We start from the raw sequence: 72,089 nt of genomic DNA, 5'->3' as shown, positions 1-72,089 counted from the left end.
AATGCTCTTGTTCGTGCTTTTTGAGAAAATAAATCATATTCCTTTAGGCTTATTGCACATATATATCGATGAAAGGTCGTTAAACTTTGCTGGGCCGGCTAGTAAGCGGCTAGCCCATACCGACACCAAATGGCGAATCACAACTTTTCGATAGGGTATGGACTCTGACCCTACATCAAACATAAATGTCCAAATGTCAAAAATTGATGTGGCAAGGGTCAAAGGTCCGTGCTTTGTCCTATTGATATTTATTGGATTTTACGAGTTGCCTCTCTTAGTGTGTAATGCCACCTAACCCATGGTAACAACGGTGTACTGTACAGCAGAAGAAAAAGGTGGAGGCAATTTACTTCAGAAGGATATTAAGTAAGTTTAACATCGAATATATGACTATGTACAAGAGAGAAGCCATTACTTTGTATTTGAGAGAAAGCGTGCATTTTGTTCACAAAGGTGCAGGCAGAGGAAACTTGCTTATTTGTGAAACCATTCCAGTTTTGTGGAACCTTGTCTCGATCATGTAGGAATAATGTTCAAAATTAATCAACTTGATTTTGATTGGACGTGGCAACTTGCGAAGATGATCCTTTTTGTTACATTATATAACCTGCGTGTTGTATACTTTCAGGAAGAATTTGTCAAGCTCAGTCTCAGGTGTTATGGTCTGATGACGTGGTGTCATGTCAACAGACCAACGGAACCCTATTCAAGGCTGATAAAGGATTATTTGGTATGCAGCTTTTTGAAAACCAGACTTTCGATGGGGATTCATGGGTAGCTGCAACATACACCTTTGTCAGGGTTCCTGAGATTAGTAAGAAATCCAGTATTTTGGGTTGAAAAGTTTCAAAATATATCTTGAGAAAACGCCTATTAATCTCAAGGAATATACGTGAAGAGAAAGATATATGATTATATAGTAGTTGCTTAATATAGCAAATATATCGTATTGTATTGGACTAAAGTACTCCCTGTGTTTCCTATAATGATGAGAGTTATGTTATATAGCGTTATACAACACAGTCCACGGAGATCAGTATTTTGTGTGTTTGCTTACATTGAAAGGGCAATTACCGAGAGTTAGCTTAGGGTGCATTAGGTGTTGCCAGCGTATTTTTTGGTGTTCATACTTGCTCTATGTTTAAGTGTATTTGTGTGTATTTATTTACCCTTGTCAGCATGTTTTGCGAGCTGCGCAAATACTCCCTCGTCAGGATTAGTAAACGACATCAATAATTGGTATCCCTTCTCTGGCCTGGATGCTCACCCATAGCTTTGCGAAGCTTAATCGCGATGGTTGAAGATGGTTTGCGTGGTTGATAATTGCGTCGGCCGTGCGTTTATATTGACCCCGTCACACCTAGCATTTTCTTCACCTTCAAACATATATACAAAGCTAATGGTAAAGCTCTTGTTTTCTTATGTACGTTCACAACTCATTTTACATGGACTGAAGCGTTATATACGTTCCGTGCCAGAGAATTCCGTGGAGATTAGGGCAGTAAAAACTCTGGTGAATCGGACTATCATACTGTCGTTATCCTTGCTGGATTAAAAACCACTGATATCTTGAAAGTCTTCTGATGAATCCCAGGTGATGCTAAGAGAACGCATTTAATACCATAACTCCTCTAATTTACATAATTATTTTGGCTGTTAAATGCAATATCGTGATATCTGGTACATGTTGAAGAATGCTACTCAGGTAGACATAAGGGTGGTTCCCGACTAAGCTAAATGTATCGACTACAATCATATGAAACACCTTTCGATGAATTCATTAGACAAATTCATGATCAGTCATAAGCCGATACCGAATTAACAAGCATGACGAGTAGATCGATACTGATGATAAAACGAATCGACAATTTCTCTCACATGTCTACGATTTTATGATAATATATTTTCCCCTGCGAACATTTAAAGTGGTTGGTGTGATATCTATCTTTGTCGACAAGTTGCGACTCCTCACTGATTTTAGCAGCTATGATAACATTGAGTGCAACAGAAAAACCCATTATATGCACGAAAAAAGCATAGATAAAAGGAAATGCACGTGCTAATTGTGATTTGTTTTCAGAAAAATCAAAATTAATATTAGAGAAAAGTTAGATCAGTAACCACGAGAAAAAAAGTTGTTTATGCTTTCACAGAAAAACACTGATGCCAAACCGAACTCACAGACTTTGATTTAATCACGGAGAAAAATAAAAGGAATATAATTGACTCTTTTAATAAAGAGTTTGATTTAATGCATCATGAAATATTGTTAATCAACATACGAAAAATATACACAGTTAGTCATAATTCGTTTGCTTGTTTTGATCATTACCTATCAGTTTGAAATCAACGTATTTAAGTGACCCATGTTACGTCCTCTTTACAATACATCAGAAGCGAAATGATTATATGTTTTATTATTCGCCCTTTACTCTTTCCCGAATGCATTAATGACAAACACACACTGAAACTATGCTTTTATTCACGCGGGGTGGTGGACTGAACGAAGCATGTTGAAAATAAATCACGTTTAGGGTGATGATTAACAGACATTTGTCTTGGCACAGGCAAGAAAGCACTTGTGTTATGCAGTATCCTTCAAAATATTATTATAGCAGTTTATATATATATATATATATATATATATATATATATATATATATATATATATATATATATATATATATATATATATATATATATATATTAAGAGAAAGAGAGAGAGAATTATAAATATGTAACAGAGGTAACATAAAGTGCTTTCCCTGAATTCTATACGAGAATGCTTTATAATATATGACACGATTAACATTTAATGGACGTAATACAATCATACAAGTAATAATGTTTTTTTTTTAAGTTTTACTCTACGGAGAGTCGCAACCGGATGGGAGGGTAAATACAATTAATCGCCTTGCTTATATATACTAGTCTATATTCATCACGAGGAAGTACACATCACCATAAAATGACGCAAATGAGTCAGTTTTATATACACCCATGTATAACATACACACTTGCATGGCGAGATAGTAATTATTTATCCTGTATCTACACAGTCATTCCGGACTCCTGTGAAATAAATCAAGGTAAACATGATTAATTATAGAGAAAGTATAAATACACACAGGACACAACGGAAAGTGCTAATCATCGATTGATAACATCAGGCAGAATTTATATTTCATACAGGTCAGATAATTTTCAATTCGTACTCTACTTAGATTTGAAACCAGGTATGCGGGTACACGGCACTCGTCGCCTTACCTGCACACACCAGTACATAATTTCTTGAGGCTGTCCCACTAAATTGGCCCCTTCTTCTCATGCTGGTGATATGCTTGCATGTTAATTGTTATTCATAAGTGTATATACGGATAAATTCCTCATGAACTCAACATTGTTTAAACCCAAACGGAGTACTGAGAATATTATCATGTACTTCCATCTCACTGCAAAGGAATATTTTGACTGTCAGTTTCAACAGAATGTGTGAATAGATCTTAGACCGGTGTGTTACATGCATCACTATATTTTTCTAAATATAAGAAGTTAAGTCTTTGGAAATGTTGCATATGGTAAACATAGTTTTAAGCTTAGGAATGCACAACATCCACCTCTATATATCATGCTATTCCTAACTATAACATTAACAAATTATTTTGCATGCGCCTGTAATTAATCACTCCATACAGTGCATACACGTTGTCGGTATAATTGTCAATACGACACGAGTGCAGTAAATATTTATCATGTAACCCCTTTGGTATTCTCTGTCATATACAGTTGTTATCAGTTACTTGACCTAGAACAAAAAAGCAATATCAACTCTTCGATGTATATTAGCTTCCTCTGCGATCATATTCACTGGAAAAGGATGGATGTGTGGATATTTCCAGTCTGTTTTGGAATTTTAAATCTTATTTCTGGTGTATATTGTAAGTATAATTGTATGCAGGTCGCAGTTACAAATACTTTTTCTACTATACTCGGTAAAATCGACATAGAGTTTATTCGCTTCCAAGTAAAGAAGTACTTGTTGTAAGTGTTCAGTGTATTTACGCTTCGGTCCCAGGTCTAGAAATTGTCGATCTGGAACAAATATAAAACAATATTAAACCATGAAGTGTTTATTGTTGTTTTAGGCGTAAAGCCATATTTCAGAATACGATTGTCTATATAAGGCAGTCAGTATAAAAGGTTTAGTAACAATCCGGGAATACCCGTTAAGAACCATCGACCCAGGGAAATTTACTGGCAGCTCTCTCACATACCTACAGTGGCCGAGCCCAAGCCTGGAATAATTACGGACAGAGGTGAGATGGCAGTGATCAGTAACCACTCGATCAGGAGAGGCACCTGAGCTCCTAGTTTAGATCAACACGACTATTCTTCATTAAAAGTGTGACTATGATATAAAGCCAAGTGAGTTATATACAGAGGTGCGCAGTAAGGAAAATAGGCTTATATACAGCATTTGCGTGTTAGATATGTGACCTAATTCGTTATCTTTATCATTCCTTCCTCAAACCCATTTCTGATGTATAAAAGGGAAATCACCTGGCCATCGATTGTTTTGTATTTTTCTTCCTGAAGATACGACAACATTACAAAAGTAAAATAATAGATAAATAAAGTTTTGGAAGTTGTCAGAAATAAATTCAAAATCAATAAAATATTCACATTATGAAAACAGGTAGAGAGAAATAAATGTGTAAACCAGCCAGAGGACGATGCAATTAGTACGCTCATGTAAGAAACGATTATGAGGAATTCGCGCGAAATACAAATACCTAACCTTCTTAATATAATCGTTCCAAGCTTTCACTCTGGAATTAATGTAGCATGCATATATGTTTACCAAATTATACATCCCTTAATATTATGTGAATTGTATTCATTACTGTTATTGGTATTATTCTTTTTTCAACAATTCAAGAGAGAGAGAGTGAGAGAAACAGACAGAGAGATAGAAAAATGTGTAAACAGGAAAGTACCAACTGGAGTAAAACCAAGACAAAATGATGTCATTTGGTGAAATCACATAACATAACATGTTATGTTTCATGACACAAAACTTTAAGACGTATCCAAGGAGAAACGAACAAGGAAACATAAAACGAAGACAAGCTCAGAGTTTTGTCTATTTCATTTTATTTGGAATGTTTTTAAAAGACTGAATCGACGCTCGTCGCTTCAGACCTGTTGCATCGTTAAAATTGGTTGCAGAAAAATATTTAGGAGCTAATGTTCACTTTCTAAACGTGCGATGACGTTAGATCTTTTTGGATGCAATACAATCAAGGGCGTAGTTAGGTTTAGACTACGTAATATAAACTAAACTATATTAGTATGCAATATCAAAATCATGCCATAAAATCATGTGGACTTTGAATTACGAAAGAATGGACGTGTTCTAAATTTAAAAGAGGCTATAACATTGATAGTTGACAATGATGAATGAACAAATGGTTAGTTGGCACCATAATTAAATCCTTTGCTATCGATAAAATGTGTCACTTCTGGCAGTGTATGGCGGAAGGTTGAATTCATTACTAAATTTAATATTTTTCTTATTGCATAAAAGAAGGCTTAGGTCTCAAATTACAGTGGATATGTTGAAATAAATAAAGAAAGGTAATAATTATAACAAAAATAGTGTTTAATTGCTATTGCCGCAGGAATACGATATAGTAACATTTAGGAGAAGAAATTCTTTATCTTCTCAAGCCGATAGTGTGAGACTATATGAATATCGCAGCCTTGTAATTATATTAGAAGATGTACCAACGACAGCATCATTGAAATATTGAACTTCTTGAAATATTTCCATATAATTTCTGTTATTTCTCACACACTTTGTATTAAGTTAAATGTAGGGTGTTTCTTAACATCTAGTATTGTTTAACGAATATTGCTATGCATAATTGTTTCAATTTTAGGTCTAAGGTTAAGCTTTTGTGGTGAATGAAATTTTAATATTTAGCTCTTTTGAGTGTAGATGCTTTCTTTTTCACACTTGGGTGTGTACTCAAAAATCAACTTGATTTGCAAGGGATACAATTCATTTTATTCAGAATTAGTTTTTCTTGGGATTTTTAACAAGCCTCCAAATAGCCATGCATGTGCAATTAAATCTTCGTATCAGCTTCTAAAATATAACAAGTTTGCTCTGCGTTTGCCCGTTGACATCAGGCTAATAATGCGTATAACCGTCATCATTATGTGTCGTCGTTTTTGTTAGTAAACTTGCATCATCAACTATTCCTGGTGCGATAAAATAGCGAGCACGTTAATGTTTTTACCTTTTAAACCAGATTATACACTCCTTCAAATATTTCCTTTACTTTGAATGCATAACCGATATTCGTAAGTACTAAAGGCTTAAATTCATCCATGATGGCAAGCATAAAGTGATTTGACATGTTTAAATCATTTCGACTTAGATATAACATTTATATCGGTGGTTAGATATTTCGCTATACGATATATATCTGTATTCCTAAAGGCAAATCCTGAAATATTGTACATTGCGTATTTGTGAACATTGTTCATATGAATGGTTTAATATTTAACATTTGCAATTTCATTGCATTCGTTGCACACAAACCATCTGAATGCCCCAGTTAATTTAAGACAAGTGTGTACTTTGTTCTTACATATTTCCTTCTCATTCACATGGCATATAGTTACTCAACTTAAGCATGTGTAAGTTTCGATTTTAATTTTTCATTAGCTGTTATTCAAACGCATGTATTGCATAGTAAAATTACTTAATTGTTCTATATTCCTCTGTATTATTTTCTGTTGTGGAATGATATTTAGGAAATATCAGATTTACCTGACACTTGGAGTCCGTTACACATTACATATGGCATTAGTGCTGTGTAAAGGATTTTGACGGGCATTATGTTGCACTTCCGGGGCACATGTTTCCAATATTAAATATTAAACATTCAATATTAAATTAATAAGATATTAAATATTTCATCTATAGTGGTATTTATTTCTTGATTTTACAACATAAATCACTCACTTGTTATATCTGCTGATATATATATATATATATATATATATATATATATATATATATATATATATATATATATATATATATATATATATATATATATGTATGTATATAAAGAGAGAAAGATAGATAGACAGATATCAGAAAAGTTGTCATTTTTGTATCTTGTGTTCCACTTCTCGAAATTATTTCAAACAAATTCAGTCTCCTTTGCGAAAATAACTTAATTTCATTTTTTTTACTTAACTTTACATCGCTGTGATAACACAGGAATTAGGAAGAACATTTATTCTAAAATCACTTCACCTTCAGCCTTGAGGTCACTCATACGAGAATTAAATATCAAGCTCTGAAGATTTTTCATCTTTGTAATTTACAATGACCTCTGTTATCTAAAGTATTTAAACTATTATAGACGTATGTACGGTCATATGAATTTGCATTTTTCATAATATCCTCTACTTGTATCGGACACTTATAAAAGCAGTGTTTGTCCTCGTATTAGCTGTAGTTTACTTCTCCACATTGTTGTATGGTGTATTCAACACATAAACTAAAAACATTCAATAGTCATTTACCATCTTTTCCCATTAATGAGAGTATATGGGCAGAGGATCTAAAATATTCTTGCAAACTAATGCAAGAGTTTACTATCAGTTTTCACATTTTAACATCGTTTTATTTTTTGAAGATCACAAAGCAGAAATGCTACTTAAATCTAAATCAGAATAGTTGCAATAAATAATGTTTGAAGATCTATATACAAAGACCATTGTGAATAAACGAGAAACATTCACTCTTTCGCGCTTATTACGTAACATAATAATGTTGACATAAAATGAAACTTGCCACATTGCTTTTACTGTAAGACGCTTGTGGTAGGAACCAAATTACTCGTACTCCCTCTTTTGTAATAAATGAAGCATACTACATCTCCCTGAACCGTTATTTTTGCAGTTCTTTTAATTTAAATTATATATTCCTTTCATTCGATCAGCATTCGGTACAAAAATATTTATTTAAATCTCATTTTCTTGTTGAATGTTTTCAGGTAGGATTTTTCAAGCTAATCATACTGTGGTATGGTATGATGCTGATGCTACGTGCCGAAAATCCAATGGAACACTTTTCAAGCTGGATGAAACATCATTCGATGAGCATATTTTACCACAAACAAGGTTCATTGAAGATTCATGGGTAGCTGCAACTAACATCCTTGCTATGGATACTGAGACTTGTAAGGATATCATACATTTTCCCCGAATAATTTTCAATAGCATTTATTCAAAGCTTGTTGTACCTAACGGATAGACCTTTAGGCAACGAAGTAAAAAAAAATATGACATATTCATGACGACTGAAGTATTGAGGGTGTCGATGTTTAGCATTGATTTATTTTATAGCTTAATTGGAAAGAATAAATTTGTGAAGTGCATTCACTTGTGAGGATATCCCGCAACACCGAGTCTGGCACTATATGATTATTGATATACAGTGTGGCCAAGTTATGAAAATGATCAATCTGTCAAAGATGCTTTAAAGTACGTAACATTAAAATAAAAGGTAACTATTGTAAACTACTAAAAATAAAGCCATATAATCTTTTCGTGGAAAAACAATAACATTGCAATCACTCCATATGCTTCAACCATATTCAACCAAATGTAATATATTATACACGTAGTTATTCATTGGAGGATTATAAATTTCTAATTAATATTCAATCACATTTTAGATTTTTTCACTGAATCTAATCTGTGAAATTTGACTTGAATTAAGAGGCAAACAAAACAGCTCTTTACTTTCTACTTTTCTGGGTTATTAGGTCACCCTAGTTATATATTCTGAAGTTCTTAATACATTAATGACTACTCAAGACGTCTTCAATCATTACGAATCAATCATTTCTAAATTGTTTTATTCATTTTGCATCATATTTCAGAGAAGAAAAATCCTGTTTCGCAGAACTGGTTAAATAAATACACATATTAAAAATCTGAATTTTGACATTTTAAAAGTTTTATTTACATGAATCATTTACATTTCAGGAGGATATGGATACTGTTATTTCAAAACGTCTTTTTCTTAGACTTCCGTGGTGTCTTGTACAAGAATATGATAAGACATACTCATAAGAAAGAAAGAAAACAAAGTAAAGAAATAAAGAAAAACAGGCATGCTTGTCTTTTACTGCAGCATGAATATTAAATGTCGAACAAAGTAAGCTTGTAGATTTATTGATTGCCAAATGAATAATTTAACTCGAAGATTTCACCTTTCCTAACCTCTTGGCCAAAATGTGATTTCATTATATCGTTGCTTTTTAAGGGAAGGTTTATTCTCTTGTTAAAAACCTCTTGAACTATGGAAAACAAACATAAGGAATTAGTGATATATCGTTATAATGGATTTAACTTTAATTTTAATGACAGGAAGATAAATTAGTATGCAGTCAAAAAAGTAAGTGATTAAAATAATATGTCTATTTTCGCAATTCATCGTATGATGAGTAGAATGAGGAATGGATTAATATATATATAATGACCCGCTTTTATGAATGAATATATGTATATATGTTTATGTCCCGATATGTATGGAATATTATAATTCTTTCCTCCTTCCAATTTTCTTTTTTTTTCTACCTAATGCGTATACTTCTGTCTACATTCGTCCTATAGTCATAAAACGTTTCTTTTCGCTATCACAAAAACTAGGTTTCGGAAAAAATCATTGCAATTTTGTAATTTTATTATTCAACCCATGTTCTTGCAAGCATTTCGATTTAAGACATAATAAGCATGCATTCAAAAAGCCGTATTTCTCTAAAAGTCAGATGCTGCAGACGGTTTTGAGAATTTATGATTGCCTCTTAATTTGATTAATATGCATATGTCTTTTGGAAATTAAGTCCGAAATTGTAATTGTGACTCTTACCTTTATTTCAAAGATTTCAGAACCTTTCCAACCACTAACAATTACAGATGTGTAGCTGTTGAAATTCAACAAAATTGTTCAATACAGTATTGGCACAAATCATGTAATGCTGAATACGGACCGATATGCGAATGGAACAATGGTAAGATCAATTTATCAATGTGTATGGTACATGGTACATGTTTAAGTCGATAATATCGATTACACAGTTTACCTAAAGATCATGAACTTATCTGAAATAGGCACCACCTTAATGCCAGAGAGCCATATATATGTATGTGTGTGTGTGTGTTTGTTTGTTGTGTTTCTGAGCAACAAAACCCTGTACACACACTGCAGTGTATTATTCACTGCTAGATTGTACCATATAAGGGGATGTGTGCTTAATCATGGCAAATGATTACTGTAAGAAATCAGAGTTTGTCTTTTCTTAACACATGTACAAGTACATTATGGTAAATATATCACCCTTAATCTGTGTTCATGCTCATAGATTTTCCTTTACTGAATGTTCTAGCATAGGAGGAGATGTTGTATTGCATCAAATCAAATTCAACCTCAGCATTACTTTGTGTTCTTCAGTTAGAAAGGGATGTGCACCTGCAGATGCAAACATTCAAGCCGCCGCCATATCTCTCAGAATAACGTGAAGCTCATTATGTTATGTGTGATAATGCTAGAGGGGTTCCATATGTTAGGGTATATATATATTAAATGTATATGTTTATGTTCGCTACTCATGTTGTTTAATAACTACACGTGTAGTCAGGAATGTACAGTGAATTTGTCTCTAAGAGTTTTAATCGGCTATAGAAACAAAATGAAACAATCTTTAACTGTATATCTACAAACCAAATGGTTATGTGCTCATGCATGCCTACATACATACATACATACATACATGCATACAGACATCCTTTCATACCTATAGACATGCAGTCAAACAGACAGACAGTATGATTCATATGGATATAATTCATGCGACATTGTAAACTTTCAAATTTGTATCCCTTCAAATTCCTAACAGTTATCTGTATAACCACCCACCCATAAAAACTCTATGCACAAACAATATCATGAAAAACGAATTATAGTTCGTGGACTTTGTGTACAGCATGTAATAGAACAATAATGTTTGTCATTATACTGATAAGCAAGGTTAAAACAAACGATAGAAGATGTTAATGCATTTAACACTGATATATATATATATATATATATATATATATATATATATATATATATATATATATATATATATATATATATATATATATATATATATTCTTTTACAGCAGGCCGTCAGTGGATAAATGGAGGTATGATGGACTGGAAATTAGCAAGTCAATTTTGTCAAAGGCTGGGCAAACGGCTGGCAGAATCAATAAACTCATGGCGATTATTCAATCGGGGCCAATGTCAACGTGGCTTTTACTGGACAGGAATGGTCATACAAGTCATATTTCAAAAATGAAAGCGTACGCATTGATGTTATATACGTTTTGGATAAGTAAAAACATGATCCACTCATCATTTAAAGTGGCTTGGGTATCTAAATTATTTACATCATAAAGAAATAAATGCCTAAATGTGCATTGTGGTTTTGGTAAGAAAATCTAGAGATAATAGATACTTGTATAATCGCATTAACTAATATAACAGCATAAGGAGAAATGCATGTTTAGCATACTTGTCCAAGCAAAGGTGAAATATTTTGTTCTGTGAGTGTAAAAACGATAACAATATTCTGAAATATTTTAACGGATTCATCCTCCCATGAGGCATGATTGTGAAGTTTTTCATAGTATTGGAAGTTTGTCATAAAGAAATTTACAAAATATTATATCACATTTACTGATTGCCGTGTGCAGATGATGTCTTTCCAGTGTTATAACTCTAAGGTCATAAACTAAGTAACATAAAGAAGCAGAACTAATAAATCTGTAAAAGATAACAAATAATTGAATTATCAAAGTCATAAATGAAAATGTGATAGGAACTTAAAGTATTATGAAGTGAATCCAACATAATTGTTATACAGGTTTATGAAAGTCCAACCTGAATGAAAAATTTCTTAAAAATTTCAAAATCGGAAATGACACCAAGAACCGTCACGTCGACAAGTTGGAATTGTCCGGAATTCCCTCGAAAAATATATAAAAATTCCAGAATAATAGTATAGTTCAAAATGAGCGTTTCTATTTCCAAGAACAGACCAAACAACTATTTTTTTTTCCTGTTGAATAATATCTAAGTACAAAATAAAACACTACTACATACTCAGAACAGGAATACAAGACGTAAGAATGGTTCCAAAATACGAATGATTCCTTATGTACACCGTCGAATGTGACTGTATCTTACGATTGACCCCACATGACAGAATACACTACTTATTTTACGTAGAGTTTGCCTAATCACGTGACTCAGCCCAACCAATTGAAATTGACTTATTTTTTCCGAAAAGACGAAACCCCATCAGCCAATGAGAAATTAAGCCAATGGTGCCGTCAAATCTCATTGCTAATAACTGACAACACATAAGTGCACATCTATTTATAGATCCTATTTAATTTACGTTATTCTGCGAGCCAGTTCACGTAGACAAATTTATTACAGAAGATAGTATTTACAACTAACCATCATGACTAAAATTTACAAATTTGAAACAAAATCATGTACCAAGAGTTATAAAAATATAGATATGCATAACACCATGAATTTTTCACCCTTATATTTTGGTGCAAATTTTATACATCATGACTGTTTACACCTACGATCCGAAGACAAATAATGTATACTTTTATTTTTTACAGCCAAACTACAAATTGAATGCTTGTGGTATACTTCAAAAGCATGTCTTGTCGTTTGAGAATTGCTCCAAACTTCTACGTCCACTATGTGAGAAAGGTAAGTGTGTGTGTGTGTGTGATTTGGATTTGTATCGTAGCTTTAACAATTGTTCAGTCATATTGCTACCATATCTGCAGTGTGACAGTTTAAAGTGATGTTTATCACTGGGTCATCATGCCGCGACATGTAGCATGATATCACACCCAGGCACATTATCCTGACACCATGCCGACCAGTCCTAACACTAACCTCTTAATGCTGAGCGCCAAGCGAGGTAACTGTTAGTACTATTGTTGTAAGTCTTTGGTATGACTTGGCTGGAGATCGAACCCACGACCTCCCGAATCCAAGGTGGATGCTCTAACCACTAGGCCACTGGAGCGGTCGTGACATAGGTAAAAGGATATATTAATTTTTGCAATTTAGGAGTATTAGGCTCAAATCTGGAAAATATATCGCGTCAACTGTAGTATCCTCTACAATATATCAGGATATGTTATGTTATCACTCTGTGTAACATCAAAATAAAAACACTACGGAGCAACAATATATTTCATTAATGCGAATGCTACTGTAGTTTCATCGTTTCTTGCATGTATGTTAACAATCCAATTACTATTACATTAAGTATAAATGAGTTTTCTATCTTACCATGGGGTACGCAATCTTTTGTACCTGTCCATGAGTTGAAAAATAAATGCATCGCTGTCACTGACAAAGAATTAAAAATACGGCAGTATCCTATCTACTTATATAGACAATATACTGGACTGTTCGTGCTAAGCACTACGACTGACATTTCAGAAAACGCAGATCTAGCTACCAGTCAAAATAAAAATTGATGGGTAACTGATTTAGCCACCTGTTAGTAAAAAATTGACATATTTCAGCTAGAAACGTCAGCTTATCTACATATATGATTGTCAATGTTTCAATGTTGCGAAATTACAGCAAGGGTAAAATATCCTTGGCACTCTTTCAAAAATCCAACTTTTCGTAAGTTTAGTATACAGCATATACGAAGGCAAAAAACATTATATACAAATCTCCAGGTTTTTTTTATGTTATCACTGTTTTCTGAGAACTTTTAAATTGGGGAATGCCCTAATATATACTGTATTAATTGATAAATTACGATGCTAATGTGTATTTATTCTTTGGCAATCCATCTATAAAAAAAAGCTTTGAATATTTTTGTCTTTAATCCAAAGATTGATCTCATATGAATTTGGCAAAAGTATATTGTACAGAACACATCAACGGGATCATGAAGACAACTCTTATTATGATAAGCTATCCAAAACTGTAAACATTTGCCGTGAATTAACGACAACTGTAATGGTGTCTGTAGTTGCAAGATACGTGATGCATTCCACGTAATGCTGTAATGGATACATAACTGGTTAGTTTACAAAGGAAAACTCTGGTTACCTCTGTACCGTTTGCACTTTGTTGGTGCGCTAGACCAATAATTAAAGACAAATTTCGTGTTTAAAGAGTAAATACTCAAATGTGAATCTTGCTTAGATGAATTGTTTTGATAAAAGCAACTTTGTACATCTTTCTAGTTGTTACTAGCCAGTTAGCTTGCAGATCCAAAAAAAAAAAAAAATTGGGGATAATACAAGATAATATGATCATTGTACCAGCAAAGGCGAAATACATATAAAATAAAAATGTTAAGCGCATCTCCCTTAGGTATGGTCACGCCCAACATAAACACCACAAACTAATACAATATTGTTGCGTATTCAAAATGCTAATGAATCGCTGTTCAATCTCAATTCCAGCCATATGGTGGATCAGTATGTTATGCAATCTCTCTAACCTAAACGTGTCACACTCGAACGGCATATTTCGCATATACTCTTTTAATTTGGCAAATTTCGCGGAAAGAGAAATCGTAAATAATGTGGCATAATTCAATACGTAGCGTACATAGTTATTTTGACTATGTTAACATTCAATTACTGTATATATGTATTTACTAATTTTTCAAAATTACAATGTCGATCAATGAGATAACAAACCAAAACATACACGAACAAAAATGGGAATACTATGAAATAAATCTGTATCTAAGACTGCAGAAACTTCCCCATCCACTAACATAAAAACTATTATAATTAGTAGTAGTAGTAGTACTAGTAGTAGTAGTAGTTGTAGTATTGATGTTGTTACCCCTGTTTCCAATAAATGTGTCAGGATTACCTTGTTCCATTTAATTGGTAAACAATCATAAATCCAGATAACAAGGGTTGATACATTGATATTACTTGCGCTGAAAAAGCATGGAGACCAGTCTTTTCGGACTTCCCCTTCTAATATTGTTTTCCCAAATTCTACACTCTATTTTGTATATAGTTATGGAGGAAAGCATTTAATGGGATAGATATTAAAGAAAATTTCAATGCAATTTCTCAGAACAAAACATGGCCTCTCTTAGCTTTTTCAGTACAAGCGGGATTTAAAACGGACACGTAATAAATCCATATTCATCATATTCATTACTATCGACGCACTAGAATTCTGTCCCACGTTATTGTAGATACATTCTTTGACAGTTCTGAAAAACATTTACAGGATGTGACACTTGGACTTAAATGTATTGTACACTCTTTCAAACTTTACCTAAGCACAATAACTCTCGTATTATAGTAATGACGTCTTGAGATGAGGAAATTTGTATTGATATTGCATTTCGATTAGCATTTGGTGCAAATAAAGGTGATCTTACGGGTATCTTCACTAGGTAATGAATGTCGCTAGATATACGGTACTCTTTGAATGTATACATTTATTGCAACTCCATTAAGACAAAAATCTGCAATGCAACGTTAGGAATGTGACGGACTCTACTAGTTGTAAGACATTTTAAATACCACTTTTCATGTATATGTAAGACATTACGACCTTACGACCTTACAATACGTATCAAGAAAGAGAGAAAACCAACAAGTTTTATATAATTAACAAATATATTTATGTCTCTGAAATCCAAGTGAAAAGGTAAAAATGACCCACAATATGGTGAATGAAATCATGAAGTCATAAATGCTCTCTCAGTTCCAAAAGTAATGAGTAATCCGACTGAGTTGCAAAGGTATTCTGAATGACGGTCTGTAATAATAATAATAATAATAATAATAATAATATGGACTTAGTGCAGCGTCTAATTTTTAGAAGCTCTATGCGCTTTACAATATTACATAATACTGGACATGCATTACGAAATAATACAAAAAGGAAAACATGAAATTACAAACCAAAACATGTTATGTTGGCAAAAATGAGGATTGTAGACAGTATTAAGTCGATAAATCCTGTCTTGTTGTCGAAATATGTTTCATATTAGAAACGAATTAATATGTTATAATCTAAAAATGTCCTTAAATGAATTAACAGTAATTCCGTAACAGCTATACATATCCAAAGGTCACTGACATATATTTTTCAATTATTCTAAATAGTTCGAGCACTTTAATTCCAACAAACGACTAAATTAAGTAAATAAATTCCACTTAATATAACTGAATAATGTATATGAATGGTGGTTCTACAACAATAATATTTCTACGTAACATTTGTGTAATATAAATTACTAATAAGCAATACAAATGCAGTGTACGCTTGAATCAATCATCTTGAGACTTCGAAATAACTCTATCGGTAAACTCGTTCAGCTGATTTAGCATTAGCGAATCGAGACCGGTCGGCTTGATATTTTCAAGGACTCATGTCCTTGTCGGATCACATGATGTCTACTTGAACAATAGTATACTTCTACCTTGGAACTTTATAAATGAATGTACGCCTGATAGTTGGTTCACCTTTAAAGTGCTATCTATGGTCATAGGATATTAGTATTAAAATCATCAATAACATTATGGTCCTTTCAAAACAGTATATATATATATATATATATATATATATATATATATATATATATATATATATATATATATATATATATATACATGTATATATACATAATTTGAAATGTTTATTGGTTTTTCTCAATCAATGTATATTATGTATACCTGTGCTTTCTTACTGACTTTAATACAACTCAATTAATCATCTGCCTGTGTAGAAGCACCTATTTTGTAAACATCATACTACAATGCTTATATGTCTATATGATTGTAGATCAGATATTCAAATCATTATTAATTGAGGCTAACATGTCTATTTGAATCTGGGTCTATGAAACTAGTATCGCACTTGGAGATTTCTGAACTTGTTGACAACTTTGAATGGTTTAGCAAGGACATTGACATACACCATTGCTCTGTTATTGCGTCTTACCGTTTTATATCAATGTGTTTTCGCTGAAATATTACTAGTTCCTATCGTAACAGCCGATGTGGTATCAGTATTATTGTTAAGTTTTTAATATTCGTGATTTATTATTTAAATTATTCACTGGAATTACAGTTATTTTGCAATTACAGTCAATGACATGTCAGATTATATTTTTTTATTGCATCAGGAGACTGTTAACAAATTAACACATCACTACTTTAAAGTCCATTAACACTTTAGCCCATTCATTAATACAGATACATCGGCATATTCAATATTCGAATGCAGCTGTAAAACCACTGGAATTTAAATGGATACATATAGATTAGGACTTATGTCAATACTTTAGAACCATTTGCATATTTGGATACTTGTTATTTTGTCCTTGATTGGTATAAGATAACTTATCTATAGTTTGTATAAAGGACATTTGTACTTGATGATATACGGGCGTGCTCATAAAGTAATTCACGACATTTCAAATACATAGTGTTGTAGTCTTATGCAGGTTTATAAGCTGTTTTTTTTTCTTCCGCAACAGAAGAAAAAACTACTACAAGACCTCCGCATCGTTACTATGATTCAACCATTACTACGCTGTATTCATTCTTAAAGACCCCTGCCACAGCATTTAAGACAACATCTCGGACAATGTATAAGACTCCATCTAGGACAACGTCTAAGTCATATTTATTTGAAGTGGCATCACAGAGGAGTAACACCATTAACTGGATTTCTGCTGTAGGCAAGGAAGAAAACAGATCATCTTTTCCGTCAGAGACAAACACTGAAAGAGACATCAGTGTAAGCCACTTACCTGAGTCGAAATCAAATTCACCTGGTATAGTTAAAATATTTTATTATTTTCCTCATGAAGTTCGTTTATATTTTTGATATTTTTTATTGTTTTATATCTTACCGTTTAAAAATTGTACGCAGACATGTGCAGACATTTATCAAGCATTTTTATTGATTGATTCCAGAGAACACATCTATTACCCCTTCACTTTTGTAAAAGAAATTATAGTTCAAACGCCTCCGTCTCCTCCATCGTGCATATAAAATATATCTCTGTAAACCCTAAACATATGTGGCAGTTTTATTCATTATTAACAGTTTAACGATTCATAAAACTGTAAAATGAAAAGGGTTTTTATAACATTTTTATAAAATTTCCCTAAATCATCCACTCTGTTTGACAGCTACCTTTACAAATTGGCAACATTTTCTGATCTTAATAACATTAATAATACCTCTTTATAGTCATCATCCACGAGAATATCTGATTTAATACGACTTTAATGTATGTTGAAATGTTTAGTATCCGGACTGTAAAATGTTTTGATAGATGAACATGATATAAATCTTATTTTACTGAAAAAACAGTGCCAAAGTTGTTGTTGGAGATTTTAGAAAATGTTTCATCTGTTTCGAATTTGCATGCAATTATGTGACCTAACTGGTGAATCAGCAATTACATATTAGTGTGTTACAATTTTGTTTCTTTTCAGACATTGGCGTTATTGTCGGTCCTGTCCTTGGAGGTATCGTCTTTCTTTTGCTTTGTGTTCTCCTTGTAATGATTTTACGGAAGAGACGGTCACAAGGGTTAGTCTATTGATGGCAATTCTAATATACAATATGAGTTTAGAAGTATAATAACATGGCATACTGCCACATAAATGGTACACTTTACATAATGGCTTTGCGGTTTCAACACGTTAGCATATCATTTGCTTTAAACGTGATTAAACGCTTGAAATGTTTGCTCACTATTCATGTTATAGATTAGAACATACCGTAGGAATGCTCTTTGTGCCGGATTCTGGAAACCTGTTGTTTGTGCTATTACCATCAACAATATAGCGGTCTTCTTTCCAATCGGTAGTCCAACCCTATGTATAATTCTCTGAATGCCAACTTAAGTTGAGAATGCACCCTACCCCCGGATCAAGCGAGGATACAGTCAACTTTTATGTGTAAATAAACGTACCCCTTTTACACATTGAAGGTCCACAAACGCTGACCTACCACTGACAGAACTTTATCGAGCTTCAGCATTCTTCCAAATCAAGGATAATGCTAATATTAGGTCAAATAACATTTAAATTTGAACAATACACCACAAAACGTTTATAGTCTAGATTTAGTAAAATTTCTGTATCCAGTATTCACCACTTCACACGAATATTCTACAACTGGAGCACTACATTTGTATACAGTATCCATCAATGCATATGTGATATATGCGCATAGTGGAATAGATAATCAATTCGGTGGAATCTTTCTAAATAGAATATCGAAACCATGCATATGGTGCATTTAGTCCTTCGACTCATTTGATCCGAGTGCACTGCGTGATATCAAAAATAAAATACATCAGATATCCAGTGTAGAAAACTGACATTGTCTATGACAAATGTTCTATTAGTTTAGATGGACAGTTGCTCCATGAATTAATATTGGTGGAGGAAAATCTGCTTTGAAATATTAATGGGTCTAGAATTGTATATAATTGATTCAACTTGTGTTCTGGTATATTTGTTACTTGCAAGACTTAATAGGTGCAAATTCTGAGCCGGAATGTAATGGATATTGCAAATCATCTGTCATTATTTTATATGTAAACACTAAACAGAAAAATAGAGATATGTGATAAAACGACTTTCAGATATAACACATTGAATAATTTTCAACATTTCCGATGCACGCACAAACCTGGAAATTATTAAACTGGTTTCATACGTTCAATATTAAATTATTTCTTTTTTGAGATCATATAATAAGGGCAATTGTTGTCATTATAAAAACGCTGCAATGAATGCAGTTCCCGAAAAGATTGATATTGACAATCTTATTTTCAAAAAATTTCAAACGATAATCACAATGACACCAATCGCATATGTATAACGGGATCAGAAAGATGCACGAGTCTCCAATGAAAACATTTTTAACTGCCTTCCCAATATGGAGACATGTATACGTGCTATAATATAGTTTCAACCCATATATATATATATATATATATATATATATATATATATATATATATATATATATATATATATATATAAACAACATAAAGATTCTTGTATTGAAATTTCATACAGTTTTACAAAATACCTAGTATTAAGGTAAGTATGATAAAAAGTATCTAAAATGATTAAAGTAACTTCTATTAATTAATATGTTTATCTCTCCATTCGCAATATCTATACGCAACAAATAACAATCTAGTAGAGAGTTATCATTTTGGATTTACACGTATTTAAACAAAGGAGAAATGAAGATCCGCTCAATTTTTCATTTGAAATATGTGATTATTTGTCAAATTGGAAACTTTCGAAGCGTTTGTCCAACATATTGCATGATTCATGCAATAGGCTACCAGATATGACATCAGTTGATATGCAGTATGTGTTCCAACGTAGAGAAACAAACATTTGCATTGAAGCTACTATTATATGGACTTTCACTAATACACTGGGAACATCAACGTCTGTTACATTTACATCTTTTAACATTTTCGGTCCGTTTATGTCGTATCAAAACTCTTGAACTTTCATGAATCTTCTACAATCAATAATAGTATTGATTGTATAATGTGATATGATGATATTTTAATTTGAAAAGCTGAAGAATTTTTTTTGTATTAAATGTAAGTCTTATATTATGTAATGAAGGATTTTATGGTATTTTAAAAGGAATTCTTTATTTTTTCTCTTTCAAAATTACTGTATTTAAAGCATCATTCTGAGCAAGAATACTGATTTTTCCCATCAGAATCAGTTACATGCATACGGTAATTCCCGCTTAAAAATGTTTTAATTCATTCAAATAATTTGTACGTGACGATTGTGTGATATGGTATGCAGTTATTGTTTCGCATGGTTATAAGATACACCGTTTCTATTGCATGACCTGGCATGAAAAAAAACCAAAAGATTTATAGAAATTAGTATTATCACTTGTTCATCGTATTTAAGTCTAAAAACGATACATGCATGCTAGATGCAGTATAAGCAGTTTAAATGTGAGATGAACATTTTTAGGTGATGAGGATATTTCTGCGGTTCTTTTGTACCTCTCTCTCTCTCTCTCTCTCTCTCTCTTTCTATATATATATATATATATATATATATATATATATATATATATATATATATATATATATATACACACACATTTATAATGGAGAGATACATTAAAGAAAGTTTATCATTGCTTAAAATGTTCGTTTATATACTAGTTAAAATACAGTTTATTGGAATGTTTTCCTTATTTCAGAAATGAAAAATCAGATGCAACTAAGCATGCGGAGAAGACAAATTCGACGAGACTGAACAAGGCACTGATCCCAACGTATTCGGTGGATAAACAAAACGTTGTGATGCAGCCTGGAATTAATAATGAAGCGTATGTTTCCTACACAAGTTATCCCGAGAAAAGAAACCGTTGTAAAATGGAGGAAATTTCAAATTGCAATAATTATATTTATTCCGTGGTGGGTTCCGAGTCCATTTTTGCAAATTATGCAACAGTTAAACCATCTGCCGTCCGAAAAGCTAACGAAAATAGCACAAATTTCACTTCCGGAGTTAATGAAGAACTGGATGATCAAAAAGAAATGGAAAGTGAAAATGATTTTTATGATAAAGATAACTTTCTTGTCAGCGACTGTCCCAACATGCAGACTGAAATTATTTATATAAATCAGTCAGGTAGTATTCATGATACAAATCATGAATATGGCAGAACTCTTTGCCAAAGTAACGGGGTGTATGACAAAGCGAAGACTGGAGACTTTGGTGAATATGACACGACATACGTCACAAGAAGGGACAAAGATTTTACTTATGATCATGTATAATGGTCAAAATTAAAATGTAAAACCAAACCTGTTGAAAATTTAGATATGATTCATAAGAAATACTAAATGTGTATTAATATCTTGTCAAAATAACAAGTAAATGTGAAAACGGTACAAATTCTTAACTCATAAACCTCACGAGCACGCATGTATGTATGTAAGTATCTATGCATATATATATATATATATATATATATATATATATATATATATATATATATATATATATATATATATATGTATGTATGTATGTATGTATGTATGTATGCCTGTATGCATGTTTGTATGTATGTATGTATGTATGTATGTATGTATGTATGTATGCATATGTATGTCTGTATGCATGTCTGTATGTATGTACGTACGTACGTACGTATATGTATGTATCTATGTATGTATGTATTTTTAAAGGTAGGGAGGTGGGCTTGCATGCGTCCCATGGGGCTCGCATGCGTTTCATTTACCTAAATACTTTAATTTCATGCATGGCGAACACCGAAGAATCTACATGACGACATGAATCAGTTGTTTTGTAAATAAAAATTTACAATGGTTCTCTCTATGTATATATAGATTCATTGATTTTGGATTCAATAACAGCACATTTTGTACTTATATTTCTATTATGTAATTGTGCTTGTAATAGTTCTTTACTGATGACATCTGGCATAAAAATAGATCAGTATAGATAATTCCCTCTAATTTGTTACATTGTATTTTGTCATATTTGGTCCTAGTTCTCTTTGACTGATATGAAGGCCGATTTGAAGTATGTTCATGTATTTATTTATTTATGCAATATCAATTACTAATCCTGATACCCATCGGGTATTCTCTCACCGATGTAAAGGCCGACTTGGAGTCTGTAAATTGATGCAGTTCTGTCATATCAATTAATATTGAGCTGTTTTTCACGTTGTAAAGGTTGCCATGAATGCATGCAAGATGTCCGACGTTCTGGATAGCCGTTTTCTAACATTGTTTTACGCAAAGTGGATACTTCGGTGGAGGAAAAAATCAAGACCCTCAGTGCATCGCATCATATTTAGATTTTAAGGTGTATTGATTAGTGTTTTCTTATATATATATATATATATATATATATATATATATATATATATATATATATATATATATATATATATATATATATATATATATATATATACATCTCTGTGTGTGTGTGTGTGTGTGTGTATGAATGGGCTTGCTCCACAGTTTTTGAACAAACCGCCATCACGTAATACTAACCAGGCAACCCGTTTATGGCACGATGGACCCTCATTAATTGCTTTAAATGATCACTCCTTGGCTCTTCACACTACATTGTGCTCTACAGTAAACGACCTAGAACTACATTCAGCATTACCTAAATGTAAACGGAAGCGGAAAATAGAAACGTTGTATCAAAGCTGGCCAGCGTAGAACAGGAAGAAGAATTCCAGTTTTCTCCCTTATTTCTACTCAGCAATTTAAAAAAGTTGGAAAGTTAATTTAGATGACCTAATTCAAATCACGATTAATTCGTCAACCTTTGTGTCAACTATCCAAGAGATACCTCTGCGTATTGCATCATTCAATGCCCATTCAGTAGGACCACGGGAAAAGCGCACATAAATAGTTAATATTATCAACGAACAGAATATTGACATCTTTTTCCTAACAGAAACATGGCTAAAAACATCAGGTGATGAGCCCAAGGGTGTGGACCTACTCCATCAAGTCGTTCCCCCGAAATTCTCGCGGAGGTGGAATTGCTGTCATCACATAAAACGTCTTAGCCACAGCACAACATTCAAGTTCGACCACACATCGTTTGAACAAGTGCAAACCACACTCACACTGGAGTAAAAGTCAGTCCATGTTTTCTTCCTATACCGCCGTCCTCCTAGAAGAAAAAACAAGCTGCCCGACGCTCTAATTTTGGAGCAGTTTCCGAATCTTCTGGACTATGGTAATTTGATAGGTGGCAATCTGGTTATTCTTGAAGATGTCAGCGTTCACTTTGACTGTCCCGGAAACCCAAATACATCAAAACGCATGGATACCATTAATGTTTTCAATCTCAAACAGTCAGTTAACCAACCCACCCATAAACAGGGTCACATTTTAGACTGGATTCTTCATAGAACTGGTGATAACTTTCTACGGTCCTCCCTGGTACATCATGACCTTGCATCAGATCACCCCTGCATGATATGCTATCTTGATGTATTAGTCCCTAATCTTCCACCTTTATCTGCGATAAATAGAGTCAAACTAATGCACGGCATCCAAGCTAACATAACAACTTGCTTACCTCCTACCGCAGAACTTCTTGATCACTGCCTGCATTCCTTCCTTGACAAACATGCCCCAGCTACCAAGTGCAGAGTATTAATTCAAAGTGTTCTCCATGGTATAGCAGTGTTAGGGACCAGCTTCGCACTGCTACAAGAGACCTCCGTAAAGCTGAAAGGCTTTGGCTTTCCACCAGACTCACTATTCATAAACAAATCTATGAAGCCGCTTAGAAGAATGTCACAAATATAGTCCATGCAGCGAAATCAGCCAACTATACTACTAAGATCATGAAAAGTTCCAGCTGTAAAGAGCTCTTCGAGATTACTAACAAGCTAATGTCAATGAACAAGTCTACACCACTTATAACTTCCTTCTGTCCAGTCGACCTTCCGAACATGTTTGCAAATTTCTTCCGTGACAAAGTACAAACCATTAGATATAAACTTGACACCACAATTTCAATCGACTCGTCTTCACCATACATTTGGGATACAGAAATTCGCAACCATTTACAGCATTTGAACCTCTCTCTATGGATTTTGTACGTACATTCCTGATGACGAGTGCACCAAAGTCTTGTGAACTTGATCAAATTCCAACATCACTGCTGTTTGAGTGATCAGATGCATTATTACCTTCACTAACTGATGTTATTAATACATCTCTCTCTCATACGGGGTATTCCCATCATTTTTCAAAACTGCCATTGTAAACCCTCTTCTGAAGAAACCAACACTAGACCATAACGATATAAAGAACTACCGCCCAGTTTCTAATCTCCCATTCATATAAAAAATCTTAGAAAAGTTTGTTCTATCCCATCTTGTATCTCATCTAAAGTCAAGCACTCTTTTAAGCAATGTACAAACTGCGTATCGCCAGTAATGAAGCTACTCTTCTAAAAGTAGTTAATGACTTTCTCGCTACGTCGGATAGCGGAAAGATTACAGTTCTCACCCTCCTTGATTTGTCTGCAGCATTTGACACAATAGACCATGATATATTACTTCACCGTCTCCAGTATGTATTTGGCATTCATGATACAGCCTTACTGTGGTTCAAGTCCTACTAGGTCAACAGGACACACATTGTATCTGCAAATAAAATACACTCCAGCCCAGTTGATCTATGTTGTGGTGTTCCACAGGGTCTGTTCTTCGACCTGTTCTCTTCATTTTGTACACTCAGTCGCTCTCAAGTGTCATACATCATCATGCAGTGTGTCACCTTTTGTACGCTGAAAACACCCAAATATACAAATCTAGCCACCCAACTGAAGCTGATGCTACCATCCAAGGTGTAGAGAGGTGCATTTCGGACGTGAAATCATGGATGACATGTAACAAGCTGCAGATGAATGATGATAAATCTTCTGAGGCCATTCTGATCACAACACAAAGACTTTCTAATTCACATCCTTTACGTCAAACAATAAATATCAGCAATACCAATATTAAATTCACACTATCAGTAGGAAACGTAGGTGTTACTCTGAACAGTTCTCTCACATTGCACCAACATTTCATGCACATATGCAAGGCTGCATATCTTGTGCTGAGACGCATCAGCTCAATTCTCAAATATATTTCAGTTGATGCCACAAAAACACGTGTGTGTTCATTAGTACTTTCACGACTGGACTAATGTAACTCAGTTATGTCTGGTTCATCTCACTATCTTCTCCAGAAATTTCAAAAAGTTCAAAACACAGCTGCTCGGATCTTAGTTAGAGTACCACGATCAGAGCACACACCCCCGCTGCTCTTACCCTACACTGGCTATCCATTCGATCCAGAATCAAAAACAAAATTTGTTCTCTGTGCTACGTTTCACTGTCGGACTCTAGTCCAACATACCTATCCAACCTCACCCATGTGTACACACCAGCAAGATACTTACGCCCCTCTTCTGACAATCGTATACTCATTATTCCAAGTATGAAAACAAAGTCATATGGACAGCATTCTTTTGCATACCAGGGCCCAGCAACGTGGATTGAATTGTCCACTGAACTTAGACATAAAGACACAGTGATCACATTCAAGAGGGCTATCAAAACTCGCTTATTTCAACTGCAGAACAAACTTAAAGACTTAATAATGTTTCCTACCTTAAATATTCTCAGCATGTTTTTTTAATGTTTTTCTAATTTTATGGTGTTTGTTTTTGTAATCATATCATTATATGTTTTTTTATCTAATACGTGTTGCCTAATGCTGTAAAGCGCGTAGAGCTTCTAAGGATTAGGCGCTATACAAAATCTTCATTATTATTCTTATTATTGTTATTATTATTATTATTATTATTATTATTATTATTATTATTATTATTATTATATAAATATTGAAGAAGCATTTAAAGTGTAAAATGTTTTTTTAAGATTTGTCCCACGCATATTGAAGGCTGATTCAAAATACTTCTGTTCTAATTGCCTGAAAACATTAGCGCCAAAAAGGAACAGAGTGACCAGAGATATATCACTGAGAGTAATAGGAGAATAAACGCGGAATTTCATTATGAACCTGACTCATTAGAAAATAATGAAGTTTGGATGGTAACAAATTAGTAGAGACAGAGCTCTTGAAGGTACACATCATCCAGACTTTGCCACATCTTCCATACGTCCATGGTGTATTTTAGATGAAGATGAACCCGTTATCAAAGATTTGCTGATAGGCAAACGACATGCATTTAGAAGTACGGTTTTCCAGTGTAGTAATCACTTACCAAGAACGTGAATACAAAATGATATTTAATAAATGGATAATCAGACTGAGAAAGAGTGCAAATGTGCATGTTGAGTACTTCAGGGGATGAATTAAATTACTGTTTACTATTAAGAAGAAATGTTGCAGCTCACTAGTATTCAGAACATTATAAATAGTATCTGCACCTTCCAATAACAGGAAAGAAAACTAATGTTACTGGATAAGCCTCCTTAGGACACTAAAAAGTCTTTCTGTTTTTCTTTTTCGGGGCGGGAGACTTTGTTTAATGGTGCATTGAATTAGTATTGACCATATTACACACAGGTAATAGAAGATAAGCGCCAAGTCTAATGATATATTGGGGCATCGAGTCCAATCTGGCAAAAGCGAGTGTCAAAAGCGCACCCCTTTGACTAAACATCCGACTCTCTCAACTGAGTTATATCGGCTTCCTATCCACGGGTAAATTAAGACATAAGTTTAGAACCCTCGTTGTTCAGTTTCATAATTTGATAATTTAATAATTTTGTCAATCATTCACTTACCCAGTTACCAATAATCAATGTGTTTTTATGCAGATGATGTGATTTTACCGTGGGCAAATGATTACTGAGGTCACCTATTCTAAGCGAAAGTCAATGTGTTTAATGACGCTTTAGAATATTCTGGGAAACATATGTTTCCTTCTGAAATTCATATAAGTATAATATCTGGTTAATGATAAGTCGCAATTTCATTGTCTGTCGTCACCGTCATTAGAAGGCTAGTTAGGCTTGCGTCTTCGCTATACAAAATCCTCCACCATCTACACCTACTGGTTGACAAGTCACCTTAATTCATCACTCCAACCTTTGCAACTCGATACCTGTAGATGAATACCTTAATTTACATTTACTATAAATTGTTGTTTTACACATACATGCATTTTCATCAACATGTACATGAACTTTCGTTTTACGTATACATGTACGTTCATTTTACATATATTTTCACTCCACTCATAGAGGTGCCGAGGGTGGATTTTCGTCGAAACTCACTCGTACTTTTTTCTCATCAGTCAATTTGTATCTCGTAAATCCCTCGCTTTAATAGTACGGTAATCCTGGTATACAATCGTAAATAGCAATGTCTAAATAAATGTATAGGAATTCCGTAATTGCATGTTTGCCTCTTCTTCTACTTAAAGTAATATACAATCACATGTGAGTGTGTGTTCTATACGGTATTGAATTATTCTTTCTGAAGAGAGCTTGACAGAAGTACAGAAATGTTAAGACGCAACGAAGCGTTAACACATATATGAATCATTAAAATTATAATTTTTCATATGACACTTTGATAAAAGCAAATAAAATGTAGGCTTTGTCGGCAGAGACCACTTCGACAATATGATAAAGGTCAGTCCTTGCAGGTTGAACTTAAAATTGTTTGCTATTTCTAATTATTGGCTTTTATATTTGTTAAATACATGTTCATGGTTCATGTGAAATGTATTACTTTCATTGCAAAAGTAACATGATTTGTAGTTTTGAGATATATGCATTATTTTCCCCACTTAGTCAACAGATATATTTACCTACTTGTACCCATTTGTGTGACGGTGACAAATGTATATGATAATCAGATCTTAATGTATCCTTTGTGTATACTTACTTTTACTAAAACTCTCTGTTTATTGTCTACACAGAATGCAATTCAGGCGATCAATTTACAGTCCATACAAAGTGCCTTTCATCTATATTTATATTTTGGAGAGTCTTTAGCGCGTCTATCAACAAAATCCTTTGAGATCAATATCTTAACAAAACGAAAACAAACATCAAACGTAACTTTATTCAGGAAATATGTTTAATATTATCCACTTTTAAATATAAGAGTATCATCAAGACTGTGAATTCGAAATCTCTTTATATCGAGTCCTAAAACAAACAAGATATCCAAAATATTAAAAACTCTTTCATTTGTGTAGTTACTTGAAAAAAGTTTACCTGCATAAGTTTGCCCCCTTATCAAATAATTATTTTTGCCATAATAATCTGACATGATTACAAAGGATAACTAAACTAGATCAAGTACACTTGTACCTCCTTTTAATATGAACTATAAAAGTACATATGAATGAATGTACACAAGAATTTACGTAGATATGTTGGTGTTCAGGTAGGTATATATGACGATAAATATGTATTTATGTATATATTAATGAATATTGTCCAAATATATTTCGTCAAAAACGATGAAAGAGAAAGATGCGAAGCCAATAAGTTTAGTATCATCAACATGTAATTTATTTCCTCAAGTTCCAAAGTGACATTTAAGAGACACCACCATGTTTGTGAATTAAATCTCTACATAATTGTGTATATCCTATCACAGTTCAAAAATGTACACCGTTCCGATTGAATATAAATAGTATTCAATATCCTTATGCATGTTTCGAACTATTTCATCCGCAATGTCTCTAAATGAGTTCTTGATAATACCAAAGTAATTTTTTTTTTGTCCAGAAAGTCAATGTGTCCTTTGTAATACCAATGAATATCATAAATAATGTGATTCCCTTAAGCACAACTGCAAACACTGTTCTTAGGCTGTTAGATTCCTAAGAATTAACTATTAAATAGGAATCGATAATTGTTTACCAAACATATCTATATGCAAATACCCACTTGACCCGTGATATAAAACATTGTTTTGTAACACCGATGGTAAATCCCAATAACTCTTAAACTCATCACCTTGTTAACTACTTTAAATTAAGATAAACGTTGGGAGTCCAAAAATTTAATTCACAACTCTCAACTGCAATCATGACAAAAGTCACGTACACATTATAAATTAAATGTACATGACAATATTCATTTCTGTAACTTATCGCCACAAGAGATTCTAATAAATGTGGGGTCTTTTCTAAGTCCTTGCTGCCAAAAAATAAGGAAATAGTCAACATCTTACTAAACCTACTTGACAATAATTCATATTGTCATCCATATCATTCCTTCCCATTCCTTCACTCATCCAAATCATTCCTATCCAAACATACACTCATCCATAACATTCCTGTCCATCACTACACGTATCCATTGCATTATTATCCATCCCTACACTCCTTCATAGCATCACTACCCATCACGTCACTCATCCATAGCAATCCTACCCATCCCAACACTCATCCAAAGCATTTCAACCCATACCTACACTCATCCATAGCATTCCTACCAAACCCAATCCTACACTCATTAATCGCATTCTTACCCATCCCTACACTCATCAATAGCATTCCTACCCATCCCTACACTCATCCATAGCAATCCTTTATATATCTACAGCCATCAATAACATTCCTACCCATTCTGAAACACAGCCATATAATTCCAACCCATCCCCAGATTCATCCATAGCATTCCTACCCATATCATAACTCATCCAGGACATTCCTGTCTATCCCAACACGTATTCATGTAATTCCTATCGATCCGTACACTCATCTATAGCATTGATACCCACCTCTATACTCAATCATAGCATTAGAAGCCATCCATATACTCACCCAAAGCAGTCCAACCCATCACTACGCTCATACATAGCATTACTACCTATCTATAAACACATTCACAGCATTCATATACATAGACTCCTCCATAGCATTCCTACCCATCACTACATTCATCAGTAGCATTCCTCCCATTCCATACACTTATCCATTGCATTCATTCCCATCCAGACAATCTCCCATAGAATTACTAGCCATCCTTCTTCTCATGTATTGTATTCCTATTCATCCCTACACTCATTCATAGTATTCCTATCCATCCCTTAACTCATCCATATCATTCCCATCCATTCCTAACATCATTCCTACCATCCTCATACACTCATCCATATCATTTATACCCATTCCTACACTCATCGATAAGATTCCAATCCATCCCTTCACTGGTCCTATGTATTTATATTCATCCCAACACTGATCCTTAGCTTTCCTATCCATCCGTTCTCTCTTCCATAGCATTCATACACATCCTTACATTCACTTTACTGATCGATAGCATTGATATTCATCCAAACACTGATCCTTAGATTTCCTATCCATCCATGCTCTCTTTCATAGCATTCCTATCCATCCCAACCATTCCTTCATTGATCCATAGCATTTATATTCATCCCAACACTGATCCTTAGCTTTCCTATCTATGCCTACACCCATCCATAGCATTCATATCCATCCAAACATTTATTGATATTATTCATACCCATCCATGGACCCATCCATAGCAGTCTATCCATCCCTACTCTCTTACTTAGCATTGCTATCCAACCTTACATTAATCCATTACATTCCTATCCATCCATACACTCTTGTTTAGCATTCATATTGATCAATATGCTCATCTATAGCATTCCAACAAAATCCCTACACTCATTCATAACATTTCTCACCATCTCTAGACTCATTTATAGCATTCCAATCCATCAGCACACTCACCCAGAGCATTCCAATCCAACCATATACTCATCCATATTATTCAAACCAATCACTACACGCATCCATAGCATTACTACCCTACCCTACACATATCCATAGCATTGCCATCCATACATACACTCATCAATAGCATTCCTATCCATCCATACTCTGTTCCATAGCATTACTACACATCTCTACACTCAATCAAAGCATTCTTATTCATGCACTCATCCATAGCATTTACACCCAGTTCTACTCCTCCCTAGCCTTCCTACCCATTACTAGATACATCCATAGCATTCTTACCCATCCCTCCACTCATCCATAACATTCCTATTCATCCATACTATCATCCACATCATGTATTCTCATCCCTACACTCATCCACAGCATTCCTACTCATCTCTATTCTCGTCCAAAGCATTTCTACCCTAGCCTAGAATCATGCATGACATTCCAACATCTCCATACACTCATCCATAACATTCCTATCCATCTCTACACTCGTGTATAGCCTTCTTTCCATCCATACACTCATCCATAGCATTCATACCATTGCCTACATTAATCCATAGCATTTCTATTCTGACATTCACTCATTCATAGCATCCCTACCCATCCATATTCTCATCCATTGGATTTGTTCCCATCGCTGCACTCATTCATAGCATTTATATCCATCCCAAGACTTATCCAGATCATTCCCATCCATCCATACACTCATCCATAGTATTCATATCGATACCAACACTCATTCATATCATTCCTATTCATCCCAACACTCATCCATAGTATTCATATCCATCCCAAGACTTATCCAAAGAATTCCTACCCATCCCTACACTCATCCATAGCGTTCCTATCCATACCAACTCTCATCCATATCATTCATATTTATCCCAGCCCTCATCCATAGCATTCTCCTCCTTCCCTATACTCATCCATGGCAATCATACCCTTCCTTACACTCATCCATATCATTCCTATCCATTCATACACTCATCAATAGTATTTATATCCATAAAATAACTGTGTACATGCTTTCCCAGTAATTTGGAAAGGGATGGAAGAATTCATATTGGTCTATAACTGTTTACGTTCTCTTTTGATCCAATTTGTATGGTGGCATTAGTTTCCCAAAATTATGGAACATGACTTGTTCTCAAAATGTGATCACATACATAAGGAATACTATTAGCAATAGCAGATGCAGCTGGCGTAAGAAGTTTTGGACCTATCATGTCAAATCCACTAGAAACATATCTAATTTAGGTAATTCAAAACAAACTTGGAACTCATTTTCAGAATGTCAGTCTTAGTAACTTAGTATCCTTTGGACGTTTTGGGGCCATACTGACTGTAAGATTGACACAGTTCTTTATTCAGGACCAACTAGACATCATAATAGGTCTTTCAGTTAATATTATTTGTCAATACGGCCTTTCCTCCAGAGTTGCGGTCATAGTGGCCGTATTATATGTAAAATCAGCACTATTTTCATTTAGGCCAATCACATAGCAAGATCCACAAGTAAAAAGATGTGAAGATATTAAAAAATATTGGCTGTTAGGGATTCCTTATACTGAATAGTTCATCTTTCTGTGGGTCAGCCTGGATTTCTGGAATCTTTCCTGATCGGTTAATATGCTACAAGTTGATTTCAACATTAATAAAGACGAATTAAATGACTGCAGCATACTGCAATCATACTGATTCCAGCATAAATAAAGACTTATTTAAATAGCTAAACCAGGCTGATATCATTCTGCATAAATGCCAACCATTACGCTTTAGGCATAATCATTACGCTTTTATCCTCACTAAATTACATAAATGCAGAGGCGTTATCTACCTAGTTCTTAATAGAACACGGAATACCCCTAGCGGTAGATAACTACGTTGGTCCTTTCTTTAAACGGACGTTTCCTGATTCCAAAATTGCAGAAAGTATGCATATGCAAGAACAATATCTTATAATATTGTTAGGTGTATAACAGAGTATACTTCACTATGAAAATTGGGTCGTTTAGCTTTGCAACAGACGGGAGCAGTGATTATGATACAACGTTGTACCTCGTTTGTGTAAGAGACTTTGACAAGGGGAGGGTGAAGTCATAGTGCTCTTCTTTCATTGCCAGAATTAACAGTCGATTCCCCTGGAGAAAACATTTTTTTTATTTGCTTGATAATTCGTTGATTAAACGTAAGTTGGCATTACTCTATGGGGGTTTTCAGCTGCATCATTGATGACTGGAATTCATAAAGGAGTTGCATTCTGTATTTTGAAAAATGTCTCCATTATTGTACATATCAGGTTTTATCTCTGTCATATGACGAACCATGCTGCAGGAAAGGATGTTGATAAATTAGAAGAACTCCTAAAGTATCAAATTGGCACTCTACCTGACTAATTTAAATGGCTGAAACATACTGTAATCATACTAATTCCTGCATACATAAAGACTAATATAAATTTCTCAAACATACAACAATCATACCGATCCCAGCATAATTAAAGCATAAATAAAGCCTAATTAAAAAGACATATATATTGCAGTTGTACTGATGGCAACATAAAAAGGCCAATTTAAATGACAGAAATGTGCTGCACTCACAATGATGACAACATAAGAAAGACTAGCCTACATGACTAAAACAACTGCAATCATACTCATTCCAGCAAAGATAAAGCCTAATTTAAATGATTGAATCACACTGCGGTCCTACTTATTCCAGCATAAATAAAGCCTCATTTAAATAACTTAAATATATTGAAATCATAGTGATGGCAAAAAAAGACTAATTTAAATGACTGAAACAGACCGCAATCATACTGATTTGGGCATAAATAAAGACTAATTGTATTCTTGAACATAAAAAGATTTATTTAAATGACTGAAACGAACTGCAATCATATGCAGGAATCAGTCTTCAATAAATAAAGACTAATTTAAATTGACTGAAACATACAGCAATCATGTTGATGGTAACATAAAAGACTAATTAAAATAACTGAAACATACTACACTCATACTGATTCCAGCGTAAATAAAGACTAATTTAAATTAATGGAAAAATACTGCAATCATTCTGATTCCTGAATAAATAGGTAATATACAAGTTGGTTCTGAGCAGGTATGCTAAACTTGTAACGGTAGGCTGATGTGAAGGAAGCCCAATACATTTTACTTAGGCACATACAAACACGGATTATGAGTTAATTGTTGATACCGGTGCTAGAATTCATACGGTACATCATTAACTACGGAGCACGAAACAAAAGAACTTCAAGATATTCGTTGATTTCTGTACATTAACATACTAGATTATATATATTATTGTGTTGTAGAGAAACACAAAACTAGAGGCTGGTTTACAGTGCGGGTGCAAATATTCGACTGGTATTACATACCACATTTTAATAGGCACTACATGACAGAGTAAAAGCGCTTCGTGAAGTTCTTAGATTGATCAATGACACAAAATTTGAAATCTCTTAGGAATCATTTTGTATATTGCAAGAAAATGCCTTTAATGGTTTCGGTTCCTGGCGAGAATGTTATAATAGCTGTTGTAAATGCTCGTATTTTACATAATATGGGTACAGGATTAAAAAATAAAACAGTCGTGAATTTGTATAGTGCTAAAGGGATCTGATACTTTAACATTTCTTCTGAGATCTGTATGCTAGACTTATAATTTTTTTGTAAACGTTCTGAGACTAGTGGGATTAGTTCGAGGTGATGATGGTGTAAGGAAGCCTGCAATACGATATATAATTACGTCCATTGTGCTATGACTTGTTTGTGACAATGAACAGAGTTTACCCATATTAATCGAGGATTCAAAAAGGTCCCTTAATTTCATCTGAATTTTGTGCCGGCACAATACGCTCAGTAAGGTGCGGTAGATCGTGCGACTATTTAAAAGCTATCGCGGTGTATCTAAATGAGAGAGAGAGAGAGAGAGAGAGAGAGAGAGAGTAAAAGGTTTGTGAGATTCACTCTTGCTCTGTGTGTGCGTAAGTGTGTGTGCGCGCGCGTGTGTGTGTGTGTGTGTGTGTGTGGTGGAAACCGAGGACATTAATAAGATTACACACCAACGTACAGAGGACGTCCTCGGTTGGAAAAATTGTAAAATCTTGCTTCTCCCAACTAGTTTAGCCTATAATAACGTACAATCATGATTTGTAAGAAGGTCACCGCTTACACGCTTTGTACTTGTTCGCGATTTTGGCGTTTATCTTTCTTCCAAAGCTGATGATACACACTCCCGAAACCATGTCCTCGATTGCCCGGTGGAAAACTTGTAGAGAGATCTCTACTATCAAATTACACGTTGTAAACACGTATTATCTCCCTTTAGATCCAAACATCAGATACCAACTACTTCGCGCAACTATAAGAAGATAAGCTGGTGCATACAACAGTCCTTGGCATTGTTATTAATATGTCATGCATGTGAGACAATAGTGTTGGGAAACTCACGATACATTCATACCACACACGTTCAATACAGGCAAATAAATCTACGTCATGTACAAACGAAGTACATCAAAATGCTATTGGAAATACACATGAATTCGTTGTCGAGTTGTACCGAAATTGCTAATTATCCGACCCATCTGTAAAGTTAAGACGTCCTGATTGCGCCGAGATTTTATTTGCTCACGTAAAGATACTGAAAAGACATCCTTGATATGCAAAATTTATTTTATGATTATTAAATGAGCAAAATCCGCCCCTATTTCATAATTTGCCTATTTAGTAGAGAGAACAGATGTGAATCAAGTGAAAAACTCCGTTAAGGTGTCGAAGTATCACTAACCGAATTTGGAAGTTACATGCACAGAACTTTAATAAATATATAGAAAGAGAAATATATTATACAGAGGTCAAACATTTATCATCAAGATGATCAGTCCCAAATTAAAACATTTAATTACAGCAAGATGTTTTTCATTATCACGCTCTTAAGACCTGCGACTAAATGTGCAGGCAATCATAAACTGTTTAATTCATTCAATGTTCTATTAAACGTTGGTGATTGGATGAACATATCATGACTTATATTTGTATTGATAGTTCTGTTGTAAACGAAGTCTTTTTTAAAATAACACACAACATGTAAAAACAAGGTGTCAATCTATATTGCTTTCCCAAATATAAAGAGGATTTTAACAATAGCCAAAACGCTCAGGATGTTCTACTGGACCAACTTGTCTTTATCACGTAATTGAACATTTATTTAGGGCTGCATTACACTGTAATATTCTTACTCATTTAGTCGTTTTTCAGTATATTTAATATAGAAGGCGACACGGGGAAATTGTTTTTAAAACTTCCAATCAGCGATACAAAACACCTTTAAGTGGTACCTTAAATTAGCAAACGTATAAACTAAGTGATTTGGAAGGTGATCCAAGAGAGCGTTGTAACATTAAAGTATATTCTTGTTCATTCATGGCTCCAAAACATTAAAATAAACTATAAACTGTTTGTAAAAAGGTATTAGACAATTATCCCCTTTCACTAAATCTATGCATACATCTACTCTCATAAAACTCTGTTCTTCACTTCTGCAATTACTGAACTTTAAAGCTATTCAAGAGGTTTCAATTCAGTTAACATATGTAAGTTGTTGTTGTAGTTGTTGTTATCGATGTATTAGTCTATCGTTACTCTTTGTGTTGAGGTTGAGATAAAACACTATACAGATTACAACATAAATAATTTTGTATGCATCATCGATGTATTCAACCAAAGTGACTTGAAAAATAAAAAGTCTCCGTGAAATACACAATATGGGTAACACAAACATTCGTTCTTATTTTCAACTTTACATATGCACATGCCCGGAGAGAGAGAGAGAGAGAGAGAGAGAGAGAGAAGATTCGTACGCTTATTATACAACGAAGTTAATACTGTATTTTATCAAAAAGCGAATAGTCATTGCCGATAAGGCGAGTTTCCTGCCATAAATGCTCAAATCCAGCCAAATAGTATGCTATAAGTTAGGGGTATTTGCTTGACCGAGCGGTGTCAAACCCTGGCACGATTCCACTAGAAGTCATAAGTTTACGCCAAATTTCCAAAGACTTCTATGCAACTTTAGTTATAGATTAGAAAACCCTACGTGTCCATTCTATACATGCATTTTTCGCTAATTGATGCAAAACCTCCGATCTAAAAAATTTGACAAAGATATATCAACCGTACTTCTACATGGTTTCTCTTCATCAACTTTCCGTACCGTCAGCAGTTCATGCCGTAAAAACTATACAACTATCCTCTAACACAGGGATCTATTTTTACTGCGCCACCTTAGGAGAGTAAAGTCATGGTTTCAAGGCACATTTAGCCAGTATAACTGCGTCACATTTGCCACCATGGCAACATAAACGGTATATGCCAAGTCCCTTCTTGTTTATTCCTTTGTGTAATTTAACGGTTTCCTACCGTAAATACCGATTAATGCCGTCACACCACCAATGTATACCACAAGATTTTAATATGGATTATCTTATTCCAGGGACACCCTTGCGGTTTTGACCTGAATTCACGACAAGTCAACCATGGCATCATGGAAACCCACTAAAACTTCACTCCTTGACACTTGCTCCTACTAAATGACTAATCATTTCGAGCTAGGGAATATTTACAGTGCATCGAGTTCCAATAATCAAACAAGTAATCACATACATCTAAGAATTCCTTAAAACGGGGCGCTATAACCAGATCCGCAGACTCCATATGTATTACTGTATGATCTCCAAAGCGGTGAATTAGTCGGAAGCGTGTTATGTCGTGCTAAAGTCTAATTGCAGGTCAATCAATCAATATATTCATCAGTCAGTCAATAACAGCAATATATATATATATATATATATATATATATATATATATATATATATATATATATATATATATATATATATATATATATATATATTCAAAACATAATGTAATTGCCCTAAAGAACAGTTGTAGTCGAAACCCTTATAGAGGTTACAGTTACTTAATAATACTATGTGATTTAGATTTAATTTAACGTAGCTTTAACAATCTTTCAGTCCTATCGCTACGGTGTCTGCAGTGTGGCAGCTTGATGTATATCATTGGGGCATCACGCCACATACATGTAGCATGATGTCACACGCAGTCACATTATTTTTATACCAGGCCGACTAAGTCATAACACTAACCTCCTATTGCTGAGCGCCTAGCGATGCAGCTGTAAGTACCATTGTCATTTCTTTGTTATGGCTCTGCCTGGGTTCTAACCCGCAACCTTCCGCATTCGAGGCGGACGCTCAAACCACTAGGCCACCTGAGCGGTCGTACTGATTTTTAAGATTGGATTAGATGTGCAAATATGTCCTTGTTGGTCATAATATACGAATGTCCATGGTCTCCGTGATTTTGTCAAATAGTGTGCGTCCTTAGTTTGTATGGATTATACAGAACATTTGTGCAAACATGTGCGTCCTCGCTTGCATTGCTAAATTTCATATTCCTTAGATCTGATAATACAGTTCTCTCGGTAATACATCACCATTTCCTATTAATGTACTGCCTCAAACAGTATTTGTTTTTGCTCTAACATCGCCATAACAAATGTCCTCGGTACAAGGTTCCATGCACAAGTCCTCTATATCCACCAAATACAAGAATGAGTGTGTGTGTGTGTGTGTGTGTGTGCGTGAGAGAGAGAGAGAGAGAGAGAGAGAGAGAGAATGGAATACTGTTGATGTCATATTTAGAAATAGAATAAGTTTTTACTTACTAATGGAACATTTAACATGAACAATGATAGATCCAAAATGAGGTTTAATATTTTGCAAACATATCTTTCTGTAAATGTAAGAAACGTATGTGATGATTTTGTCATGATGCATTGAACTATCAAATATGAGAGAGAGAGAGAGAGAGAGATGTTTCCATGTGCCTTCGCTTTAGCCGTGAGAAAAAAAAATCACTTTATATTACAGTACTCCGTGCACGAATAAATACTGTTATATCACTTTACCTGAAGAGGCTGTAGGTAACATTTATTATCTCTTTTTGTTGTTCGTCTGCTTCAAATCCTTCGTACAATTGTTAATAAAGGGAAATTACTCTTGAATTGGTTAACAGCGTGAATGTTTGGCAGTGTTTCTAGCTGTGTTATTCTTGCGGTTGTGCACTGCATGACCTGTTGTACGGATGAGCACTTAAAATGATGTCTAAGATTTGTAGAAAGACAGCGATGGGTAATTATTCGCTGGAATATATTCTTGACATATGTGCTACTCCCTTATGCAAAATTCATATCTGGTTTTTAAAATATTGACTAATTTCTTACGATTTTACAAAGTACTCCTTGAAAATAGAAATACTGATACACGCAAGGCATGTATATTTTGTTTTCTTTATTTTTCAGAAGGCTTACTTACAAATAGTCTGAGATAGCATTCCAACAAAATAAAATTGAAGGGTAAGTTTAACATTGCAGAAATTTACTTATACATTCTAACAATCTAAAAGTAATTATTTGAGACAGTTGATCTCTTTCGGTTTAGTTAGAAGTCTAGAATTGATGCACACATATGGGTAGTCCTACACTGTAAGCCCTCGACACTGATATTTATGTCTTGTGCGTCGATGTCTTACTGCCCAAATCACGGTGCTGTGTATCGTGTTCCGAATTCGATAACATCGGAACGATAAGTAAAATTTTCAGCGATAACTGAAACACTTGGCAGTCCATATCAGCGCTTTTTTACAAGTAAAGTTATAATGTTTTAGTCAGACTTTACTTACTCTGATGTCATTTTCCTAATAAATTCGAATTCCCACACAAGCAAATGGACCTGTTTTCAAGTTCCGTTAGCCTACATTTCAATTGGATGGAATGCGATGGAAGCGAAGAATACCAAAATCAGTTAAAGTGAAGAAGGATGACAAGAATCTTAAACAAAATGAAGCTATCTAAACGATTTCTTCAGAATTAATGTATTTTTATCCATTTCATTAACCAAGTTTACTTCAACTTAAAAAATTTCGTCATTCCTGGCTTCCACCGCATTCCAGTCAGCTGAAATGTTCTGTGAGATATTCCTGAAAATTTTACTTTCGTTACGATGTTAGTCGACATCAAAACATGCTACACAGCGCCGTTATCTAGGCTGTAAGACCTAGTCCTACATATAATCCTCGACACTGATATTTATATGGCGTCTTGGTCTTACTGCCTAAATAACGTAATCATGGAAAATAAAAAAGGGAGAAGAAAAAACAATTTTAAAAGGGACATCTATTTCCCAAAACTCACCAAAAACTCCAATTAAGGCGATGTATATACATTTGTTTGTGTAAAAGCTCCACAACAATTGGTGCAGCTGACTCCAAGGAAATCATTAACGCTGCCCTGGCTAGCATTATTACTTTGGTAGCTGTGCTCCCATATACCTTGAGGCCAACAAGAAAATAAAACATTGAACTTCTTATACATAAGTCATTATAATTTAAATTTTTGTGAATATGATGAAATTTAGTAATGCTATGGATGAGGATATGGACGCATAGGAATGCAATGGATGATTGTATGTATGGATAGGAATGCTGTGGATGAGTCTAGTCATGGGTTGGAATGCTATGGATGAGTATATGAATTGATATAAATGCTATGGAAGGGTTTAGGGTTGGGTAGGAATGTTATGGAAGAGAGTAGGGATGAATATGAATGCTATGGATGGGTGTAGGGATGGATAGGAATGCACGGATCAGTGTTGGGATGAATATAAATGCTATCGATCAGTGAAGATATGGTAGCAATGCAATGGATGAGAGTAGAGATTGTTAGGAATGATATGGATGAACGCATGGATGGGTAGGAATGCTATGGATAAGTGTATGGCTGGATAGGAATGCTATGGATGGGTGTAGGTATGGACTGGACTGCTATGGAAGAGAATAGGGATGGATGGGGATGCTATGAATGGGTGTTTGATGAATAGAAACGATATGAATCAGTGAAGTGATTGATTTGAATAGTATGGATGAGTGTAGGAATCGGTAGGAATGCAATGGTTGAGTGTATGTACTAATATAAATACTATGGATTAGTATATGGGTGGATATGAATGATATTGATGAGTGTAGGGAATGGTAGTAATGCCATAGATGAGTTTAGTGCTGGATGGGAATGCTATGGATGAGTTAACGGATGGGTAAGAATACTACGAATGAGTGTAGGGATGGATGTGAATGCATTAGGTGCGTGTTAGGATGGATATGAATAATAACGATGATCTAAGGGATGGGTAAGAATATATGTATGAGTGTTGGGGTGGATATGAATAATATGCATGATAAGAGGGACCGGTGTATATGCTATGGGAGATTGTCGCTTTGGGAATGAATGCAATGGACGAGAGTATGGCCTGATAGGAATGTTATTGATGAGTGTATTGATAGGTAGGAATGCAATGGATGAGTGTAGTGATGGGTAGTTAATGATATTGAGGAGTCTAGGGATCAGTAGGAATGATATGGATGAGTGCTGGAATTAATAGTAATACTTTGGATGGGTGTATGGATGGATGGGAATACTATGTATGAAAAGAGATGTGGGTATAAATGCTATGGATGAATGTAGGGATGGCTATAACTGTTATGGATGAGGGTAGGAATGGGTATGATTGCTGTTGTTGAGAGTTGGGATGGGTTGGACAGCTTTGGATGAGTGTATGAGATGGATAGTAATGCTAAAGATGAGTGAGAGGAAGTGTAGGAAGGCTACAGATGAGTATAGAGATGGGTAGGAATGCTGTATGTGAGTGTAAGGATGGATAGGAAAGCTGTGGATGAGTGTATGGTAGGATAGGATTGTTATTGAATAGTGTAGGAATGAGTAGGTATGTTATGGATGTGAGAAAGGAGTGTTTAGGAAGACTAGCGAGGAGTGCAGAAATCGGTAGAAATGCTATGGATGAGTGTATGGGTAGGTAGGAATAATACATATGAATATATGGATGAGTAGGAATAATGTGAGTGTGTGTATGAATAGGAAAAAATCTATGGATGAGTGTATGGATAGGAATGCTTTGAATGTTTTTAGAGATGGGCCATAATGATACGAATGACTGTATTGATGGATTGAAATGCTATGATTGAGTGTGGAGATGGGTATGAATTATATGAATGAGTGCATAGAGGTATGAATGACATGGATGATGTAAGGATGTTTAGGACTGCTATATATGTGTATGGATGGATGGGAATGGTATGGATGAGGGTAGGGATGGGTAGTAATGATATAGATGAGAGTAGGGATGGATAGGAATGCTATGGCTGAATGTATTGATGGATAGGAATACCATGGGTGAGTAAAAAGATAGACAGTAGCATTGAAGGGAAGGGTAAGAATGTTATGGATTGATGTACAGATGTAGTGGAATGATATGGATGAGTGTAGGAATGTAAAGGAATGATATGGATGAATGTAGCGATGGGTTGGAATGCTATGGATGAGTGTTTAGATATAATGGATTGCTATGGATGAGCGTAGGGATATATAGTATTGATATGGATGAGTTTAGAGATGGGTACAATTGCTATAGATGAGTGTAGAGATGGGTATGAATGCTATGGATGACAGTAGGAATGGTTTGGGTAGGACTGCTATGGATGATTGTAGGTATGAGCTGAAACGGTTTGGATGAGTTTAGAGATGGGTACAATTGCTATAGATGAGTGTAGGGATAGATAGTATTGATATGGATGAGTTTAGGGATGGGTATGAATGCTATTGATGAGTGTAGAGATGGGTATGAATGCTATGGATGACAGTAGGAATGGTTTGGGTAGGGCTGCTATGGATGATTGTAGGTATGGGTTGAAACGGTTTGGATGAGTTAATTATGGGTACAAATGCTATAGATGAGTGTAGGGATGGGTAGGAATGCTACTGATGAGTGATGGGATGGGTGAGAATGCTATGGATGAGTTTAGGATTGGGTTGGGTAGGAATGCTATGGATGAGTGTATGTATGTGCTTTGAGTTAGAATGTTATGAGTGTAGGAATATATAGCTATATATAGGAATGCCATGGATGAGTGTAGAGAAAGGTAGGGATGCTATGAAGGAATGTATGGATGGATAGGAATGCTACGGATGAGTGTAGAGAAGGATAAGAATGTTATGGATGAGTGTAGGTATGGATAGACATGAATGCCATGGATGAGTGATGAGTGAAGGGAAGGGTAGGAATGCTATGGATGAGTGTGTAGATGTATATGAATGTTATGGATGAGTGCAGGAATGGGTATGAATGTTATGAATAAAAGTAGGGATGGGTAGGAATGCTATGGTTGAATGTTATAATGGGTATGAATGTTATCGATGAGTGTAGAGATATAACTGATTGCTATGGATTAGTGTATGGATGGTTATGAATGCTATGGATGAGTGTAGGAATGGGAAGGAATGCTATGGATAAGTGTAGCAAAGATTAGGTGTGCTATGGATGAATGTAGAGATCGATATACATGATATGGATGGGTGTAGGGATGGTCGTAAAGAGGGATAGGAATGTTATGGATGAGTGTAGGGATGGGTTGGATTGTTAATGATGAGTGCAAGGATGGATTGGAATCATATGGATGGGTGCAGTGGTGGATAGGAACTCTATGCATGAGTGTAGGTATGGGTATGAATGATATGGATGTGTGCAGGAATATGTAGCAATGCTATGAATGAGTGCTACTTTTGTAGGACTGTTATGGATGAGTGTAGGGATAGATTGCAATGCTATGGAAGGGAGTAGGGATGGGTAGGAATGCTATTGATGAGTGTAGGGATGGGTACAAACTATACGGATGACGGCAGGGATGAGTACGAATTATATGGATGAGTGCAGAGATGGATATTAATCCTATGTATGGAATGCCATGACGGAGTGTAGGCATGGGTAGGAATGATATTGATGAGAATAGAGATGAGGAGGAATGATGTGGATGAGTATAGAGATGGGTAGGAATGCTGTGGCTGAGTGTATGGATGGATATTAATGTTATTGGGGAGTTTAGCGATGAGTATAGCGATGGGAAGGAATGTTATGGATGTGCCTGTTGATCGGTAGGAAGGCTAGATATGAGTGCATAAATGGGTTGAAATGCTATGGATGAGTGTATAGAGAGGATTGATTTGAATGCGTGAAGATATGGGTAGTAATGATATGGATGAGTGTATGGACGGGTGAAATGCAATGGATGATTGTATGTATGGAGAGGAATGATATGGATGAGTGTAGTCATGGGTTTCAATGCTATGGGTGAGCATATGAATGGATCTAAATGCTATGGAAGGTTGTAGGGATGGGTAGGCATGCTATGAATGAATATATGCATGGATTGCAATGATATGGATGAGTATATGGATGGATTGGTATGCATTATTTTAGGGTAGAGATGGGTAGAAATGCTATGAATGAGTGTAGGGATGGGTGGGAATGATATAGATGAGTGTATGGATGGTTGTTGTTGTTATAAGGTTTAACGCCATTTTTCAGCACAAGATAGGATATTCATGGCGGCCAATATAATTGGTGGAGGATGAACCCTGGAAAACCCAGGGAAGAACCACTGACCCACGAGAAGCTACTGACAGGCTTTCCCACGTACCAACGTTAGCCGAGCCTGAGACTCGAACTCACGCAGACAGAGGTGAGATGGCAGTGATCCGTAACGGTGAGCGCTTTAGACCACTCGGCCACTCAGGGCCCCTCTGTATGGATGGATAGGAATGGTAAGGATGGGTGTATGTATGGGTTAGAATAGTATGGATGATTGTAGGGATGGATAGTAAAGCTATGGAAGATAGTAGGGATGGATAGGAATGTTATGGATGTGTGAAGGAATATGCAGGAATGTTATGGATAAGTGTATGGATGGAAAGGAATGATAAGGATGAGTGTACAGATGGGTAGTAAATCTATGGATGAGTGTGTAGATGGAGAGGAGTATTAAGGATGAGTGTATTATTGGATATGAATGTTATGGATGACTTCAAGATGGGTAGGAATGCAATGGTTGAGTGTGTGGATGGACTGAAATTCTCAGGATGAATATATGGATGGATAGAAGTACTATGGATGAGTGTAGGGAAGGGTAGGACGGCATTGCATGAGGGTAGGGTTTGATATGAATGCCATGGATGAGTTCAGAGATGGGTAGGAATGCGGTGGATGAGTGTAGGGATGGATATAGTTTTCCCGGTTCTTCCTCCACCATTTATAATGTCCGCCATGTATAGTCTATATTGTGCTCAAAATTACCTTTAATCCCTACAACAACAACAACAACAACTGTCTGGTGAAACGTCCAATCAGCTTCTGGCACCATTATATATGGCAAACGTACGTGTTTAAGTTGTTATTCTAACTCTACTCATTACATTTCAGATCAACCCACAATACAACCACATTTAAAAACCACTAAGTCACATTAAGTAGACTGTACCGTATATCAATGTAATATCTTTTAAATTGATCGTATAATTCCACACAGTGATGCAGTTTATGTATTTTGGGGTGATAGCACAATTTCCAAGTACACACTGTTGCATGATTTAAATACTCTTTGAATATTTGTTTTCAATCATGTTTGTACAAGTCTATATAGATAATCCTATATTTCAACAGTATGATGTCCGTTCCGTTCCTTAAACGAGCTCCTAACGTATTGCTTTCCCGCCGTCTGAAAAATAAAAAAATATTGCACATGCGAATATAATTATCAGTATCATAATGAATTTGGTAAGCTTATTCGATGCCAAGAAACTTAGTGGATGCTGTAAAAATCACACTTGAAGTTTTCATAGGTGAAGTTATATTATATATATATATATATATATATATATATATATATATATATATATATATATATATATATATAAATGTTAGGAAATCCAGAACTAATTTCAATTATCACACAGCAAGGTAATAAAGTGCAAATTGAACTATCAGTGTCGTGACGTCACAGATAACATATCTAAGACTAGTATTACTATATTATGCACACGTATGCGCTAATGTTTTTAAGTGTAGCTGGATTCGATTAAGGTGTATAATATTGTCTCTTTCACAGTTTTTGTTTATTCATGACAAAACAACGACCTATATCACTGCACATACATCAACCTGCTATAGAGGTGAGCTGCGTACCACCAAGGGTTTACATGAAATGTGCGTATTTTTCTCTGATAAATATTAACTCTCTCATCTTTGACATTTTGTCGGGTCTACTATTGTATGATGAGGATATACGATTTGTAAAGAAATTACAATTACTGAATATATGAGTGGAAGAGCAAATGTAGATTAAAAGCGTGACTGTAGTAAATTACGGACATAAGATTGGTGGAAGGCACACAAATGTTAACTGAATTTAACGTAAAATTGAATAACCGAACTCAGTCTCGGTTGATCTCGATAGATTCATTCTGCATTAATGTATATAAGTTTTCTTTCGAGGTGTCATGTCATTAAAAATCATATATATATATATATATATATATATATATATATATATATATATATATATATATATATATATATATATGAACCTTGGTTCTACATGACAAAACCATTTATACTAACTAGGTCAACATTTTTAAAGAATCGATTGTTTTCTTTCTTTTTCCTGCTTTTATTTGCATATATCTGCATATTTTCTTTATTTATTAAGGTACACTATATATTAGTCTTTGTCCGCCTTATATTGGGCGGTACTATGATAATGGTTTAGGAGGAATCAGAACATATGCAACTTTAAGATAGCTTGCCATCTTGAGCTAGTCTACATATACATTGCCACTTTTTTGATAAGAGTGACCGAAATAATTTGAACTCCGAAGTGTGGAAAATACAGGATAAGATATAACAAGTCTAGGGTATAATTAGCTGCAGGAATGATTTAATATAGTATCAATAGTAAACGATATGAATTTAATCAAGCGTGCTTGCATTGGCTTGTACTATAAAGATTCGTATCATACGTTTTTACGTTTGATCCAAGTCAGAGCTTCATACGTGGCAAATTCTCATTACTGATGAATTTGAAAATAATCCAAATATCGATATGAATGGAATGTAAAACTGCAGGTAATCATACTCACACTGGTTAAACATTTCATTAACATACTTTTAGAAATAAAACAATGGCCAAGAGGTTACTTTTGTTGTTGGATATCTGCGAAATAGTGTTCATCATAACTTAAAAGTGTCAAATTACGGCATAACCAAATTTGTGTTTTCTAGACTATTTCGATCTTCCAAGCTGGACACACACGACTTAGTGCTAGTGAAATGTTCATGTCTATCAAATGATGTCAGGCATTCCAATGAGTAAGCTTGTAGTTTTAAAATTTGATCCACCTCTCTGTGTCTGTCTCTGTCTCTGCCTTTCCCTCTCTCTCTCTCTCTCTCTCTCTCTCTCTCTCTCTCTCTCTTTATATGGTTCACGGGTTAATAACCATGTCGCTTTTTCCACACAAATCAAACCCTATATCCACTCAGCGATGCACGCATTATCTAATTTTATTCATTTGTGTACACATATATTCATTTAATATTTGAGTATGCAATAATATTAGTACTTATCCTCTTCAGAGATCCAAACATATATTTGTCCTCTTTTTATAGTGCATATCTGGAACTGAAACTAATACATTCTATGTATTTTGCAGTATGCCATTGTACTCAGACGAGGATTAATTACAGGGTCGACACGGCTCTCGCGTATGTGGATATAAGGAAATTGTATCTTCTCTATGATTAATGGCTCACAATTATACTGATTTTTGTTTAAGTTACAGCTAACCAGTAACGTATAAAATACTGAATATATTAAACTTATCATTATTATTTATTACATTTCATTTTCTCTTACCTTTGAAAACAGTGCAATTATCCTACATTCCGTGGAAAGGTCCTGTCTTTATACGTACCGATTTTACGTTGATGCAGTTTTCTCTAATTAAATCATAGTGAATCTGAGCATAATGGGAGGCAAAGTGTCAGTATCGTCACCGGTGAGTAATGAGGACACTATAATTGAGAAATTAGCTAACTGAATGTAGCAATTCGTAAGGTTTTGTGATACACAGTATTATGATATATTATCCAAGTTGGTGAACATAACTAAATAGAAGTGCAAGACTTTTCATTAGTCAAAACATGATTGATAACAGTATTCAAGTGTGATATTTTTCCTGATATAGCATTGAATGAAAACCTGTCACAATCAAACGTTGCTCCAAATATATAAAAGTTTGTCATAATCCCGATAGAATTTAGTTAGCATACATTGAACAATGTCAAGAATATTTTGCTCTGAAAATTGACTCAGGCCGAATATATAAACAGTAAATGTTACCCTTAATAAGAATGATATACAGTGTTGTGGGCCATATGTTTTGTCAGCATCTCTTTGTTCCACCACATTCGCACTTTCTTATAAGCCGACACTATTATCCATCAGACACTTTTTCCTATGTCAGCAAAATTGCGATCCGATATGTATGCTACCAATGTATTATATTCGGATATGTCAACAACATACTGTGATGTGACGACCGCATATTCCGTTCTGCTGTGTCTGCAAAGTTTTGTGTGACGTTTCATTAGTTTCGTAACATCTGGTAGACAGATGTGAAACCCTCTTTTTGAGAATTCTTCTAAGTTTTTATTATGCATAATTTTAGTTATTCGTCCAGGTATATTCGAGCTTTGAGTTTTATCCGTAACATTTTCGTTTCTACAAGTCAGCGTTTCAATGTCCCTAGATTAAGTTATCCACAAAGTTAGGTCCCATGTTGTGTTTGCATTCAATTTTACTAGCACCTTTTATTATGTTATCTCTGCACGTGATGTTGTTCAGATTTTTGTTTCTTCCAAAACTGTATATTGACATGTCATATCATGTGTCCTCTGATGTTAAAAGAGACCCCTTTAATTAATGACAAGCTAATGCACGAACCAAATCCGATTTCCTTACTTAGAACGCAGCTAAGTCATGTTTTGTTTACATTAGAGGATCGTTGCAGATGAACAAAAGGTTTGGACATAATTCAGTTACAACCACCAACTATGCGTTAGACACGCGTGTAAAGGTCTATTTTCTGACCATTTGTAAGCTAATGTCCCGGTTTATATTGTTGTCACCGTTGATCAACGCATCCATGCAACAATCTGGCACATTATAGAACGAGAACACTAACGTGATCAACAACAAATGCAATAACATAAACACATGTTATAAAATATTCAGTGGTTTACGTTATCATACATTCCATCATAGTTTGTTGTTCGCTATTTGTCTTGCCAGTACGCATTATGCTTCGCTTAATAATCCTCGGACCCTCGGTACAACCGACCCAATCCTCATAAAACCTATTTACAAATTGGCTACGGAAAGAATAGTCTGACATAAATGTGCACATTATAATTTATATGGCTGTTATTGCTATAATATTTTCTTTCGGAATATTTTGTATTGTCCGTATTTTCCATTATGACACTTGATTTTAGCTTTTACATATTGTCTCTATAAGTTCTCTCCAATGGATAATGATGTCCAAATGCATTTGCCTTTTCACATTTAATACATTCAATATCTTAATACCATGCAGAATTTTGTTTAATCTGCTTAATTGTTATCTTGATCTGATACCATCATTCAAATGTATTATTCTTAAATTAGAAACTTCTATATCATTTACATACACCGTCAATTCTATTTTTTTAATAGTGGAAAACGTTTACTTCTGGAGGAAGGTCTTAGCTCCAATTTAAACTTTTCACTTAGATGTTTATATTAGTGTCTAAATTGTTCTGATATTATGATGAAATGATTTATGTGCGCCTATTACTGACATGTCTTTATGTACGATGTGCAGTTAATGGTTGCCTCTGTTCAAACTTTTGCTATTAAAATAACCTATGTTGACATTTGCACCTAGACAAAGAAATCTCAATCAAGGGTTTACCTTATGCGTCTCATAACGAAGCTCTCCCAAAGGGCTGGAAAATGTAACCCGGCGACTGGGATTTCCTTGTATTGATACAAATGCCGACGTTGATTATTCTTATCATTCAACTTTTTAAATTTTAATCTTATTAGACCAAAGCGACAAATCTTTTTACAATTGACGTTGAGCGCGACTAACTTCAAAATTCGATGGACGGAGTAATATGGGCATACATATTGTTATTGTGTATTGAGGAATCTGAGCTTAAGTATTTCTTTTGAAACACAGCATACATTCAATTACTTTGTTTCTTGTCGGGTAATTTTTATAATTTATCTTTAGGAAGAATAAGAAAATAAGAACATAAGAAAACGATTACTGCGTTTGTTCGAGAAAATATGAACTCATATTGTCCTATGGATTCTACACTCCCACAGGTAGTCCAGCATACGTCTAAAATACTAGTTCATATTTTCGGATACAAGTGGTGTAATCTATAATCATAATGTGTTGTCTTGAACAAAAGTAGAATATGTTGAGCCATTGATACATATTTAGGATGAGCTAGACACATTCACCATTGACTGACTGTTGAGGACAAAATTAGTAACCTACAATGTACAATACTTTTCACTTCATATATGTCAGCTCTTTCTATACTACAATATAATTGTGTGGGACTATACTACTATGTGACTATATTAACATATGTCCTTCCGTTTCTACATGCTTTGGTAAATTTATACAGTTTTGGTCATTCTGTTTGTATAGATCAGCTTTAGCATCAATTATAATTTTAATCGACTTCTATAATACCAAAAACATGTGTGATAGTGCTAAAATGTTGTATGGTGCAAACGTATTTATTTATTTTCTTCACACAGCTTTGGAATCCATTACCATATAAACGATATACTCCTGAGGTAAGTTCCCGTTCTATCGTTCTAAATAAAAACAAAAATATGTTACATACATATATGGATTTATATAAGCATGGCTATATTTGATTTTATAAATTTATATGTAGTTTCCTTAAATCAGGCTTAACAAAAACAACTTATTTGTAAGCAGGCTAAGTACAATTATCAATCGAAATGAGAATACATATATGACTAAACTCAGATGTATTACGTTCCCCATATGTTTTTATTTAATTATTTCTTGTTTCTCTTTATAATTATTTAGCTTGATTGAAATTCTAGCAACACAATCATCAACACAATCATCAACATAATCATCAACACAATCATCAACATAATCATCATGAGCTTCCTTATTTGCAATAGCAATATTTGCCTTCCCGTGATTGGTGTTATTCAAAAATAGCTGTATGTCATCATTATCGTGTTATTCGTAATTGGTGTTAGTAGCATGCCTATTTGATATTTATTATGTTCCATTAATGGTAGGCTTGCTCAATATTCCTAATATAAATATATAGTTTACATATATGCCTGTTTTAATGTATTTATACTAATTTCTATTATCGTATCACAAAAGATTTAGGTGAATGCAAGAGTAGTAGGGCTACACAAATTAAAGCTAAATAAGCTCAATCATTTGTAAATGACTAAATATTTATAAATGTTTCTTATGCAATGGCAATGGTTTTTGCTTTTATATTTTATTAAATTATGCAGATGTTGAGACAGGAAATTGCAGAAATGCAGACTCAGTTGGCATTACTTTATTGCAAACAAAAGCTACGAATTGTGGTTTGTGGCTTTGGGAAAGTCGGTAAATCTGCTTCGATAAACATTTTATCAGTCCTCGAAGGCAGTTACACACAGGCAGCTAATACTGGAGGCCTACGTAAGCATGCAGTACAAAAGGTACACCCTGCGTTTGAAAACGGACTGTAAGGAAATCATTTTGAAAGAAACTAATAATTTAGGAAGAATTGTTTTTTAACTCATCTAATCTATTTCTTGAGCATATATGCAATTTTATTTATCTAGAATCTACTGAAATCAACAATCTATCATATATATATATATATATCTATATATATATATATATATATATATATATATATATATATATATATATATATATATACCTTGCTGCTGACAAATGTCAGTTCATTGTCAAGTAAAGGTCTCACGCTCAGCATGTAGAATCATTTTGAGAATTAAACGTAAATCATGACAGTGTCAGGTACAAGAGGCTATTCCATCGGGAATGTTAATGTCCAAGATCTTTAGCGAAATACGCATATTTTCTGATATTGATAATGTTCGTAATATTTAACCAGTATTCATAGAGAAAGTTTGATTATACATTATATGTTTGCAAAATAAAAATGTACTAGTAAGGTACATTTTTTAGGACAAGGTCAATTCCACACTACAATTACGATTACCATATAAAAATGAAAACAAGTAAGAAATACAAAATAAATGTACATAACTTTTCTTAACTATCCAAATATTGAGTTTCTTTCATAGTACATTGAATACAAGATGCTGGTTGGTGACGCATATGACACTCCATACGTTCTCTGCGAGATCCCAGGGTTTAGGGATGATGGAGATCAACATCTACAACAAGTGCAAACTGTCGCCGCCAAAGCAGCTATAATCGGGAAATTTCTATCAGGCGATACGGTATGTTATCTGGAACTAGTTGTTGTTAAGATTGCTAAATATCGTCTAACAGTAATTCAAAACATGCGTATAAGCCATTTAGTTACAACATGGTGTATTCAATCTATTCATTAAATACATTCTTCGTTAAACTCACACCAAGTTGTTGGGAAAAGTACCATGACCGGACATAGATAATAATGATTTAGCAGGTTATTTAAAGTTGCATTCCATTTAAAAGTCTAGTTTAACCAACTTTTATTTTTATTTTTTAGCAATGTGGCGTTTGTAGCTCTATTCGATGTACATCAATGAGCATGCCAACACAATCATATCCATTGTCCAGGTTGTCTTCCCTGTTTAGCGGAAAACACCTATGCTTGCAAAGTCAATAGCTCCCGGGTTTAAATAACGAGACTAGATTTACTTTTTATATCTACCTTATAGCGAATCTTAGAAAGGTTATTTTGGGGAGAGGGTGGTTTTAACTTTTTTATTTGCTTACGCTATTTGCCAATGTAATAATAAAAAAAAGCCTTGCTGTTATTTGTTTGATTATGTTACACTTGTGTTATAAATTTATAACTTTAACATATTTCTCACTTTCGACTCATTTCAGATTTTTATGAAAATACTTTTTTATTTAATTTGGTTCTGTCCAGTTTTATATATATATATATATATATATATATATATATATATATATATATATATATATATATATATATATATATATATATATATAATTTATGTATTTATTTATACACACGCGCAGATAGACATTAAAGTTGTAACAGTAGACATATACATGCATTTTCAGAATTGTTTTACCAAATTAATTGTGTTTACATAATATTTGCAGTGGTCATATTGTGGAATCAAGGGAAAAAATGAATGTTATGAAGACGGGCTTTAATAAAGACGTTACATGCACTATACATGCTACAGTATATTCAACTATGATCGGCACGGCAATCAAATTTCTTGTTGCAGTTATGTTACAGTGTTGCGGTAGATGGAAAGTGTTTGATGCATTATATATATATATATATATATATATATATATATATATATATATATATATATATATATATATATATATAATCATTCGACGGATAAACACAATATTACAATAACGTATGTTGGATAATAATATCAAGCACAAGGGACTATATCAGATTTGTCTCAGTTATTAAGTATTCATAATTATGATTCTGAGTGTAAATGGTCGTAATATATTTATTGTTGAGATCATACCAAAATCAATGGTTATAAACATTTTCATAACAATACTTTCTTTTATTTGCTTTTGAATTAATTGTCCACCACAAAAGCAAATTGTATGTTTACGTATGTGTTTTTTGGTGCTAACAAAATATGTTCTCAAAATGGATATAAATTAAAACTCGCTTATACAGACATATATTTCGTTCTCATCTATCAGTGCTGCTCATCGTTTTAAAGTCTAATAGCTCCATACTTAAATAATGATATATATGTAAAAGGAAAATCCACAACGTTATTTCATTGAAAATGCAACTGCTATCTTGTATTCTGACGATGTCAACATTTTGTGCAAAAAAGGATGTAAAAACGTATTATCATGCAAATGCATTCACAGTAATATATGATATTACTATTACATTAACCCTATATCGGCTATGCGTATAAATACAAACTAGCGCATATAATATTTATTAGATTTTGAACTTGTGAAGAGCCCATATGCCCCAAAAACTGTGTAAATTATGTTTGTTTCTTATAGGAACCGAGAATCTTTTATTGTGAAAATCTATCTTTCATAGAAACAAAATATGCTTGAGTTAATATTTTTCAGGTGGACTATTTGTCTCTGACAGTTGAAGAACTTGAAAAAATGAAAACGAGACAGGAATGTGCTGCTTCTATTATGTTTGTTGTTGATTCAACGGAAGTGTTCAATGGCTACACAAATAGACAATTTCAATTGATGGCGCATATTTTATAATTCGCTCATACCAATGGTAATAAACTGAAATCTTCTTTTATTTCAATTCATTATCACAATACATCTTACCTTTCTGTACGTAATTTAACATGTTTTAATTTTCTGTGTCAGATCCACGTTCTGGAAGTTGAAACAGTTCCCAGAAGTTACGGCATTTTCTTTTCCAAATGAATGATATATATATATATATATATATATATATATATATATATATATATATATATATATATACACACACACACACACACACACACACATATATATATATATATATATATATATATATATATATATATAAAGCTAGAAAGAGAAAGAGACAGATAAAGGATGCATGGTGTGATTGTGAGTGTTACCTTTCTGTTCATTTGCAGATAAATATCCTTTTATCAAACTAAGAGAAGTTGACATAGAACATTACAGTGTATTATTCTAACATCAGTATGTATGCAATGTTATTTACTAGTTCGAGAGACATTTCTTTATTAGTTCTTTATCCTAGCGTTCTTCATTGCAGTTCATATTATGTACTGACTGTTGTCTGGGGTGATATCCTTATACGTATAGTTATTATTGCAACAACGACATCGTTACTTTCATTCGTCTGTGTTAACTATACAGCACACTATCAATATAATCCGTAAGATTCAAGCGGCGATAATCTTGTATCACCTTACAAAAAAAATCACATTAGCTGATGCAAATCACTGTTAGTTTCTTATTTTCCTAAATCATAAATCCGTCAATCCATAAATCACGTGTATCAACATAAATCCTAAATAATTCGATGAGAGCTGTGGTTGAAGTGATTTGAACACTGTTAATCATGAATTGTAATTTATCTAAACGAACTTTCCTATTAGTATGATAGTGACGATGCTATTTGTGATATACTCTGTTCATTTCCGATATACAATGGTCAATTTAGTATTAATTAATATATGTGTTCTGGCATCAGTATTTTCTTGCGTATCATCTAAGTAGCATAATGGCAACTTGTATGTAGTCTTTATTGAAATATGTTACCTTATCAATCTAAGAGCAATGCTTGATATGTTCAGCTTGATTCTTTGCAAAAGCAGGTATCGAATGTTTACCGAAAACTGTATGGAGTCTCTATTTAATGCATTCTTGACAGGTAGTAATAAATAAGAGAAGGTGTATGAACAATTGAAATGGTCTAAATCTGGTTTAGCTCGTAACCGATTAAATACAAATGAACGGGTATTAAGATTCCAAAACTAAATGCCATTTAGTATGAGCTATCAGATAAATCATAATCTACATCAGCACCTTGGCTGAGCATATGAGTTGTTATTTTCCCTTTGCAAAATACACTTGGTTTATCCGGCTTCTTTTACTGCGATTCTTATATCTTTCTTTGACATATGCCACACAATAACCTGTCTGCAATGTCATGTTCCTTTAATCCTGGTATAGCTATATCTCTATATATCTTTCTCCCCCTGCAACTGTATCTATGTTTCATCTGACTTTGAAGTCTTTTGTCTCTCTTCCAGTTTTTATTTCCTCAATTCCTTTTGAAGCTGAAGCTTTCGTAAATCCAATTCCATGTGGCTTTTAAAACAGATTGCTATATTTTTTTGTATCAAGCCAAGATATGGTCTTAATAGGAACAAAATATAATTTGAACAGAAAAAAAATGTATTGTTATATTTACTGTATGTCCATTATATAATGAAACATATATCTTAGTTCTTGCTTTGTTTAAGCAGGTTTTCTCTCAGAAAGAGCTGTTTGTCTGGAACTTCAAGGAAGCCGTATTTTTCAGATACTCTAAACCTGCCGGGTTAGGATTTAAATGATTTTATTTTCTTACATTTATATGACTTTGCTAATGTTTGCTGGTTTTATAATAGAGGAATAGATGTGTGAAATGTAATTATGTGTAACTACAATATATATTTCAAGCCGATTTCATTTTGAAATAGGTTTTAATATCTCCGATCTGAGTATATAAATCGAAATATTGGATGTCAACCGATTAATTTATAAAATCAAGCAAAATATTTATTAGTTAATCAACATATCCCCATATAAATCATTTTTAAATTTGTGATATACTTGCAATGCTTTGAATTGAACTCAACATTCTGTATCAGAAGTCTAAACACATAAAATGTTCAGAATGAATTCCACTATTCCCGTACGACCAAAAGCATTGACTGATGTGGCAATGATGCTGCAAGGTAATGCATTAATCCTAACGTCAATAAGCACATCAGTAATTCAAGTGAATGACATATATAATTCCTCTTCCTTTAGCAAATTCAGAAGTGTTCCAAATATGGATATAAAACCAGAATGAATAATTTTTCTAACGACACACCTTCCATACACATTTTTATTTTATCTAAGAGGCAAAATAATTGTAAAGAAAAACCTATTTATTTCTTATAGAAATGTTGAATAATTCGTAAACAAGTATGACATTGAACTCAAATGTTATGCAGCATCTAGTTTATTACTGATATAAACTGACGTTCAACAGTAATAATATATTAATTAATATGACACAGAAGCATATGTTATCAAATGGGACTATACATAATTGCACATGCTCTCTACACACAGAAGCCTTATAATACTTCTTTGCGGGTGAATCACACTACATTTTACCGTAAGATGTTTGATATCAATATTGTATGCTTGCAGTATTAAACTAGATTTAGATATTATCTGTTTTTCTTCTTTCAGTTTGCTAAATAAAATCTGAGGGAGGTCCATAAAGAGTCGAACTTACATAAAATTCAAAATAAAATTGCTGAGCAAATATTAAAGAGTAACATTATATTTCAATTGTGAAAGCTATTTTCTAGCGCTTGTTTAAGTTTAAAAATTAATAGGACACTTGGTTATTGATGTTAGCTTTATTTCTTAACTCAATGATTCGTAAAACACTACAACACTTGCACCAACATACATGTTAAATAGTTCTCTGAGATCTGTTGCACATAAATAAATATAAAGTTGGATAATTTAAAGTACAATTAGTACGTCTAAAGACCTTATCTATTCTGCGTTTATGTTAGACATTGACTATACATAGGGATGTAGTTGATTGATGGTTAGTTTTTTTTTAATTTTCTCAAGTCTTTTATAACATATATTTGACAAAAATAGCATTGTCGGGATAATACATATTGTGCCCTTCCTTTGAAAGAATTCCTCTACAAATATAATTAATAATTAATTTATTCCATGATGTCCAAACAAAGTTCAAAGGAATAAAACCGATTGAATTTTGAACTGATTACAAAATATAAAATACAGCACAATTTTGTTCCCTATCATTGTATGTACCAACGCAATTTGCCTGAATTATATTCACCAACAGTTCGATGAAACTTTTCCAAAGCACCTGGCTGTTTACGAAGATATGCAACAGTTTTAAACTGTTTGATACATAATACATGCATGACTTGCTCCAAATTCGCAGGCATAAAATCTGACTCTTTATGAGATGGAACATCAACATTACCAAAGATTTTACTCTGATACTATATTTAATAGCAATGCAAATGTTATGGAAGTACATATCATGGTCATCAAGTATCTAATATCAGTCTACGATTATTCTGGAAATTGATTCATCATATGCATTTATAGGATGCAGATGAACCTGACATATCTTCTCGTTCAGCTTTTCGGTCATTTGTCAATGATAACAACCAATTCATAATTTATAATCATTAAGTTTAAGTTTCCACAATGCAAATAAATCAATATATCGTTAGAAAACATACTGACTCCTAACTGATCAAGAAGTTTGAACTCTCGACTAAGTAATTCCACTCGCTACGACTTCGAATCAACCATTACATACATCAATAACCATTCACAACCAGCAAGTATATCCTATGGTCTCCATTTACTCATGAAAGCATTATTGTTTGCAAAGTAACATAATATTACTTTTGCGGCTTCAGTTTCACCTACAGCTGCATTATAAGTTGAGAAGAACGAATGAGACACGAAAAGATGGCATCGTGATCAATAGGTATTCATTTATAAACACCATTAGCAAAAGTGACAGCATGCAAGGACCGACCAAAACATTTGTCCGCAAAAGTGACCCCATGAAAAGAGCGACCATTACATATGTCAGCAAAACTATTTTTTTATCACCATCATTTTCAAGAAGTATTTTATCCGCATTTCAAACCAGTAAACAAATCGGGGATTTCAATCCCAATTGGGTAAACTTTGTTACTAATGAGGTAACAACTGCTTAATGATAATTAAATAGCGCCTTTTTTTAAAACAATTCATTGCTCCAATAGTCTCCGGTTCAGAAATTAAATTTAATGCCAAATTGACGCTTTGGAGAGGAACATTAAAAATGTCAATCCCTACTCTTTGAATAAAAACACATTCCCTATAACAAGACATTTCCGACAAATTGAACCTACCTAGCAATACAATGCTCTAACTAGCTATTGTGTTCATTAGTATTTCATTCGTGAAAAGTTTGTGAAAACAAAGAATTGGTTATATACAATTTTCTGCTATGAATAGTTCATAAGTCTCCAAATGGAAAGATAATGGTTCACGTTCTTGACGTATTAGAAATAATAACAGTAGGAATAGTCATGTCTTTATTATTCTGCTTATTTATGAAATAGGATCAAACAAAATTGTCATGTTATTTTTAGTACAATGCATGCACGTACAAAAATATACGATGTCATGTCAGCCTTCTCGGATTGTTTGATTTATAAAATTTGTGTCATTTAGTTGTTGTTGTTGTTGTTGTAGAGTTTAACGCCATTTTTCAGCACAAGATAGGCTATAAATGGCGGCCAGTATTAATGGTGGAGGAAGAACCCGAGAAATCCCCAGAAAGACCCACCGACCCTCGAGAAGCTACTGGCAAACTTTCTCACATACCCACATTGGCCGAATCTGTGACTCGAACCTACGCAGACAGAGGTGAGATGGCAGTGATCCGTAACGGAGAGTGCTTTAAACCACTCGCCCACTCGGGGCCCCTGTGTCATTTAGTAATTTTAAAGTACCAGTATTACACTGAACTGATATTATACCAACCAAATACTGAATGGAAGACCTACTGAGAAATGAAACTGTATGACTACATAACTAATCATCAGTAGTGATGGCAGAATTGTCTAAAGTGTCCACATTTTGTTTCTAAAATTTGTTTTGCTATTTCCATTCGTGCAATTCTTAATTGTTTGATTGATATGAACTTTCTGAAGACATTGTAATCTTTATCAATTTTCATGGATGAGCGAAACGGATCAGGCAGCTATTCGTCATTCCTTGTATATTAGACAAGTGTTTCCAGTTTCATTTCTTAGATTCTTTCCCATGCGCCCTTGATGATGTACTCTTTAACCAGAAATAAAAAGCATGGTCTTGTACCTACGGTAAAGTGCAGACATGATGAACTTCTCCAATAATTAAACTTTATAACTATAATTTACAGTTCTATACAATATCTTTTGAAAAGCAGATTATTATCTGAAATATATGTTTTGACAAAGTATTAGCAATTTAAAAATATATTTACATGATGCAGTCCTTGACACAATTGAGCGTTCCATATGCATGTCCATATCCATGTCAATATAATCAATCATTAATAGCATGCATATTAATTGAACGCCTATATAAGTTACATGTCATGTCAATAGCAACGACAATAGACAGGTATGAAGCGTGATGTTTGTGCGCTAAGTGTGAAATTTATATCAATGTGTAATGTGTCATTTGTTTATGCTGCATATGTGTTTGCATCAGTATATGAAATGCATATCTCAGTTGCATAATTATTAAAAAGTGTGTTGAGGTTTTTGTGCAAGAACTGTTTGAATATAATGGGACTTATCATATTAAAGCGTAGTTTGTACATATTATAAATCAAAAGGTAGTCATCATAAATCATTTACGTTGATAAATTCCGGTTCATTCTGGTTCAATATGACTAATTGCACTTATACTGTTTTCAATAGAAATCAAGATTGCGTGCCTACTTACGAAGTGCGACAGAATGGACAGCATGGTGGCTCAAAACGTGCAAAATATATACTATTCTCAATGTGTTGAACAAGCCAGATGCACATTAAAACAATTGTTCCCTGGCGACAGAATATTTCCAGTTGTCAACTACACACAACAGCTTGCGACAGATGCAGGAATGATGGTGCCAAGTCTATTCGCATTAAAGCATATAATGGATGACATTTTGTCCAGCTTCAAAAGAAGAGTTCGAACACAGAGGATTGAATCAGATGTTGACAGAGTGAAACGTGTGGACTTGTTCGAATGAATGGTCTTGGCAGAAATTGTTATATTGCAATCAACTATAATTTCATAAATAGAGAATTGCTGCTAATTGGAAAAATGAGAAATATCAAAGATCATATGGGACAAGAGTACCATAAAGTGAACATATACATAACTGATTATTGTTACTAGAATGTCAAACCAAATGAAATATATACGTTTTCCTGTGCAAAGGTTACCGTATATTAAAGTGTATACACATAGCGGAATGGTAAAATATACATATGTGTTTGCAAAACCCATTTAAGAAGCAATACGGGAGAAAACTATGATAAACATAAAAATGAACTTTTTAATAGACCGTCTGATTATAGCCACATTGCTAATACAACAAACATACACCTGCCAGAAAAGCAACAATTTCTTTGCAGCCTCTAGCACCAGGACCCTGATGTTTCAATCATGTGTTCATTAGTGCGACGCTGTAGCAAGCTTTAAACCACTGTATTTAGTAAACCTTATAGGTGTGGTGACAACGTAATCAGACATTGTCCATGATTTGCTAACAACTGATATGTTAACAACGGTTTAACGCGAAAGATAAGAATAATCTCACCAAAATCTACATATAACTATCCTTGTATGTGTGATATTGTTATGTTAACGTAGAGCCCATAATACAAGTACATGAATTGTCCCCTATGTCTAGTTCACTTTTGTTTGTAGTATATCAAGATGTAAATCACGATATAACCGTAGTAGACATTTTGTTATAACTAATTATCTTCACTTCATATATCTAGGTCAAACAGAATGATCGTTTACTAAGCTGCGGATGATTTTCAGATATAATAATACATTGTATTGCTGGGACCATTGTTTATTTAAATCTGCAAGGACCGCAATATGATTCAACAGTCTTATAACTCATATTCAGCGTATGTGGTCTGTATTCAGTAAATCATTAGTTGCTACTAATTATATAACCTGTGCACACATCATACATGAATTGTTTTACTTTAGCATAGTTTGAAATTAAAATAGTATAGTTGGTCATTTTACATTAAAGTAAGGTGGACGTAAAGTTTGTACTTTTGTGATCCACATAAGAAACTTCAATGAATTCATGCTCCTCGTTGTTGAAGTGATAACGATGGAAAATCGAGAAAGATGATACGTAAAGATTCAGCTTCTAGGTTAAAAGTAATCAGCTGGATTAAACGGAAGTGTGCACGCGATTTCTGTTAGCAATACGAATAAAACTGGCCTGTAGATCTCTAGTGAACGAATTCTTTATTTTCGTCCATTCTGTTTAATTCATCTTCGGATTATCTGTACGAATTATGCCAGATCAGCGGCACATGGACACATTCAGAGAATACAAAGTAGGTGCATATAGGTTGCAAACCATTTCCCATTGTTTTGATTGAAACTTTGACATCGATACATCATAACATCGTTGTGGTTTGTTATGCGTTTCTTTATAACTTTATAATGCTATAAATTAAAAGTGGTATATTTTATCAATTCACTTAAACACATAAAGACAAGCAATGGACAAAAATAAAGCACGGTTTGAAGAATCAATTCCAAAAATAGTGCATGTAATTCACGAATTACATTTTAAAATTCTAGTAATGAAATATTATAATGAATTCTAGTTCGAGTCCCGATAAAAATCCAAGATGGAAGGAGATGTATGTACGCTGCATCGTGTACAGTGCTGTCATCTGCAGTTCCTTCTAAAAAAAATACAAGAAATAACACTCCCGTGTTGGAAAGCCGAATACAATTTTTAAGAAACAGGAATTCAGTATAAGCACTCAAATATTTTCAGATAAAGGAATTAATCTTTTAAAACCCAAATAATCTGAAGACAGTTTCAGCGTTTCGCATTATCGTCAAATATATCTTATCTGCTTCAATCTCTCCTTTTATTTATTTTAACTCCTTGTCATCAAATTGTTCAAAAAACTCCGCAGATATTCAGATGATTATTCAAGATCAGCCGGTCCGTCCGTGATGTTTGCCAAGGACAATTTTGACCATCCTGATGATAGACCGCATCTTAAGGTACAAGTGACACGAAATACTTTGACTGATCCACAACCAGCTGCAATAGACAGACCCGACGATAGTTATTTTTATATATTAAAATAAGCTAACACAAATTACAACTTAGAATTCACAGTGCGTCGATTAATGTTGAAAGGTGAAAATAGAGGATTTTCGTGTGCAATTCCAATGTCACGAAGATTTGGATTTTGCAGATATGCCAGAAAGGTTATTTTTGGAGCCAAGCACACAATTGTGTTTGCAAGAAAGTGTGACGATAATGATATTATCTGGCGCGATGGTGCTGCTGCTACTGGTAAAGTAATATTATTTAAACTGTCGTTGTGGATGCTGGTAATGACGCCATCGCTTGCTGTAGAACAAAAATTACTTTATTTTATGGATTCAGGTGGTAAATTAAAGTTATCATGGTTGACTATGACAACAGATAGTGTAAAAAGCGTACTTGACGGTTTATTTGCATGGCATATAGCTTCGCTGTATGGTATTTATGCATCCGGACGTATATGTATTGCGTTTCAAAATGTTTCACGACTAAACTCTCAAGAACACAGTCAAATGATATTTGACAACTTGGAGTTAGTGACGTTTCCCTAAGAATAAATGGACTTCAAGAACATCTAAAAAAGTATTATTAAATTTTGATCAAAATCATGTCGCACGGTTATATCACCGTTTGATGACATTTATGGGACGTGATCAAAATGTTGATTCCGGTCTACAAAAATCACAACTAGATTTTACAACATTATATCCGATTTATTAAGTTTGTCTAAAACATCTGAATTTAATTAGGCAACATGTCGTTTATATACACTTCCGAGGTCGCGTACACACATGTGGTGGTGTTAGTTACAGAGCAATTGATCTTATACCTTCAGACAAAACAATGCTACTTGAAGGTACTGGTGGACGAATGAGAGGTATTAATGTCCTAGTAGAAAACGCAATTAAATCGCTCATGATATTTGTACTGTCATTGCATCTGGTTGGCATCAGTCTGACTCCTGGTCAAATTAAAAGGCTTCAATCAAAATCAGCAAAGAACTGGAATAAAAATATCATTACAAAAAATCAGATCACAGGTGGCTAAAAGAAACTATCATTATCAGAACGTCAACTCAAGCATTTCAATGACTCAAAACAATAAAAGAAAAACAGGCGTTAAACTTAATCTTTCTGCGAGAGCCATTAAAGATTAAATTAAGACTTGCGGTATATTTTAACTTCTTACAGCTATTATTAATAGACGCTGCGGCTCCAGCTGTTACAAAAGCAACTGGAAAAGGTGCTGTTGGAAATGCTGCTGGAATGGCATTAAAGAAAGCAACAGGAAAAGGAATAAAGTCTTCTAAACTAAAACAGGAAAGGGTATATGATTACCAGGAACTCCTCACTGGTACGGAAAAGGTCTGAGACTTCCATGAAGACTTCGCTGATTCTTCCTATGACACATTTTGATTTACTTGATGCTGCTAAAAAAAACTTATGTATTAAATACTTCATACGTGTTTGTAATCGTCATCAATTAGCAAAAAAAAAAAACCAAACAATATTTAAACCGGTATCATTAATCTCGTTAAATGTTCTGGTCCAGGTACTCATTGTGATGCATTCGCGATTGATCCACCAACATAATTGTTAAATTAGGTAAACACAATACAAACGTCAGTCTGGTATTCAACATTACCATAACAGACAATAACCGATCCGCTAATATGTGAACTTGATGTAATTGCTCAAATACTACTTCATAAAGTCGTGCACGAGTATGCAAATAGAGGGTCCGTCTTTTAAAACAGATCTTAAAATATAATGGTAGACATTTACGGAAGATCTTCTTCTATCAAAGACACGAAAAAAGATTAAATTCATTTGTCAAGTTACGTGACTAGAGATGAACCTGCCGATATTAAGAACCTCTCTGGAGTTGACCACGAGGCAGTTATTATTTTTCAGGAAAAATATGGTGTTTTAAAGACGAATACTATTAAAAAGAATGACAAAGTTCGTAGAGTTCTCGGTGCAACTACGAATAGGGTTCCAGCATTTACTGAAAGCAGTAGAAACAGAGGCCCAAAGATATCAATCGCAACTACTGGAAATGAACTTGCAAAATGTGATGTTAATCGTTAACGATATAAGGTGATATATAAACAGGTGAATTCCGCACGAATGGAAATTTTAAAAAATACCGCGGAAGTCACTGGTGTTTATATACTCTCCGTGTTCAGGGTCCAAATTTTAGTAAATTTACCACGTATCCTTGGTGTCATTTAAACCCTAATTGTTCTGGAACCGTGTCTATTGTTGAATAAAGGACACGACGAAACGTGTATGCTGGAATCATCTGATACAAAATTAACTGCAGCGTACTACTGGTGGTGTCTAGAATTTTGTCGCTGAAACACCTCAATTCATTACTAAATAATTAAATTATAATGTCCATCCCGATTGATGTGCAACATTTTAGATACAATAAAGCACTTGAATGGCAAAAGAAAATAAAAATATTTTTGACAAGAATACAGCAAAAGTATTTTTAAAAATATCGCAGACGTGTATTTGTTTTTTATATAATTGTGAATTATGTGTATGCCGTTACTGCTGGAAGAAATATCAGATCATGATCATTTGGTGGATTACCAGCAAATAATTCTCTGGAATTCGCAATTAAACAGATTAATCACCCTATTGGCAAGTCGTTATAATTCCCACGGGTAATTATCAAATTGAAATAATCAATGATGGAATTCGGCGCAGAATTAAATATATTATTGGAAGAGTATTCACAATGGATATCATTGTTCACGAACAAATATTATCAGGTGCGATAGAAATACATTCTCAGTAGTATGTTGTAGATATTTATCATTCATCGATCAGGAGTGTTTTGGATGGCCTGAAATTCCAAATGTTTATCAAGGACCGCCAGAGCTAAAACTCTCTGATTTCCTTACAAATGAGAAGATTTTTTTTTTTATCACAGCTCCAAAATATCGAACAGATTATTTATGGCTGCGTATAGGAAAAATAAGAGATGATTCATGCACATTGTCTCACGCAAGTTTTAATAATATTTTTTGTTTCTTATTAGCAAGATGATTCTGATCTAATGTTTTCAATCGATAGGCTCCAGAAATTCTTGCATAGACCCCCTTCGAACCAATAAATGCACTCACCTCGTTGTTCGAGGTGGTGAGGATGTGTACATGAAATCTCTTGCGGATGGAGTCCTCACTTTTTAACTGATAAGTGCCAAATATCGCCAGGTTGTCAGTCACGGGATTGGAAATCCATACCTCGAGTATGAGAATCAGCCACGCTAATACTGCCCTAAGTATTAACCTTGCTGGTATATGTTTCAGAAATTATTATGAAGTTACCTATGCTGGATTCCAAAAAATGGGCATTATTACACTGAGTAAATTCACTAAAGTGTGGATTTATTTCCCTTTTCCAGAACACACTATCTTAAAATAATACCACTTTATAGTTCAGCTTTTAACTTTGTCATGGTTAAGATCGTTTTAGGTTAAGATACATGTATATCGAGATAACTAGAAACTTACAAATGACAGCTGTATTGCACACGTAACAGGCGGTGTAACTTATTGTTTTTCTGAATTTATCAAGTTACAAGGTGTAAATACCCTTCTAAAATTTGAACTATTACAAAATTACGTTAATCAACAAACAGCTAATTACACAGAGACGGTTATCATTGTATAATAGTTACGATGGCACAACAATGATCACATAATATTACACAGTAGCAAACGGGGTAACTACATGATTACTCTATTTCTAGCTTAACAGAGTTATCTCCCTTAATATGTTTGTGTCTGACACAATCGAATGCTACTGAAATGTTAATTTTTATATTTCTTCGAAAATGCTGATTTGTATATTTTATCTGCGACATGATGTACTGAAGGTATGCAAATATATATAAAAAAGGCAGCTGCATTCATCGATTGAACTATTATTTCTTCACAAGTTTCTCTATTTACGGATTTAATGATCCTAGGAAATTTATTATATATTCCTGTACCAGCAAATTTGTAATTCTGACTCTGTTTATTCTCGTAAATTACACAATTATTTTTGGATTTGAATCAATATGAATGATCACAAGATAGTCTTTGATTACACTGAAAACATTCGTGGACAAACCTATGACAAAAATATAATCTTTCCCGAACAGTAAATTTAAGATAACCAACATTATTAACAGAACCTTCCTGTCCTTGTAGTCGACATTTCCTAATTACACCATCACAAGCTGCCTTATAATTCTTGGTAATGTGATGTTTCACAAGGTTTCGGTCCTAAACTACTTATTCTACAATTTGTAACTGAACATAATTTGTATACATAAGCATTGTTACAAGGAGTTGTTGAGTTGTAGAACCTATCATATTCCACTATTCATTTTTAACAATATATATATATATATATATATATATATATATATATATATATATATATATATATATATATATATATATATATATATATATATATATATATATATATATATATATACATATATATATATATATATATATATATATATATATATATATATATATATATATTGACCATGATTGTAATATGAAAGAAGTTAACATATTATCTACAATCGAGGCCCTACTAGCCCTGGTTGGTCCGACGAAAACTCTGATTAAAAGTATTTATGGCGCCAATAAAGAATTAAATAGAGATTTCGCATCTCATATGTGATCAACATTCAGAATTATGCGCAACACCAATGGTGTTATCCGTCCTATAATGAACGATTAATAATGATTATTAATTATCCCGATAATAAAAGATACTTTTTTCAGAGCAAAGTTTATTGTGGAATTAAACAACACTTGGATTATCAGTGACAATCATGACCCTGTCCGTCTTCATACAGGACATATTGCTACGTTAAATAAAAATTCCAAACCATGAATACTGGTATTGACAAACCGTATCATGAAAGAGCATATCATGTGACCGCAGCTATTTACGGAATATATCCGCTGTAAGATAAACCCAGCGTTATGGATATAAAACCAATGACATTTTCTTACATAAATGATTTAGCCGAGCAAATAATGTAACATTTTCCAAACGCGATAAGTGGAAATGGTTTCACGGATCGAACCTAAAATAACAAATTTACTGAATCAGTCATGGATAAAGGAGCTACACTAAATGATGTTGCTGAATTAGGAAAGAAATTGAAATTCCCAAATAAAAGTAAAAACAATAACGGGGAGATTTTGTACGAATCGAAATATAAATCTTAAAGGAGCGTCGATAAATATTACTCATCTTAATGAGCCTGCATGGACATCGGCTCTGACACTATTTCCACGAAACCGAAGTAATAAGTTATATAACGGTGATATATTTCATTTATTTTATTAACAAAATAAGTAAGAATGATCCTGTATCAGTATGGTTATTTCAGAGTTCTGAAGAAAATCACAACGAATTAATAAATCCTGATGGATGTATCTGTATCGAAGACCTAATGGAGATAGTTATCGAACATAATTTCTCCACGATGAAACGAAAAATTTTCCGCTGAAATGTACCAACTATCATGAAATTTGCTCAGTAATTGCTTTACGATTCCATCAGTCGCGGCTCATTTTGCTAGAAAGAAAAAAATCGTGGAAGCCTACGAGGTTTGATTTTCACAATGATATAATATCGCGTTAGTTGAATATAGACACGGTGGATTATGGAATACCAGATACGATTATGAGCATGCTATCTCGTCGATATAGTTGCAGGATATCCCGGAAGTTTTCTTGGAATTTAAGGGTGTTCTAAGTATTTTGAGCGATTTGGACATCCAGCAAACGAGATGACCAGATTTTCGATAAACGGACCATTACCATATCTAGATCTGACAGGATTCGCTTGTATCGAATCAATTAAGTTTACAGATTATTTTATATTAATGAAAAAAAAAAACATGCAGGATTGTTAGAACAATTACATATATTCACGTATGCATCATGGGGCGGATAGAGAATAAAACAAGAAAAGATACTTAGTTATTCTGCATGTTACAAAAATATAATGCCAAAACTATCATCAGCACAATTGGTATAGATTCTGTCATCAAAGTTCTTCAAACTATGTTGATATAGTTGTTTTAACAGCTACACATAGACTCGCCAGAGCAATGAACGAACGAGGAGCTAAATCTCATATTTATCGCAGCTTCTTTCGATGGAAGGGAGACACATGAATTACTGAATGAATGGGTAAAATATATATTCCAAATATTATTATCTGGAATGAAATATGTACAGTGTCGCTAGACACATTTAGAATATTTCGTGATTGATTGTTGACATAAATTACTGCTTTAATAATATGCGACGATCATGGACAACCGCCACCTTTTGATGGATTGTCTCCACATAAACGGCTGAGGAATTGTATAGATTATTATCAAGTAATAAATGATGATCATGGAACACTTGATCCAGAATTAAGAGAGTTTTAGACAATATTCAGACTACAATCAAAACAAATCAATGTGAAATAATGGGCAAAATAATCTCAGAAACTCCTATAAAAAAATTTGGGAATTTATGGACACCATATAATTTGATAGTTGCAAGTATAAAGATTGTACGTGATACACTTCAACACCAATTATTTTTATTATTTAAAGAATTTTTTTATACATCTACCTGTACTATTGTGTTATCGAATAGCAGATACACGATGTCAAAATACTGAAGTTGATATACTAGGATGCAAAAATCTCCTTGGACTCTAAAATATGCTGTAACAATTATTTCGTCACAATTATTAACTATTTGTGATACTAATATTTGGATAGTTGATGATTGTATCGAATGGTCAAATTTAGTTTAACTCGCAGTGTTTTGAGTCAGAATAATATCTCAGCTGCGGAGGATTATTATAGACTTTACAGAAGCTGGTAATAATAACGATAATGTTACTGATAATTATGTAGTATTAACAAATTAGTTATAAGTAGTGTGAGCGAAAAATAAACGTGACTTAAATCCCGATGTAGAATGTATTATGACGCTGAGACAACAGCAAAAGAATAATTGTGCATGCTGTAACACAGTAATATTGTGACAGTATTCAAATAATAATCCCAGACAATTTAACGTAGAGAGAATTAATACTAATTATGGTCACACACGCGAAAATGTGATACTGACTTTCTTGAGTATAATCCACGTCGAAGGGTGAGTTCACAAAAGTGAATGCGGTGGTAATTGTGTACCTTCATTAATTACTTATAATTGTTCACGTACAAATCCACGTTGATTAGCAGTTGAACCTAGTCTGTAGATTGCAGGTCGTCCCGTGGAGCTTACCACGCTTAAAATCGTATGTGTCGTAATACTCCAAATACAGTGTTTCAATTTACGCACATTTGTGCGTCAGGGACGCACGCTGCAGAAAATTGACGCATACATTTTGTTGCCGTACGTTTTGTTGACGCAAAGGATTTTCATAATGTGATCAGGATTTATTTAATGCCCAGTGCATTGGACAATGGATTGTATCGTATATACTTCAAGCATATGCATTGACTGGTTCTCCGCTTTGTTGGTTCCTTGCCTTGCGCTCCTCTATTCGTATAGCAGAGTGCAACGCAGGTAACATTGAAAACAATGTTATGACGGAGTTTCTTCCCCTAATATCGCAAGCTCTCACGCGATTTCCATCGAGCTCAGCAAATCGTAATCTATATGTTTAATCTCAATGCTTGTTGCACTAGAAAGTGATCTCCATATGAAAACGCCGTGCACTAAAATTCATTAGCGAAGAAAGTGAAAGAAGCAGAACACAGATGAGTAACTTTAGGTCTAACTTTAATGAAACATGGAGAAAATAATGCCATTGACTGGAATACGGTATTCATACATTAGGATGACCGGTGTGACTTATGATCGAGTGATTGCGAAGGCTGCAAAAGTGAATAATCCTTTCTTGACAGGGTTTTATAATTTGTAATAATCTGCCCTCGTTCACCACAAGATATCTGAAGAACACATTATAACCCAAAATATTCTTTCACAAAAAAGAAATCAGTAAACTTGCAGATACAAATGCTTTATTTGGAATACAAAGTCAGCGGGTCATTGCAGATTTTGTTGGTTTTTAACTTTGCTGCAATAAAAGATAGATCTTAAAGTTCAAGTGTAGCTTATTAGAAAGAAGATGAATCATTATTCACCTTGATATTTGGAAAAAATATTCTAGGACGAAGTACAATGAAAACAATGATAGTACACATTTCATGAAAGGCAGTAATTTGACTGCCATTTTGTTAAAAAGATTTATTTGGCTTTTTGTATTGGGTTGTATATACTGTGTTGGGCTATAATATTGCTTCATATTGATTATAAGGAGACTGTTAAAAATACGACTTTAACAGAAAATGATCTAATAAAATTATTCTTTGAATGGACAAGGCATTTGTTTGGTAATTGTGCATGTTGATTTAAGTGTATATTCAGAGAGAAAGAGAGAAAGAGAGAGAGAGAGAGAGTATTTTGTGCAAGATGCAATATCCTATTTCAAGCTGAAAAAGTACGAGTCATAAGAAAATTTGTCAGTATATTTTTGACCCCTACATATTTTATTTGACCCCCAGTTCTGACACCAAAGGGTTTTTTACCCTCAATTTTACACCCCTGGGGGATA

The 72,089-nt window shown here is 33.9% G+C and overlaps 2 protein-coding genes and 1 long non-coding RNA gene across 6 annotated transcripts; all 3 read left to right on the top strand.

Annotated features, from left to right (window-relative positions):
• The first annotated feature begins 3,818 nt into the window (after positions 1–3,818).
• LOC149791925 (uncharacterized) lies at positions 3,819–22,145 on the top strand. The gene is made up of 8 exons (XM_089969293.1): positions 3,819–3,938; positions 8,082–8,267; positions 9,978–10,106; positions 11,260–11,442; positions 12,781–12,874; positions 17,664–17,963; positions 18,634–18,730; positions 21,410–22,145. The coding sequence occupies exons 6-8, from the start codon at positions 17,774–17,776 to the stop codon at positions 21,990–21,992; spliced, it is 870 nt and encodes a 289-aa protein (XP_089825419.1). The 5' UTR covers positions 3,819–3,938; positions 8,082–8,267; positions 9,978–10,106; positions 11,260–11,442; positions 12,781–12,874; positions 17,664–17,773; the 3' UTR covers positions 21,993–22,145.
• Positions 22,146–46,510: 24,365 nt separating this feature from the next.
• LOC149791924 (uncharacterized) lies at positions 46,511–54,054 on the top strand. Of its 4 annotated transcripts, none has more exons than XM_089969291.1 (6): positions 46,511–46,643; positions 47,752–47,838; positions 48,395–48,524; positions 51,347–51,385; positions 52,103–52,294; positions 52,910–53,669. In XM_089969291.1, the coding sequence occupies exons 3-6, from the start codon at positions 48,495–48,497 to the stop codon at positions 53,180–53,182; spliced, it is 534 nt and encodes a 177-aa protein (XP_089825417.1). In that variant the 5' UTR covers positions 46,511–46,643; positions 47,752–47,838; positions 48,395–48,494; the 3' UTR covers positions 53,183–53,669. The 4 variants fall into 4 exon arrangements, with proteins under 4 accessions (XP_089825417.1, XP_089825418.1, XP_089825415.1 ...); XM_089969292.1 differs by lacking the exon at positions 47,752–47,838 and adding an exon at positions 53,910–54,054 and having other exon boundaries at positions 46,517–46,677; positions 52,910–53,068; XM_089969289.1 differs by having other exon boundaries at positions 46,517–46,677.
• Positions 54,055–54,897: 843 nt separating this feature from the next.
• Positions 54,898–62,539, top strand: LOC149791923 (uncharacterized). Its single transcript, XR_016423232.1, has 3 exons — positions 54,898–55,050; positions 56,768–56,841; positions 61,028–62,539. It is a non-coding gene; the product is annotated as an uncharacterized LOC149791923 (long non-coding RNA).
• Positions 62,540–72,089: the final 9,550 nt, after the last annotated feature.

This window comes from Sinohyriopsis cumingii, chromosome 9 (genome assembly GCF_028554795.1).
Source record: "Sinohyriopsis cumingii isolate HCF-2022 chromosome 9, ASM2855479v2, whole genome shotgun sequence".
Lineage (NCBI taxonomy): Eukaryota > Metazoa > Mollusca > Bivalvia > Unionida > Unionidae > Sinohyriopsis > Sinohyriopsis cumingii.
The sequence above is the reverse complement of the archived record's forward strand: the minus strand, read 5'-3'. Positions and strand labels throughout refer to the sequence as shown.

What these genes read in the sequence shown, in the direction of transcription:
- LOC149791925 (XM_089969293.1), top strand. Translation starts at nt 17,774, where the DNA reads ATGTATAAGACTCCATCTAGGACAACGTCTAAGTCATATTTATTTGAA. An exon ending in GTCGAAATCAAATTCACCTG is followed by an intron (nt 17,964 to 18,633) that starts GTATAGTTAAAA and finishes GTTTCTTTTCAG; the next exon opens with ACATTGGCGTTATTGTCGGT. An exon ending in CGGAAGAGACGGTCACAAGG is followed by an intron (nt 18,731 to 21,409) that starts GTTAGTCTATTG and finishes TCCTTATTTCAG; the next exon opens with AAATGAAAAATCAGATGCAA.
- LOC149791924 (XM_089969291.1), top strand. Translation starts at nt 48,495, where the DNA reads ATGGGAGGCAAAGTGTCAGTATCGTCACCG. An exon ending in ATAAACGATATACTCCTGAG is followed by an intron (nt 51,386 to 52,102) that starts GTAAGTTCCCGT and finishes TAAATTATGCAG; the next exon opens with ATGTTGAGACAGGAAATTGC. An exon ending in GTAAGCATGCAGTACAAAAG is followed by an intron (nt 52,295 to 52,909) that starts GTACACCCTGCG and finishes TTTCTTTCATAG; the next exon opens with TACATTGAATACAAGATGCT.